The sequence below is a fragment of the Oncorhynchus tshawytscha genome, linkage group LG09 (genome assembly GCF_018296145.1).
Source record: "Oncorhynchus tshawytscha isolate Ot180627B linkage group LG09, Otsh_v2.0, whole genome shotgun sequence".
Taxonomy (NCBI): domain Eukaryota; kingdom Metazoa; phylum Chordata; class Actinopteri; order Salmoniformes; family Salmonidae; genus Oncorhynchus; species Oncorhynchus tshawytscha.
This window is the reverse complement of record NC_056437.1, coordinates 39,850,615-39,922,703: the sequence shown is the minus strand read 5'-3', so window position 1 is coordinate 39,922,703 and position 72,089 is coordinate 39,850,615. Positions and strand designations below refer to the sequence as shown.

At 43.4% G+C, this 72,089-nt stretch overlaps 2 protein-coding genes and 1 long non-coding RNA gene across 4 annotated transcripts in view; all 3 read right to left on the bottom strand.

Moving 5' to 3' along the window:
- Window positions 1-21,945: 21,945 nt before the first annotated feature.
- Window positions 21,946-42,961, bottom strand: mks1 (MKS transition zone complex subunit 1). 2 transcript variants are annotated; one of them, XM_042326887.1, is made up of 18 exons: window positions 42,733-42,961; window positions 28,084-28,205; window positions 27,896-27,951; window positions 27,647-27,802; window positions 27,378-27,475; window positions 27,083-27,211; window positions 26,850-26,954; window positions 26,612-26,720; window positions 26,322-26,378; window positions 26,083-26,125; window positions 25,916-25,978; window positions 25,647-25,717; window positions 25,488-25,557; window positions 23,697-23,804; window positions 23,457-23,590; window positions 23,273-23,355; window positions 22,953-23,050; window positions 21,946-22,821 (listed from the first exon to the last, which is right to left on the bottom strand). In XM_042326887.1, the coding sequence occupies exons 1-18, from the start codon at window positions 42,807-42,809 to the stop codon at window positions 22,718-22,720; spliced, it is 1,683 nt and encodes a 560-aa protein (XP_042182821.1). In that variant the 5' UTR covers window positions 42,810-42,961; the 3' UTR covers window positions 21,946-22,717. The 2 variants fall into 2 exon arrangements, with proteins under 2 accessions (XP_042182821.1, XP_042182820.1); XM_042326886.1 differs by lacking the exon at window positions 42,733-42,961 and adding an exon at window positions 28,418-29,572.
- Window positions 42,962-43,948: 987 nt separating this feature from the next.
- LOC121847271 lies at window positions 43,949-55,550 on the bottom strand. The gene is made up of 11 exons (XM_042327853.1): window positions 55,510-55,550; window positions 55,221-55,345; window positions 46,592-46,653; window positions 46,439-46,513; window positions 46,268-46,306; window positions 46,088-46,162; window positions 45,675-45,779; window positions 45,453-45,584; window positions 44,982-45,269; window positions 44,699-44,825; window positions 43,949-43,977 (listed from the first exon to the last, which is right to left on the bottom strand). The coding sequence occupies exons 1-11, from the start codon at window positions 55,548-55,550 to the stop codon at window positions 43,949-43,951; spliced, it is 1,098 nt and encodes a 365-aa protein (XP_042183787.1).
- A 14,317-nt stretch (window positions 55,551-69,867) lies between these two features.
- The window catches only part of LOC121847164, a 50,293-nt gene continuing 48,071 nt past the window's right edge, over window positions 69,868-72,089 (bottom strand). The window contains exons 10-11 of the long non-coding RNA XR_006084091.1: window positions 70,757-70,880; window positions 69,868-70,607 (exon numbers count right to left, since the gene is read on the bottom strand). This is a non-coding gene — a long non-coding RNA (uncharacterized LOC121847164). The remainder of the gene's footprint in view (window positions 70,608-70,756; window positions 70,881-72,089) is intronic.

Here is a 72,089-nt window from a genome sequence, read left to right as displayed (position 1 = left end):
CTCTGTAAACTGGTCATCTCTGTATACCTGTCTTAAGACCCACTGGTTGATGCTTATTTATAAAAATCTCTTAGGGCTCACTCCCCCTTATCTGAGATACCTACTGCAGCCCTCATCCTGGACAACAAACACAATTGCATTTTATCAATGGCAATTTGAATGTACAAAGATACCGTGATGAGATCCTGAGGCCCATTGTCCTGCCATTCATCCGCCAACATCGCCTCATGTTTCAGCATGATAATGCACAGCCTCAAGTCGCAAGGATCTGTAAATAATTCCTGGAAGCTGAAAATGTCCCAGTTTTCCCATGGCCTGCATATTCACCAGACATATCACCAATTGAGCATGTTTGGGATGCTCTGGATCGACGTGTACGACAGCATGTTCCAGTTCCTGCCAATATCCAGCAACTTCGCATAGACATTGAAGAGGAGTGGGATAACATTCCACAGGCCACAATAAACAGCCTGATCAACTCCATGCGAAGGTGTGTCACGCTGCATGAGGCAAATGGTGGTCACACCAGATACTGACTGGTTTTCTGATCCACGCCAAACCTTTTTTTAAGGTATCTGTGACCAACAGATGCATATCTATATTCTCAGTCATGTGAAATCCATAGATTAGGGTCTAATGAATGTATTTCAATTGACTGATTTTCTTATATGAACTGTCACTCAGTAAAATCTTTGAAATTGTTGCATGTTGCCTTCATATTTTTGTTCAGTGTACATTTAGCCTTTGTTTTATTTTTACCTGCTGTTTGAAGTGTTTTGTCTCCAGCAGAAGGTGGATCAGATTGACATTGATTGTATCACATACACCTACACACTCACACTACAGGTGGAGTCATTGGACCTGTACATGTACATTTGAAGTCGGAAGTTTACATACACCTTAGCCAAATACATTTAAACTCAGTTTTTCACAATTCCTGACATTCAATCCTAGTACAAAGTCCCTGTCTTAGGTCAGTTAGGATCACCACTTTATTTTAAGAATGTGAAATGTCAGAATAATAATAGAGAATGATTTATTTCAGCTTTTATTTATTTCATCACATTCCCAGGATTGAGGTCAGGGCTTTGAGATGGCCACTCCAATACCTTGACTTTGCTGTCCTTAAGCCATTTTGCCACAACTTTGGAAGTATGCTTGGGGTCATTGTCCATTTGGAAGATCCGTTTGCGACCAAGCTTTAACTTCCTGACTGATGTCTTGAGATGTTGCTTCAATATATCCACATAATTTTCATGCCTCAGGATGCCATCTATTTTGTGAAGTGCACCAGTCACTCCTGCAGCAAAGCACCCCCACAACATGATGCTGCCACCCCCGTGCTTCAATGTTGGGATGGTGTTGCAAGCCTCCCCCTTTTCCTCCAAACATAACGATGGTCATTATAGCCAAACAGTTCTATTTTTGTTTTATCAGACCAGAGGACATTTCTCCAAAAAGTACAATCTTTGTCCCCGTGTGCAGTTGCAAACCGTAGTCTGGCTTTTTTATGGTGGTTTTGGAGCAGTGGCTTCTACCTTGCTGAGCGGCCTTTCAGGTTGTGTCGATATAGGACTCGTTTTACTGTGGATATAGATACTTTTGTGTCTGTTTCCTCCAGCATCTTCACAAGGTCCTTTGCTGCTCTTCTGGGATTGATTTGCACTTTTCGCACCAAAGTACGTTCATCTCTAGGAGACAGAACGCGTCTCCTTCCTGAGCGGTATGTCGGCTGCGTGGTCCCATTGTGTTTATACTTGCGTATTATTGTTTGTACAGATGAACGTGGTACCTTCAGGCATTTGTAAATTGCTCCCAAGGATGAGCCAGACTTGTGGAGTTCTACAATTATTTTTCTGAGGCCTTGGCAGATTTCTTTTGATTTTCCCATGATGTCAAGCAAAGAGGCACTGAGTTGGAAGGTAGGCCTTGAAATACATCCACAGGTACATCTCCAATTGACTCAAATTATGTAAATTAGCCTATCAGAAGCTTCTAAAGCCATGACATAATTTTCTGGAATTTTCCAAGCTGTTTAAAAGGCACAGTCAACTTAGTGTATGTAAATTTCTGACCCACTGGAATTGTGATACAGTGAATTATAAGTGAAACAATCTGTCTGTAAACAATTGTTGGAAAATCATTCTCTCTACTATTATTCTGACATTTCACATTCTTAAAATAAAGTGGTGATCCTAACTGACCTAAGACAGGGAATTTTTTACTTGGATTAAATGTCAGGAATTGTGAGAAACTTAGTTTAAATGTATTTGGCTAAGGTGTTTGTAAACTACCGACTTCAACTGTATTGGTAGATGGATTAAAAACATTGAACATCCCTTTGAGCACGGTAAAGTTAGTAATTACAATTGGAGGTATATCAAAACACCCAGTCACTACAAAGATACAGGCATCCTTTCTAACTCAGTTGCTGGAAAGGAAGGAAACCGCTCAGGGATTTCACCATGACGCCAATGGTGACTTTAAAACAGTTACAGAGTTTAATGGCTGTAATAGGAGAAAACAGAGGATGATCAGCAACATTGAAGTTACTCCAATATACTCATCTAATTAACTGAGTTAAAATAAGGAAGACTGTACAGAATCAAAATATTCCAAAACATGCATCCAGTTTGCAACAAGGCACTAAAGTAATACTGCAAAAAAATGTGGCTAAGCATTTTACTTTTTGCCCTGAATACACAGTGTTATGTTTGGGGCAAATCTGTATATATCCTCGTTAATGTACATTTCTTGTGTTAATTTTAGATTATAATTTGTATTTATTTGTTAAATGTAGTTTATTTTGTAAATATTTTCTTCACTCTATTTCTTGAACTGCCTTGTTGGTAAAGGGCTTGTAAGTAAGCATTTCACAGTAAGGCCTACACCTGTTGTGTTCGCCGCATGTGTCAAATAAAATTGGATTTGATATCAATGTCTGCTTTTATGTATGGAGTTCTCTTCCTGTAGTGTATCATTATCACTTTCTATGTTTAGCCTTTGAAATAGGCGACCCTGTGAGCAAACACTGTTGTCCTTCAACAGCCCTAGATAACACCCTCGTATCCATTTTTCTGTTTGTCCTCCCTGAAGTCGGACCAAATAAAACAAACAGAATTTATTCAGGCTAACCAAGGAGCACACATACAGTATTTAAGGAATCAACCAACTGAAACTTATTTGGAATAAAGACTGAATTCTCACTGAGTTTGTATTGGGTCGGCCCCAAACAGTCTTTTTTGACTCACTTGCATTGCTGAGTTGGCCTAAGTATTAATAGACAGTTATTGTATTCGTGCCCCTCTTTGCATTCTCCCCTCTTGGTGTGCAAAATGACATTCTCATTGTAAGATATGTTTTAGATTTAGGGAGAGTTGGATTTCACCAACGAGTTGTGCAATGTATAGTACAGGTAGTATACTGTACTATAGTACAGTGCTATGTACAATGGACACTGTGTAGGCATAGACCTAATGAGTAGACTGATCACTGACATGAAGTGATCAGTTGAGAGTCTGTTAGACAAGAAAGCCTGCTGCCACTGGCCCTCCAAGTCTAGGAATGATGGCTGTAGATCCATTAGATACCATACAAGTTAGGTCTGTACCTGTTGAGTGACGTAGGAGGATGTCATATATAATTGCCATAGAGTTCAGATATATCCAAGGTTGTGTCCAGTGGGCTTGCTCCTCTTAGAAAGGTAATTTGTGCTTGTGGCAGCTGCCACTGGGATGTTGTTTGTGCAAATTAAGACCAATTTCAGATCATGTAGGGGCCGAGACAAACATTGGGCTGCGCTGATAAGTTGACAGTGGTTGAGAGGCATGTATAATTTAGGCAACCCTCAAAACCCAGAGACATCGGCTGCCCTTAACAAAGGGCCATTGCTCTTGCCTGGCCTGAGATGGGTAGCACAGAGTGGGCTTTGTACTGAGAGGGAGAAAGAGGGAGAGTGAGAAAGAGGTCCACCCGGGGAGTGAAAACCTTGAAGCTGCCAGGTCTGGCCCTTGCCCCCACTTCACTCTTTAATTACTGGGCACGTCAATGCAGGGGTGACATGTTATAAAGGCCAGACAACAGGCCACTGATTATTACACGTACGAATCTGGCTCTGGTACACACAACACACCACACCCAGAAATGCATACACAACCTTTGTAAAAAAAATTGGGTTACAATTTACAGGAGCTGTTGTCCATTTGGAGCTGAAGTATCAGAATACAGAAGAAGTTATCAGAAACCTATCAGCAGTTGATAACCTAACCGTGAGCCTCAGATGGGTCTTTCCCATCCACTTTTGACAGGAGCCAAATAAGGTCCTGTGTCAATATATTATTAGACCCTAACAACAGCATGGAAATCTCCAACCTCATTAGAGACCATATTATTGTGTGTGTTATGTCTGGGCCTGTGTACACAAAAACACAGAACCTCGTAAACACGACTTCCCATGGGGGGGTTGTGTCAGTGTTACTCTTATTAGTGAGTCCAGACCCACCGGTGTTGTAGTAAAAAAAAAAAAATCCTGCTAGGCCACATGTAGCCCATTGTCCATATGTAGCCCATTAGCCCTGCTCACGCAAAAGTGGGACCGGTTCCGCTGGCACCCAGCGTGGCATCCCCTCGAGCGCCAGGCCAGATGATGAGTCTGAGGTATGATTGTTTAAAGTGCTAACAATGTCCCACGTGGTTTTAACTGCCCACCGCTTGGCCAGACAACTGGTTGGCTGGCATCGGTTCCAGGAAGAAGCACGTAAGGGAAATTATGGTGTCTGAACGTTAGAGCGGAAGCCATTTTGCGAGAGTTCGCCACGGTGAGATTTTCCACAGTTAGAGAGTAATGGGGCAGGTGATTAAATTGTGGATGATGTTGAGGTGTAGTCATTATCTATATTTTGTAATGTAACAGTTTCAGGGTGCTGGCTGAAAAATAGGTCCTTGAGTGTGAAAGTGGTCATAGTCAGTGTAATGTTGAGTGAGGGTAAATTCCAGCGAGATGCCAGTTAACCTTTCTATAACTAGCGAGCTAATTGGTTTGTGGGAAAAATATCCCATTTCCCTTACAAAAGTAAGCGAAACTATCAAGTACCATTTCTAAAACAGTTAATAATGTGCATTTAGGCTGGAATTGGTACTTGGTAAAACTGCCACGTCTTTTTGGGATATTACAACAACTTAGACGTTACTACAATCAACTGACACAGTTTTTTCCCCTTTGACATCATTGCACACGTGATATAACACCAGCATATGTATTACGATTATTAGTATTTTTTTCATGCTGCCAGACGCTCCTTTCGTCCGATTTCATCAACAAAACAAAAACAAAGGCGCTGGGGCGAGCAGTGGTACTGTCTATTTAAGTTCCCTGTACTTTATAGGGACCACAGTCAAAACTAAAGTAGTAGTATTTTCTCAGTCAATCATTTGTTGTACAAAGTTTAGAACACATTTTATGGCTGTTTAATTAGATCCAGACCTGTGTTTCTTGCTTCCTGCCCTTGTGATACTGTGGGAAAGGAGGGAGGTTACAGGGGGAATACATTGAATAGAGCCCTTAATAGAGCGTTCTATTAAACATTTCCAAATGCATAAAAATTGGAACAGAATCAAGATGTCTGACGAACAGGCTTTTGCACATTCCAGTCAAGTATTTTACTTTAGTGCATAATCCGAAGTTAAACGTGCGTTTGTGTATTGTAACATACACCTCCGCTTTCTCTACAAACACTGTGTCAATATAAAACCAATAATGCTCAGGCAGAGAAAACACTGGATGAAAATGAAAAGACGGAATGAAATTGACGCCGCCTGGCTGAGACTGGGAGTGAGAAAGAGGTTTTTGTTTCCCCGCAGCGGAAGGTAGAGTCGTGGGCAGAAAACGAGAGCCCCGTGGCCTTAATATAAGGGGCCACACCAGAGATGCTGATGGTGTGAAAAACTCTCCTTTGTTTTTGTTTGCGTTTCTTTTCCTTCTAGCACTCGCTTCTCTCCATCTGGAGCACCTTGGGTGATAGAATGTGGCTATTGTTTTCCTTGCCCAACCCCTTGGCTCACCGCGGTCCACTCGTCACTATTACAACGCAGCTTGTGGAGACAGCAGCTCCGACACTGGCCAAACCCACATGACATCTGTGGTCTGTCATTCTGCTTCTCCAAGACATTGAGAAACGTTCTATGGACAAGCTCAGCATCTTAACTTTGTGTGGATCTGAAACCCCTAAAATCAGTCTTTATGGTGCTGTGTTATCGACCTGGATTTGCTCAACCAGACCGTGTGACAGCCTACTGTAAATGAAAGACTTAGCAATCAAAACAAAACTAAGTGACTTTTCTTTATTCAAATGTCGTTTTCAGTTCACATGAATCAGTATGTTTACAGACAGGTGTGCTATAATCAGCATCTGACTTTGGATAACTTCATGCCATCTCACTTTTATACTTATTTGTTTAAAAAGTCTCTGGATTCGCACATTAAAGTATTAATATACTGTGTGCAAAGGAAACCAGTCCTCACAGGCACCAAAATGGCCCATCAGGAAGCATGAAGTTTAACTGGAAGAATTCAGTGCTGCTCTCATTCTCCCAGACCCAATATCAGTTCCCATAAATAGACGACCACCTCACCATGTCTGCACATCACGTACATCCATACCTGTCTGACATACAGCCTGTACAGCAGAAACAAACCGCAACCAGACCATATCAGACACGAGAGCCAATCACATTGTCTGGAACCCAAACAATCCCAAACCTGGGGTGTGCGCCAACATTTGTGGCTTCTCCTGCTCGCTCTGGCTGGCCTGTGAAGGCCGTTCGCTCAGCCCAGGAGCTAATCTTACAATGCCTCTCTCCCATCTGCGCTGCATTACCAGGCCTGACGCTCTGCCCGCCACTCAAAGGAGCCTATATGGATCTGTTTGACTGCGAGCTGCTCCCTCTCAGACTGTTTCCCATTAAGATTTCCATCGCCATCGAGGTTCTCTGTTGCATAGTTACGGACTCACACCTCCCCGAAAAACCTGCCTTCCATTTACCTCCACTGACATAGCATGTTTTCTTTTCTATAAACTGCAACAGTGATTTGATTGAAGGCGGTGGGGTGTTATGATGTGACTTCGGCAAGGGAACTTTTCCCCCTTCGTTTCCTGCTATCGAATCGTACTGAAAGCCCAACAGTCACCTCAATGTTATGCGAGAGACGTTGTTGGTTGGGATTAGTAGTTTGTCAGAGAAATCAGTCAGGAATAGTCTCATTCTCTCTTTTGGCCTGAGGCACATTTGGTGTCCTGCCCTCTGAGGCTTGTTTTGCCTCAAATGAGAGGGTACGGTGTGATGCGGCTTTTCCAATCCCATTACAACGGCAAACCCACTTCTAGTCTAGTTAATCATACATACTGTAAACGTGCACGTGTGTAAGTTGACACAAGCTTTAGTATGAGTGTGCTCTAATCATTGAGTAAGTATGTCTGACTAATACAGTGAATGTGTTCATGTGCCTACAAGGGTATGTGTTTATGTGTGCATACTGTACAATATGTTTTACAGTAAATTAATACATTTACTGTTCTTTTGTATTTGCACAAATAGCAGAAGGGAAAAGTATGTAACCAGTCTAGTCCAAGCCTGGCTGGCAGCCGTGCGGGCCGGTGGAGGGACAAAGGGGGAGAGGCGATAGGACTCCCTCCCAGGTGTTGGCTCCAGGAAGAGACCAGCCAAGAGGATGTGGTTTCCCCTCCAGTCCAGCCTGGCTCAACAAGAATGCTGAGTTATTGGGAAAAGTGGGACAAGGAAAAGATACAGCACGTACCCGACCTGGGCAGCAATATTTAGTGTTTTACCAGCTTAATTAGGCATACATGGTCTCAGCATATTCTGCAAAGCTGCTTTCAGGCGCTTTATACTGTTCTGCAATCAGTTTATAACTAGTGTTTATCAGGACCTACCGGCTGTTAGTTATGGCTGACAATCCTGAATCATTTAAGCCAAAGCATTAGGAAAACTGAGGTGGTCAAGTGTCAGCAAGAATCTTTGATAATGATAAACACCAGGGTTTAATATGAGCTGAGCTTGAATCTAAACTTGCCTGACGACTCAAACTGAATTCTCAAGGCTGCTCAATGTTCGCTACATACTTCAGTCTGAGACTGCCGTTATTTGTGGCGACGTCAAGATGAGGGGTGTTGTACAAAATAAGCTATCGTACACAACGGATCCAATCTTTACTTTTCGTACTCTAAAATTAGTTCTTTGGCCAAACTGCTTGTAACTTTGCAGTCAATGTAGCGTTCCCTGCTCACAGGCCTGTTGTTTTACAATTGACCGGATGACCTCATTAAGTCAGGTATCAGTTTGTTGATGCCGTCGGTGACCATAGACCAGACTCAGTTAATACGAGATGTCCCTCTCCGCTGCTATTTGACCTTCAACCTGCATGCTTGCACTCTTTCCAGCCTATGATCCAACCGCAGTAGGCCCCCTAGACCCCTAAGCATCCCCGCTCGCATTTCTACACAAAACATCCATCTCAATGTCAATACACACACCACCTCTCCACCCTCACCCTTTGCCCCCCACCCTGTATCAGTTCCACACAACAACTTCAGCTTTACAATGTGGGAGAGAGTACAATGTTTCCACTTGAGCCCCCTCTGCTTTATTGCATTACCCATAATCCCGCTCGCACGCTACTGTGGCGAGGGCTACTAAGAGTTGAGTTTCCCCAGAGTTGGCACACAAGGCGGGCCCTCGCAGAGGTCCCCTCTGTCCTACAGTGAGGATGGGAGCAAATGGCACGTCTCTTGGCAGCGGAACACAGAGCCTTGGAGGGCAGCAGTCTCGCCTCTGGCATTCTGCTCATTTAGCACCACTTCGGCTGAGGGAAGAGGGGGACATTGGTCTAGGCTGGGAGGTGAACATCTCACATGGTTTCTGTGCTAATGAAGTTGGCTCAAGAAGAAAATATGTCTAGAACGGGAATTTTGCGAAAGACCTGCACCCAGAAACTATCACATCCCCTTCTCATTTGGAAGTGCCATGCAGTGTAAGTTTAGAACATATGCTAATGCTAATGTGAGTTCCTCACTGTTTATTACGTGTGAGCATGTGTTGGGCCCCAGCAGGCGCGGCCCTGGGGCCTTGGGGACCAGTCAAGAGGTTTGTGGTGGTAGCCCGACCCCCGGCCGCTTGCCTCAACACACACTCCCCGCCACCGACCCCAAGGAGATTACAAGCACACCCCGCGGGCAATAAAACGGGTTGGCGCCAGAGCCGGGGCCTGCAGTTTCACGTTATCGCATCTGTCAGCGGGAAACAGAGCTGGATTAAGGGGACGGGGCTGGGGGGGTTAAGGCGGCCATGTCTTTTTTGTTTCTCTGTCATGAACCCCCCGTCAGCTGTCACTGTTAAAGCAACTATTAATCCCCAAGTCGAGGCAGAGGAGGCCCTGAGGTCTTAATATCACCTCTTTATGAAGCCTTGATTGATATGTTAGGTTGATACTCTGAGGTGCTGTTGGCCCACAGTTGTGTGAGCCATATCAATTTTAGTGGCAACTTATAGCTTGGAGGAAACTGTTTTAATAACCCCTCTAAAACTTGGCCATCCCAAATTTGTTATGTGGTCCTCGAAGTTGATAACATGGAAATCAAGTTTTGGGTACTGCACTTTCGGCATGGTTTAAAATCATGTTAACCTGCTACATCATCACATATCATCAATATGACAACAGAACAGAATTCATGTTTGTTTAGAGAGCAGTCATTCAACTGCCTTTCTCAGTGGATGTTCTTTTGCCTCCTACAGTCACTGTCAGAGCTTTTTTGCTCTTCATCCGCCGCAATGGATAGTGTGTGTGTGAGAGAGAGAGCAGAGGCCTGCTTTGCGTGGGGTGTTCAGTGAACTCTGCACACACATAATGGGACCAGCCTCCTGTTTGACCTTGTGTGACCTTTTTGATGTGTGTTTTGACATTCGTCTCACAACTCCTCTTGAGAAGTACATGTCAAAAAACCTTTGAGATGCACTGCCTCTTTACTATCCCATTTATAACACTTATGCATGATGTTAGATAAGATAAGAGCAACTATCATTGTTGTAACCTTCAAGATTTTCAGCAAAACACACACACAAACAGACCTACAAATCTGTCCATGGTGGGGGGGCCCCAATACCAGTGTGCGTGCATGGAAGTAGTGCCAGTAGTAGACTGTGACGATTGCCAGTCCCATGGTGATAAAGCAATCTGGAATCAGGAGGCTGATGCTGTTCTCTCCAGAGTCAGGAAGCAACTAGCGCACGAAGTGGCGGTGGTGAGATAGGCCACAACACTGTCCCAGCCAGCTGAGGGGTGCTGAGTAAGAAGCCCCAGCAGCCCATGGCTCTACCTCAGCAACAGATTCTAGGCATCCCCGGGGAATAGCCGGGAATGCTCGGACCAGCTGTTTGGGACTAGAGCGTGGGGAGCTAATGGGGTTGGAATGGGTTCAGCACATCCCAGGGGACCCCAAAACCAGTTTAACATTTAATCAGCTGGCCATATCGTAGTAGGTAGACTGTTCCCTGCCAGTCGCTGTAGGACATTGCCTGGAGGGGGGTTGGGGGCCAGGGTGGGTGGGTGGCATTTCTGGCAGTGCCATCTCTCACAGAGCAGCCTTGTTCAGCAGACAGGCCCAGTTGTCACCAGGAAGGGAAAGCTCTGTCTGTCTCACTCTGCCTTCTTCCTCACCACATGGCCCCTCACTCAGACAGCTGCTCTACTATCTGCTATTACCGAGACCCCAAGAGGGCGTAGTTAGTCCGGATGTCTTAATGCCTTTAGGTGTCGACGCAGTCAGCCCAGCCGGTAATACACTCCCGTCTCCCATGGTCGACTTGTACATAAAACATCTTCCATTCGAGCTGTGTTGACGATAACGGGACACAAGTGTATTGTCGACTGGCCACATTAAATTCGGACGTAAGATGGCGAACAACGTCAAATTAATAATAGCGTCACCTTGTGGCCGTTTGGCCATTCCCCAGCCCACAGGACAGGAGAAACGGCTTTTGAAGTCAAGTAAATCAGAACAGGAGACAAATAGAGGGTATGTGATCCCCCCCCTCCACTTTTTTTTTTAACCAGCACTTGCACTTGACCCCCCCCTTCTAGCTCTGACTCTACTAATAGCTACGTTATTGAGGAAAATGTTACTTTCTATGCCTGTGATATGTGGTTGTCCCACCTAGATATCTTAAGATGAACGCACTAACTGTAAGTTGCTCTGGATAAGAGCATCTGCTAAATGACTGAAATGTTAAATGTGATGTGGGCTGCCATATTGCCAGTACTGTTTATATGTTATATTGTGAAGACGTGTCATATCAAGGTCACTTATGAACAGTTCATCTTGTATGACAAACTCTTATGTATGAAACTGTGAAACATTAAATCAAAGTTCGTATGGTTACCTATAGCAAATGTAACAACAGTTATGCACAAATAAAGACAATGGTCATTTTTTGTCCATTTGATTTGAATATCTTATTTTGCAGCAGGGGAGAAACAGATGTTTCAGTTTATAGACATCAGTTTCTACCTTTAGCGACATGCATCATTTTTGGCTTGCTGATTTGCTTTGATTTGATCTGCAGATTAGGTTTGTTATACGGGCTACATCTTTAGAATATCAAACTCCTTCCCACACAGTTTCCCACATACAGCACACACACACATCACACTCACACCATGTGATTGACTGACAACTCCTATCTCTATTTTCATGTGACAAGTTGACCTGGGAGATGTCTAGAGTGGGCTGTTGGCATGTGGACAACATAGGTGACCTAAGAGACAAATAGCAAAGATACACACTGGGGAGGAAGGGATGATGTTTCAGGCATGGCAACCAGTTAGCGCCCTCTCAGACAGAGCCATAGAGCGGGATGTGTCGGGGGTGGGGGGGGTCAGGCAATGGGATGAGGGCATTACCTGGCAGTGGGCCGCCACTAATCTAATCCCCCATGTTGGCAGACATACAGCCCCACTAGCACCATCACACACATTAGTAGGCTTGTAGGCCTCTGGGACTCAATAGTGTGTGTGTGTTGTCAAAAATAGCATTAAGTCCCTCTCAGGGTCACATGGAGTGAGCCAGTGTTTTACAAAGCATGGATCAAGGCTGGCCTTGGGGGCCCAGATAAAGGCAGGGGCCCTGAGGTGTCACTGAGAGAGAGGAGGTAGGCACCAGCCCTAACACTAATGTAACACACATGCACAGATACCTGACGGACACACACAGAATGTGAGAGGAGTGAGGCACCAGCACTGACACTAATGTAACACACACACACACACACTTACATGCCTGACGCCAAGCCCCCGAAACACTCTCAGCCCCCAAGAACTCTTGCCAGAAAAAGCTGTCGTTATCTCTCCCAACATAGCCCCACTATCACCCCCACATCAATAATAAAGCCATACATATTTACACTCTCGTCATTCCCAGTAAGAAAATATTGCAACAGAACGTTATACATACTGAACACATAACACATGCATAACCGCTCTGTCTTTGTCAGCCTGTGCCTGTCTATTCGTGTGAATGTTCCAGGGCCAGCTCCACTGTTATTTAGCTATAGCACCGGCTCTCTGGGGGTGATGAGGCCTGGTTGAAGTCATTCGATGACCGCAAGTTCCACTGATAAGCAGAGGGGGATGTTTGGGATGCCGACACTTCTAACGGCTGGGGGAGAGGGGGCACTAGAACTGTGGAAGTAGACATACAGACAGGAAGACTGGGGTTACTGATAGGGAGGGTGGCAAAACAGGGGACTAATGCACTACCTGATTGTATGTGATATAGATACTGTAGGTGCGTTTTGGCATGGAGAGGTACAATTGTAACTTTCATATGATAAGAATGTGGTCACCATGATCAATAAAAAAATACTGAAGTGTTCTTTATTGAACCCAAATAATTGCATGCCATTTTTGCTAATTTTGTTGAATTTCAATAAATCTCCGGATGTGACTATAAACAGCCTTCCTCACAGTGTCAGATTGAAAGTTTTGTGCTTTTGAAAGAGACTTCTTTGGATGTTTTTAAGTGGCTGTGTTAACAATACCTCTTCTACTGTAAAGCCATAATCAGAATGAACCAAAATATTTTCACTATGGTGAAAATGTGTTATCCATGAAGATAACCATAGAATACTTTCTGCAGTGGATAGGAGGAGGGGACCCCACATGGCAGCTGGCGAGAGAGGACTGTGTGTGCGCGTGTCTATGTGTGTGTGTGTGCGTGCATGGAAGTGGTGCCAGCTGGCTCTTTGCAGAGAGGGGACTAATTAAGTGGAGGTTGTGTTCTAGCTGACCTTGACCTCTGGGTCGTTAAACACTGGGCAGGTGTCCAGGACGTAGACGGGTGATTACACACACACCTCTGGTGTCTGTTTTCCCTCGGCTTACACTGCTGCTCATTGAGGCCCATTTACGTAGAAAGTCACATTTGACTGAGAAGTTTCACTTTCACCAAACATTAATTGCAAACACAGGGCTTATCTTTCTATGATTGTGAGTTGGTGACATACTTTTTGACTATTGCTTTGGCCATTTGATTATCTAAATAGTCCGAAAATATCCTTTGTAGTCATAATTACATTTTTGGGTTGATTTTTGAAATGAATTGTTTTTTCTAATAACCCATGCAACAATGATTTTCAATCAATGGATAATTCGCTTGGATATAGATTATTTTAAAAGGCAGTCTATGCCCATAAATCCATACACAACCTACGTTCTACAGTATAAATTCCTCCAAACCAAGAGTGACATCTACTGGTAGGCGAGCACTGATCAGCATATCCACAGAGAGGAGATTGATCATTGACCATCTTCATGCATGTATTACACCTGGCTGTAAAGAGCAGCACAGCTGAATTGTAGAGACATTAAAAGCTGATCATTAATGGCGTGTTGAAAAAGTTTGTCGAGTTAGAATAATGCTCTGGCAATTGTATTCTCATGGTTTTCCATGCTCTTGATCTGCAGTTCCACAAACGATTAATGAAATCTACTTCTATTCATTTTCCCTGGTTAGTGTTTTCCGTCATGACTCTTGTTCTGGAGGAAACTCTGCAGTGGTCATTTGATCTCATTTGAAACCTAACCTGCTACCCATAACCTTCAATTAAGACCAAAAATAACATTTTTGTTCTCATTCATTTTTACAATTTTGAAATGTTTGACTTTGCAGCTGGCCCGTCTAGCGGAAATCGCACAGTTCTGCCTCCAGAGCAAAATACATGACAAACGTCAACGTGCTTCATTTTCATGCCACTCAAATTAAGAACAAGAGAGGATTGACGTATGTGTTAGTCTTGTCACATTCTCGAAAGACAGCAGTAGCCACAGCTCGGTTGACTGGGCAGAGCTCCAGTGAGTTGCTGTAAAATAAAGTCTTCCCACAATCCCATCTGTCATTGCTGGGAAATGTATCCTCTGGGGACTCCCTGAACACACCACTTCGATACAAGTTGACGGTAGGTGCACCCAATTGGGGCTCCCGAGTGGCGCAGCAGTCTAAGGCACTGCATCTCAGTGCTAGAGGCGTCACTACAGACCCTGGTTCGATTCCAGGCTGTATCACAACCGGTCGTGATTGGGAGTCCCATAGGGTGGCGCACAATTGGCCCAGCGTCGTCCAGGTTAGGATTTGGCCGGGGTAGGCCGTCACTGTAAATAAGAATTTGTTCTTACCTGACTTGCCTAGTTAAATAAATGCTCAATTAAAAAAAATAAAAACACATCAGTGGCTCCTAAGGCACTGCATCTCAATGACAGAGGTGTCATTACAGACTATGGTTCAATTCCAGGCTGTATCCCAACCGGCTGTGATTGCGAGTCCCACAGGGTTTGGCCGGGCTAGGCCAACATTGTGAATACGAATTTGTTCTCAACTGATCTAAATAATGGTTAAATCAAATACAAATTCAGCGGTAGGTGAACTATTGCCATTTTGAACCATTTTATGTTTCTGAAGGTAAAAAGTCTGTCTTCCCGGCGGGCCCATAGAGCAAATCAAGTGCACCATAGGTTTACCGCTGGCCAATCGGATGGCTCCGATTACCTTGTCTGCAGTAACGTAGCAAACGTAAAAGAAAGCTACAGCAAAGTTGATACTGTGAGATCTCAAAACATTTAAAACCATAACTAGAGGGAGACTGTCAACAAACACAGCAAAGAAATGCTGGTAAGCCCCCATTATGATCAAATAGTCACAGTAGCCTACTTGGCCACTGTTAAAACTGTAACTTAAAGCGGGTACAGCCTCAGTGTTCACAGTAAACGTGCGCTGAAGTTGTACAGAATTCGTTCAATTTGCTCCTCTACTCCGAACCCTCGTTCTCATTCAAAACATTAAATTCTTGAATATGGAAATGACAATCTGAATATTGAGTAGGCATGATTTATTGCTTATGACCAAGTTTCCACCTCTCTTCCTGGTAGGTGTTACTTTTGTGCCTACCAGCTATATAGTGTTTTGCAGAACATATAAAAACATGATATTGATTTCTGTGTTCAGTCAGTCGCCTGACCCTCAGCCAGAGGAGCCAGGGCTGGGTCGTCTCTTCCCCGTGGGCCCCACGGGTCAGCCGGTAATCAGGAGACAAATTTCAGCAGAGACTCTAATGAAGATGCCTGGCACATCTGACAGGCTGACCCCAGAGATGGAGTGTGTTTGTGTGTGCATGCGTGATGAGAGGGGGTGGGGGTGGGGGTAGATCTGTCAACAAGAGGGTCTGCGTGAGAGTCCATGGACTGATAAAAGCGCCTCCACACCTGTTGAAAAAGAGGGAGACAGGCAGGCACTGTCTGGCTTCTTTTGCTTTTGGACTACATACCTCCAATAGGGTAAGTTTTTATTTAGCACTCTCCAAGCCACAACCATTAAATCCATGCCAAATATCATGACACAAGCACTACATTGTCTATGATGGGATGGTAAATAGTTTTTGTGCCACTTTTAGTACCCTCGGATATGAATTTGTCCCGGGAACTACGATCGGTTTACACCTGGCTCCCACTGTGGCTTTAGGAGAACAACAAAGCGACACCAATTTACAGAATGTAGCTGCTGTAGCAAAATGTTCTCAGTGTTACAACTGATGCAAGCATATGGCAAGTGCCATGCATTTCAGAGGCAGAGTGGGCACCAGTACACCATTCAATGCTGTTAAATGATATATGAAAGAAAAAAAACAACAGAACATGACATCATGATACTGTTCATCTTCTGATAGCATGCTTGTCTGAGAATGAAGTGTGACATTCATCTCAAGTCCTTGAGTACACTATATATATATATATATATATATATATATATACACAAAAGTATGTGGACACCCCTGCACATTTGTGGATTCGGCTATTTCAGCCATACCCATTGCTGACAGGTGTGTAAAATCAAGCACACCGCCATGCAATCTCCATAGACAAACATTGGCAGTAGAATGGCCTTACTTAAGAGCTCAATGACTTTCAACATGACACCGTCATAGGATGCCACGTTTCCAACAAGTCAGTTCCTCAAATTTCTGCCCTGCTAGACCTGCCCTGGTCAACTGTAAGTGTTGTTATTGTGATGTGGAAATGTCTAGGAGCAACAACGGCTCAGCCGTGAAGTGGTAGGGCACAAAAGCTCACAGAACAGGACCACTGAGTGAAGAAGTGTCCTTGGTTGCAACACTCACTGCTGAATTCCAAACTGCCTCTAGAAGCAACGTCAGGACAATAACTATTCTTTGGGATCTCTCAAGGCACTATATCGCAGTGCTTGAGGTGTCACTAGAGACCTGGGTTTGATCCCCGGCTATGTCGAAGCTAACAGCAAGACCCATGCACAATTGGCCCAGCATTGTCCGGGTTAGGGGAGGGTTTGGCCGGCCATGATGTCCTTGTCCCATTGCGCTCTAGCGACTCTTGGCGGCCCGGGCACATGCACGCTGACTTTGGTCGCCAGTTGTACGGTATTTCCTCTGACACTATTGGTGTGGCTGGCTTCCGGGTTAACCGTGCAGTGTGTCAAGAAGCAGTGCGGCTTGGCAGGGTCATTTTTCGGGGGGATGCATGGCTCTCGACCTTTGCCTGGCGGATGCCAGGAGAAGGCTACCTGCACGAATGCATAGTGCCAACTGTAAAGTTTGGTGGAAGAGGAATAATGTTTTGGGGGTGTTCTTAAAAGGGTTTGGACTAGGCCCCTTATTCCAGTGAAGGGAAATCTTAACGCTACAGCATGCAATGACATTCTAGACGTTTCTGTGCTTCCAACTTTGTGGCAACAGTTTGGGGAAGGCGCTTTCCTGTTTCAGCATGACAATGCCCCCGTGAATAAAGCGAGGTCCATACAGAATTTATTTGAAGTTAATAGTTCCAATGGTTTAGCAAAGCTGAGTTTTATTGCAAAAGATATTCTCCAAAACCCAGACTTTTCACATGACTGGTCAGGAAATAAAATAATACTGCTGGAGGTAGCAGTGAGCAGCAGTGTTGGAAAAAGTACCCAATTGTCATACTTGAGTAAAAGTAAAGATACCTTAATAGAAAATGACAGTGAAAGTCATCCAGTAAAATACTAGAGTGAAAGTCTAAAAGTATTTGGTTTTAAATATACTTAAGTATCAAAAGTAAAAGTATGAATCTTTTGAAAGTCCTTATATTAAGCAAACCAGACGGCACAATGTTATTTTTTTATTTACGGATAGCCAGGGGCACACACAAACACAATTTACAATTGAACATTTGTGTTTAGTGAGTCTGCCAGATCAGAGGCAGTAGGGATGACCAGGAATGTTCTTTAAAAAGTGTGAATTGTACCATTTTCTGTCCTGTTAAAAAAATGTAACAAGCACTTTGGAGTGTCAGGGAAAATGTATGGAGTAAAAATAATATTTTTGTTTAGGAATGTAGTGAAGTAAAAAATATAAATAGTAAAATACAGGATACCCAACAAAACGACTTAAGTAAAAATACTTTAAAGTACTTTACACCACTGGTGAGCAGTAAATCTATTGTTAGTCTGAACATACACTGAGTGAACAAAACATTAAGGACACCTGCACTTTCCATGACAGACTGTCCAGGTGAATCTAGGTGAAAGCCATGATCCCTTATTGAAGTCACTTGTTAAATCCACTTCAAATGAGTGTCGATGAAGGGGAGGAGACCAGTTAAAGAAGGATGTTTAATCCTTGAGACAATTGAGACATGGATTGTGTATGTGTGCCATTCAGAGGGTGAATTGGCAAGACAAAATATTTAACTTAACAGGGTATGGTAGTAGGTGCCAGGTGCACCGGTTTGTGTCAGGAACTACAACGCAGCTGGGTTAACGATCAACAGTTTTCTGTGTGTATCAAGAATGGTCCACCACCCAAAGGACATCCAGCCATCTAGACACACCTTTGGTAGCATCTGAGTCAACATCGGCCCAGACGGATTGAGGTAGTTCTTTGGGAAAAGGGGGGATTTAGATTATTCTAAATAATCACCCCACCCCTCAATGTTTTTGAGAACCAATCCAAGCTTTACATGACTAAGAGGCCAATACTGTTACATGAACTGGACTATTGTGAGGGAGCGTTGGTGCAGTAGTAGGACTTGTGTGAAAGGGGTCAGATTGGTGTCAGTAAGTAGCCTAGCAGTACACCTGGATAGCGGACAAAGTGGATTGGTCTACATCAGTCTGCCTGTCAGCTCTCTAGAGTCCCCACCGACCCCCACACACCCTCTTGTTACATTAGCGCCGTAGAAAACAAACACACATATACACATCGCTTAGCTGAGAACATAGGTGCAGGAAAGTAATACTCCCCTCACCCCCGTTGGTAGTCACTTTATCATCTCTGCTCATTGGTTACATCAGTCACACAAGACACCCCAGAGGCCTCAACAGAATATTGTTATGGAGAAGTCTAGCAGGGAAAGAGAGAGGTTCAACTTCATAACTATAGTAGTTGCCATTCAATATTTACACTGAACAAAACCAAAAACCATAAGCACAGACTATTATCAAAGCCATTATCAAAGCCAGATATACTCACAAATAAACCTTGATGAAGCCCAAGTTCATCATACAACAGATACAGAAGATCGAACAACCAGAGTGACATAGGCTATTAACAAACCATTTTCACCAAATGTAAATACCAATGTAGCCAAGAAACACGAGCAATAGCCTCTGATGGCGGGATATTTCATATCATCCGACAAAATGACACACTGCTCAGCTCAGCCATAGAACGATGTAGCATCCACAGTTACAACTGATAGGTGGCACTGATTTTGACCTCTGGGTCGTTAAACACTGGGCAGGTGTCCAGGGCATAACCGGGGTGATTACTCACTCACACACACACACATTATTATGTGAAATATTATTGCACACGTATAATAAATAAGGTTCTTACGAAATTTGCCTGATAATGCAGTTCAAAACGTAAAAGGTGGCCCACCAAAAATTAATTATATCTTGATAAATCAAATGCATTCAAAGGGATGTTGTCTATCCTTCTCATGATTCAACAAAAGCTTAACCTGCAAATTGTAAAGAAAAATGCATTTAGGCCTACCTTGTAAATTAAGTCCATTCGTCTGCTGAACCTCTGTGTGAGTGTTGTAGAAGACAGGGCAGGACCCCCATGTCCATTATTTTATTCTGCATGCACACAGCAGGGCAGCCACGCACATACAATGGTTATAGTGTACTGTAGTTAGTTGCAACTATCTTGTTGAAGCCAAGGTTCAGGCCCGCACTGAGTGGCAGGAGAAGCTCCATTCTCCATAGGCCACAAAGCAAAAGTAAAATTACCAAGATGTGTAAAAGTCAGGGTAAGTATTAATTGTTAATGATGGTTTCAGACAAGTGGACAGTCCAGTACTCACTGTTCGCATGCCCTACAGCTAGCAGTGAGGGAGATGCTGGTTGCCTTGCCTGTCATGAATAAAGTCACGTCTTGTATGCTGCCTCAGTCTCGTCATAAATGTAATTACATTTGAGGAGCCACTCTTCGAACCCTCCAAATGGCGCGTCCGTTTCATTATTCCAACGTGGAAAATTTTAGCGGTGCAGTATAGTAGTGTCTATTTGTCAGGTTATTTTTTACTAGCTAGCTTTGTTCAGTTGAAGGGATGCGAGTGACAAATGATGTAGACTCGTCCAAATGTGCCCAGACATTTAGGCAATACGCATACGCATAATATGAAATTCGCTCAATGCATCAAAAGCTAAGCAAAGCAGCGACACCTATGCTGACCCTGTTCATTAACAGTGACTGGATTCAGAAAAGGCCATGCGTCAATGAGTTTAGATTTTTTTAATGGATTTGAATCGATGGAAAGAAATGCATGAATACCCTGCCGCCTTTCCTGAGGTTTTGATGCAGTTTTAAGCAAATTCTGAGCATAAAAAAACCCAGATTGAGAAAAAAAAACAAAAAAGCTCCCCCACACAATCACATCTCTTCCTCCATGCTTCACGGTGGGAACTACACATGCGGAGAGCATGTGTTCACCTACTCTGCGTCTCACAATGACACAGCGGTTAGAACCAAAAATCTCAAATTTGGACTCATCAGACCAAGGACAGATTTCTACCGGTCGAATGTCCATTGTTCATGTTTCTTGGCCCAAGCAAGTCTTCTTATTGGTGTCCTTTAGTATCGGTTTATTTGTAGCAATTCAACCATGAAGGTCTGAATCATGCAATCTCCTCTGAACAGTTGATGTTGAGATGCGTCTATTACTTAAACTCAGTGAAGTATTTATTTGGGCTGCAATTTCTGAGGCTGGTAACTCTAATGAACTTGTCCTCCGCAGCAGACGTAACTCTGGGTCTTCCTTTCCTGTGGCGATCCACATGAAAGCCAGTTTCCTCACAGTGATTGATGGTTTTTGCGACTGCACTTGTGAAGAAACTTTAAAAGTTCTTAACATTTTCTGGATTGACTGACCTTCATGTCTTAAAGTAATGATGGTCAGTCATTTGTCTTGGTCTTTTACCAAATAGGGCTATCTTCTGTATACCACTCCTACCTTGTCACAACAACTGATTGGCTTAAACGCATTAAGGAAAGAAATTCCACAAATTCACACCTGTTAATTGAAATGCATTCCAGGTGACTACCTCATGAAGCTGGTTGGGAGAAGACCAAGAGTGTGCAAAGCTGTCATCAAGGCAAAGGGTGGCTACTTTGAAGAATCTCACATCAATATATATTTTGATTTGTTTAACACTGTTTTGGTTACTACATGATTCCATATGTGTTATTTCATAGTTTTGATGTCTTCACTATTCTACAATGTAGAAAATAGTAGAAAATAAAGAAAAACCCTTAAATAAGTAGGTGTGTCCAAACTTTTGACTGGTAATATATACATATATATACACTTCACTGCCTGCATTATATTGCTAGCAAGTATCCATCAGGACAACCAACTATAGATGTTTGTAATGTATAAAGTTTACTTAGGAGAGGGAGACAGACCATGTTCACACCATGGCCAGTGCCAGGCCACTCTGTGGCGGTGCCAGCAGGGCTGGTGACTGAGACAGGTGCAGCAGATGTCCAGACGGGCAGAGGGGAGCGCCAGCACTGACAGTTTCCTGGCACCCTCACTCCTCTCGGACACTTTGCTACACATGGGATTGAGACACACTCAGCAGTGAGCTGCACACACCATAGGGTGAAAAGAGGAGAGAGGAGAAGAGTGACGAGTCTCATCTTATGCCAGTACAGACTTGATACAACCTAGACTTTACTAGGTAGACCTGTGCTCATCTCATTTCTCCCAAAGGTAAACATGTATTTGACTAAATGATAGCAGAGTAATGTTTCATATAAAACATGGGAAAAGGTATAGAAAGCCTCAAAGACATTTTACTTTTTAAAGATGTGAATCTAAAATAGGTATATCTCAGTTTTATTATAAAATCAATTGACAAACTATGATAACAAAACATGGAAAATACTTTATCATCTGACACCGCGCTATAAAGTCGCTCTTAAAATACTGTATCAGAAGCACATATAAAATTAGTATACAAAACATTAAGAACATCTACTCTTTCCATTACATAGACTGACCAGGTGAACGCCAGGATCCCTTATTGATGTTACTTTTAAATCCACTTCAAATCTGTGTAGATGAAGGGGAGGGGACAGGTTAAAGAAGAAGTTTTAAGCCTGGAGAGAATTGAGACATGGATCGTATTTGTGTGCCGTTCAGATTGTGAATGGGCAAGACAAAAACATTTAAGTGTATGGTAGTGTCAGGCGCACTGGTTTGTGTCAAGAACTGCAACACTGCTGGGTTTTTCACGCTTAACAGTTTCCCGTATGTATCAAGAATGGTCCACCACCCAAATGAAATCCAGCCATCTTGACACAACTGTGGGAAGCATTGGAGTCAACATGGGCCAGCATCCCTGTGAAATGCTTTCAACACCTTATAGAGTCCATGCCCTGACGAATTTAGGCTGTCTCAGTAAAAAAGGGGGGTGGTCCAAGGTGTTCCTAATGTTTGATATATTCAGTCTATACAGGTGTACATGCATAGTAATAATTACAAAATTACAGAACATAAACAGACGGCTGTTGAACAGGGAGATGGAATTTCCTCAGCATTTTCTTACAGGTGAATGCTGTGCTGCATACTGTATGTAAACCATGTACGTGTCTATGCAGTGGACTCAGAGTTTTGTTGGGCTGTAGTGTTTATGAGGTCTCTGGGAAGACTCTCTCTGGCCTCCTGCATCCGTCTCCTGGCCCTCTGGAATGCCTCTGCCAATTAGAGCACAAATCGATTGTTTACCAGACTACTTATTTTCTTTCACTCAGCATATTGTGTACCAGCATCTTGACATTTTGTTATTCTTTCTCAATGATTTGTATTTGGACATGACATTCCTTACCCAGGACATTATAGACAGAACCTTGCTGACTGAAGCCTCCCAGCTGGTCCAGAACACTCTGCCTCCTCTTCTTCAGGGTGCTGGCATCAACAAATGCCCTTCACAAAAGACAAGCAGAGTGATGTCAAACAAACAGAGAAAATATGGCCCAAATGGAAAGAATCCAGATCTCTAGAAGTCTGAACCTTTTTCATTCTGCTGCTTTACCCCATACTAAAAGAACATAATACTGTAGACCCCTCATAAATAATCTGTAAATATTCAATGTGGTATTTTCATCTGTGCAACCTACAGAAAGTCTTGACTTAAACCAGACTCACCTGGCGTGCTGGATACAATGGAGGTTGAAGGTGACGCTGCCTGTGGTCTGTGTGCGGAAGCCAAAGCGACTCAGCCGCTCTCCCTACACAGACAGTGTTAGCTAGACTTGTATTTAAATACTTCTCTTCCGAGTCGGTGTTTTTTCAGGACTTTATTCAGAGAATTGCAGTATTTTCTTTGTACCTTGAAGGTTCCTGGGACTCTGACGTAACTGTAGTCCTCCAGCTCAGGGGATCCACCAATGAAGAAGCGTCTCAGTTCTGACACTGTTCCCGTCTGGAGCGGTCTCCACGTATGACATGTTATTGTATGCTTCCCTATGGGATACAGACACACACAGCCAGAGTAGATCATCATTTACGCTGCTTTCAGAAAACAATTCTAACTGTCATTGAACAGCACCATGCTCTATATACATCTTACCAGGGGTGGAAGGAATGACCAGGTAGCCATAGCCTTCATTTCTGTAGCGCTGCCAGAAGTCCAGGGAGAGGACTTTGAAGTACAGAACTGGCCATTGGGGGAGGGATTCTATGACAAAATAATTAGCAGGAAAATGAAAGAAATGCCATATGAAGAAATGTTGTGATAAAATGCATGGAGCCCTGAAAACGCCTGGTACAAATACAATAATTATGTTTAGGAATACAATATAAACTAAATATTTATTTTGATACAAATACAATATAATAGTGCATTTGTAAAGTATTCAGACCCCTTCACCTTTTCCACATTTTGTTACGTTACAGCCGTATTCTAAAATGGATTAAATAGTTTCCCCCCCTCATCAATCGACACATAATACCCCATAATGAAAAAGTAAAAACAGGGCTTTAGAAATGTTTCTAAATAAATAAAATAAAAAATAAATATCACATTTACATAACTATTCAGACCCTTTACTCAGTACTTTGTTTAAACACCTTTGGCAGCAATTACAGCCAAGTCTTTTTGGGTATGAGCTTGGCACACCTGTATTTGGAGAGTTTCTCCCATTCTTCTCTGCAGATCCTCTCAGGCTCTGTCAGGTTGGATGGGGAGCGTTGCTGCACAGCTAATTTCAAGTCTCTCCAGAGATGTTCGATCAGGTTCAAGTCCGGGCTTTGGCTGGGCCACTCAAGGACATTCAGAGACTTGTCCCAAAGCCACTCCTGCGTTGTCTTGGCTGTGTGCTTAGGGTTGTTGTCCTGTTGGAAAGTTAACCTTTGCCCAGTCTGAGGTCCTGAGCACTCTGGAGCAGGTTTGCATCAAGGATCTCTCTGTACTTTGCTCCGTTCATCTTTCCCTCAAGCCTGATTAGTCTCCCAGTCCCTGCCGCTGAAAAACAGCCCCACAGCATGATGCTGCCACCACCACGCTTGGCCAGGTGATGAGCGGTGCCTGGTGTCCTCCAGATGTGACGCTTGACATTCAGGCCAAAGAGTTGAATCTTGGTTTCATCAGACCAGAGGATCTTGTTTCTCATGGTCTGAGAGTCCTTTAGGTGCAAACTCCAAGCGGGCTGTCATGTGCCTTTTATTGAAGAGTGGCTTCCGTCTGGCCTCTCTACCATAAAGGCCCGATTGGGGGAGTGCTGCAGAGATGGTTGTCTTTCTGGAAGTTTCTCCCATCTCTACAGAGGAACTCTGGAGCTCTGTCAGAGTGACCATAGGGTTCTTGGTCACCTCTCTGACCAAGGCTCTTCGTCCCCGATTGCTCAGTTTGGCCGGGCGGCCGGCTCTAGGAAGAGTTTTGGGGTTACAAACTTCTTCCATTTAACAATGATGGATGCCACTGTGTTTTTGGGGACCTTCAATGCTGCAGAAATGTTTTGGTACCCTCCCCAGATCTGTGCCTCGACACAATCCTGTGTCTGAGCTCTACGGACAATTCCTTCGACCTTATGGCTTGGTTTTTGCTCTGACATGCACTGTCAATTGTGGGACCTTATATAGACAGATGTGTGTCTTTCCAAATCATGTCCAATCAATTGAATTTACCACAGGTGGACTCCAATCAACTTGTAGAAGCATCTCAAGGACGATCAATGGAAACAGGATGCAACTGAGCTCAATTTCGAGTCTCATAGCAAAGGATATGAATAGGATCGGTTTTCACTTTGTCATTATGGGGTATTGTGTGTAGATCGATTAAGGGAAAAAATATTTAATCCATTTTAGCTTAAGGCTGAAACGTAACAAAATGTGGAAAGAGGGAATTACAATGCAAATTCACCCTCTGTCTCATCCTCTCTCCTGAAGAATGACTCAAAGCTGAATGGGTAGCTGAAGAAAGCCACGTCGTCCTGCAAGCATAATAAAAGCATGTTCAGATATTTGCCTATGTCTCTAATAAGAACATAGATTAATGTGAAGACCTGAAGCATGTCCCCACCTTTCCTATGGTCTTTGTGCGACATGTCTGAGTCACGCCAGAGAGAGAGTGGAATGGCAGAGTGGACCAATCTAGGCAGCACAGGGAAGGTAGGGTTAGTTGAAAACAACTTGTTAAAAACAACCAGCTATATTCTCTAAAGAGACAGGAATTTAGTTGTATATGGAGCCTACAAAGTTAAATGATGTAAAAGACATACAGTATATTGACAATATGTGTAAGAAGTGGGATATTTTTCTCTATAAAGTTGACCGTTTATTTTGACTCACTGTGGGGCAGCTCCAGGAAAAAGTGGACGTATAAGTTGTCATATTCAAAGCCTTTGGCTGAGTCTGGAGAGCAGAGAAATGGTCACTATAGGAGACCTAAGGAAGTGCCTATTTTAAAATACAGTATATTGAAAAGTCATATTATAACTGTCTCTCCCATTACTGACCTATTTCTCCATTCACCAACAGACGCAGAATTCCAGGGGGTGGCTGAAGGACACAAACACAGACTTAATCCATCCCATCATTTCATACATTGACTTGGCGTTTCACCAAAACACCTGAAATGTATGGGTTTCTGAGCATTAGTGCGTAATTGAATGACCAAATACTGAGCTAATACCGCAGGTGACCTTTGCTGATTAAACAACTTGTGTTAAGGATCTGTCACAGACTACATACATACCATTTCAAAGTCCTGGCCAACCAAGCTGTTGAGGTAGTCTTTATGACGTACATAAAGCTGAAAGGAGAAAAAGAGAGGAGGTCATCGTCATAGAAAAGACTCTAACCTGCCTGAAAGGCTATAATAATATTTCATCAGTGTACTGTATGTACATGCATAAGGACAAATCTGATATTAGGCCACTTTGGGATACAAAAACATCTTCCAAGTTTTGATTTTGGGATTAACTATAATACAAGTATTATTACAGTGCACCAACAGTGAATAACACTACACACTCAGTCACTCACATCTTTATACATGCGCTGTTCCCGTTCCTTCTCCTCTGGTCTGATGCCTTCTGACACGTTCTCCAGGGTTAGACGCCACACCTCCCTCTTCTCCCCCTCCGTCTCAACTCTGGGCACAAACACACAGCATCATAACACTGTCAATGGCTTGTACTGTATGTATTCTGCTACCAAGTCAGTGACCCTTACTTGAGCTAGGGGTAAAACATTTTGACTTCAGCAGGTGCGGGTCACTTGCCTGTAGGGCTCCTTGGCTTTGTTGAAGTCTGGTTTGATGGTAACCACTCCATTTCCATCTGCTCTTATCGTGCACAACAAGCATTCCTTCTCCTTTTGGCCAAGTCTGAGAAATACAATAATAAAATGCCACTTTTAAATGCCTGAATTGGAATCTACTTCAAAGTTATTACATACAAAGCAGTGTAATAAGTGTATAGGCTACATAGTGGTTTTTCCCCTGGTGCTACTCACTTCCCCGGTGGTCCCAGGTCCCCCATGATGTGCATGGTCTGTACAGGTGTGTTGACCACGTGGCTGGTCTTCACAAAGTCCTCCGAGGGCTCCCAGGTAATCAGCCTGGACTTGGGGATGGTGCTGTCACTGCAGACCAACAGAATACCACAAACACATTTTGCATACAAGGGTATGGTGTAATGTGAACATACCGGTACACTGTTTGTCTTCAAAGCAGCACATCATGCTTCAATGTTGGTTCAATTTCATTCACTTTAATAATAATTAACTTTGGTGACTATAAGGGACCTACACTGGGCGTCTGTCCTGTCGTCTGTGTCTGACATTGGCCATCCTTTCTGCCAGGAAAGTAGGGTTGGACTTCACCTGCGTCACCATACTCTGAGAATGCTGTAGTGAGTATATCAAAAACAGCTTTAAAACAATTACGTTTCTTTGGGACAGAAATTAGGTAAATGCTACTACAATACTGGACAACCCACTCCTCTTGAGGAATTACATCTGTCCAGGATGGATTGTTTTGAAAAACATTAATGAAATGGAGAATCAGTAGAAACTCACCCCTTCCCAATTGGTGAAGCGGTCAAAATCGGTGTAGGTAAAAATCCTGCGGTTCCGTCTGCCCCTGGTCCGCTCCTGAGCCATGATCTCTGTGTGGTATTGTCTCTCCAGTGGAGTCTGGCATACTGACTCACTCTGGAACAAATCCACTTCATACTGCACACACACACACACACCTTACCATGCAACATCAAACTATCCTAAACAGTAAAGTTTTATTTGTTATAAGGACACTGGTAGAGGACCTACCTGACTGAACAGCTTCTCCTGCCAGCCTACCACTAACTCCTCATCATCATCTCCGGCTAAAAACAAAACCAAGATGTTGTGGTCCATATCTAGCCACCACGAAAATAACATCTACTTAACTAAGAAGCATCTAACATCATCTTTATTTTTCACATCATCATCTTTCTGTTTCAAAACAGTGTTAATACCTGATTGAGACTGTGAGTTGAGGGTGTCCAGCTCAATGCCTCCCCTCTCCTGTTGAGTCAAAACCTGCTGCTGAAGGTGTTGGGAGAGGGCTGCTGTGGAGGTGACTCTCTGAATACGGATCCTGTAAACACCATTGTAAATATAAACAAAGTAAACAGGATTCTAGCTAGCTAAATGCCATGTTTTCATGGCAAACTCAGGGATCAGGTCAAGCAATATACTGGGTGTTTATCATCATCAACTGCTTTGAGAGCTAACGTTAGCTAACGACAGTGTCTTGCTTGTATGGCAATGCAAGGACTAAAAGCCACACAAACGCCAACTGCAACTTACTTCATTTTAAGGTTTTTGACAGCATCCCGGGAACGATAGACAGCTTCTCCCGTGTCGGTGCTCCAGCCGTCTGCCATGTTGTTACGTTGGGAACTTATGTATTGATGCTTGCTAGCTAGGTTAGCTAGCTATGCTGCAGTTGGTGGCTTAATAAATATTATTCTTAGCTAAATAGGAAGCTAACGTTAGCTTAACTAGCAACATACACACGCGCGCTATGTATCTAGAAGATAGATGGTTTGCAGCAGGCAATTGACTTGCTAGCCAATTTTGTAGCTAGTACTTTTCACAAGCGTCTGCTCGTTGCATGGTAACAACTGTCTGCCAGCCTGGTTGGGTTTCTGGCGAAAATACAACTATTTATTGGTTCACTACCGCCACCTACCGTGGGATACAGTCCAGAGCAGCAGAATAAATCCCCCCCGCTGATAACAGGTAAGATAATATCAGTATAATAATATTCCCTTGATGTAAAAAGTTTAAGAACCCCTGATGTAATTCATTAAGACAAAAATCTGTCTGACACAAATAATTGGAATTTAAAAAGCTTTATTGGAAATGCACGTTTCAAACAGCACCATTCAAGTACAGATGAGTGTAGCTAAATCAGATACATGCTAATTTAGTTTAAATGTGATGTATTCCTCCAGTCCCAGTTCATTTCTACTCTTTTGACATGCTTCAGACCAGATGCATGCTCCACTTCAGTGTATAATGGTCCTGAATTTGCATATCAATGTGTTTGAAGCTTTTACGTTCTGCATCTCTCTGCTGTCTTTCATCTGAAGCCATTTCCTCCAAGGTCTAAACAGGTGTAGATTTCCATCTCTGTGTGGGAGACCAGATATTGCAAGGAGACCAGTAAAGGGCATCTTCTCTTCCCTTTGTCCAAATGAGACCTAAGACCCCAATACCAGTGACACTGCCCTAAGGTTGGTGCTGTCCTTTGGATGAGACTGTGGAGACAGAGGTCTTATCTCTCTGTGGTTACTAAAGATGTCATGGTACTTATGGCATGAGTAGAGGTCTTGACCCTGCTTCTCCTGGCTATATTTCCAAGCCTAAGAATGTGAAATTTATGCTGCAGTAGTTAATGTGTCGGGGGACTAGGGTCAGTTTGTTATATCTGGAGTACCTCTCCTGTCCTATTCGGTGTCCTGTGTGAATCTAAGTGTGCGTTCTCTAATTCTCTCTTTCTCTCTCTCGGAGGACCTGAGCCCTAGGACCATGCCCCAGGACTACCTGACATGATGACTCCTTGCTGTCCCCAGTCCACCTGGCCGTGCTGCTGCTCCAGTTTCAACTAGGACCTTAGCCCTAGGACCATGCCCCAGGACTACCTGATATGACTCCTTGCTGTCCCCAGTCCACCTGACCGTGCTGCTGCTCCAGTTTCAACTGTTCTGCCTTATTATTATACGACCATGCTGGTCATTTATGAACATTTGAACATCTTGGCCATGTTCTGTTATAATCTCCACCCGGCACAGCCAGAAGAGGACTGGCCACCCCACATAGCCTGGTTCCTCTCTAGGTTTCTTCCTAGGTTTTGGCCTTTCTAGGGAGTTTTTCCTAGCCACCGTGCTTCTACACCTGCATTGCTTGCTGTTTGGGGTTTTAGGCTGGGTTTCTGTACAGCACTTTGAGATATCAGCTGATGTATGAAGGGCTATATAAATAAATTTGATTTGATTTGAAATCGCTTCTAAGCACTATGTAAATCCAACTCATTATCATAAGCCACCTGGGTAGACAGTATGGGGACCAATATCCTTTTTAAGAATGCTGTATGTCTCAAAATATAACAACGAGACCAATATAAGTATTTGCTAATCATAGTTCCTGTCTCTGAAATTACATTTGTGTGTGTTGTAGGAGTAACCAATACTCAAAATATGTGTGTGTGTGTGTGTATGGTAGCAGTAGTAGTAGGCCATTTATTTTTTTGAACATCTCAATTCGTGCAGCAGCCACTGAAGAAACATTTCAATCAAAAACAACAGAATAAATTGTATTATAAACTGGGTGGTTCGAGCCCCGAATGCTATTAAATCACCATTCAGGGCTCGAATCACCCGGGTAATAACAGACCGTATACTCCGGTATGACAAAACATTTATTTTTACTGCTCTAATTACGTTGGTAACCAGTTAATAATAGTAATAAGGCACCTCAGGGGTTTGTGGTATATGGTCAATATATCACGGCTAAGGGCTGTATCCAGGCACTCCGTGCTGCATTGTGCATAAGAACTCTGCCAGACAAACGCTCCCCTAACCAGGACGACGCTGTGACAATTGTGCACCAACCCATGGGTCTCCGGGTCGCAGCCGGCTGCGACAGAGCCTAGACTCGAACCAGGATCTATAGCGGCACAGCTAGCAACTGAGATGCAGTGCCTAAGACGACTGCGCCACTCCGGTCTACATAAGACATTCTAAATCAGCAGGTTTTGCATTGGTGGAGTTTTGGCTTGCTTGGTGACATCACCAGGTGGTCTAAGTTAATAGACCAATAACAAAGAGTTTGAAATCTCTCTGCCAATAACAGCTCATTTTGAGCCTACATTTCCCTCCCATTAGTGGATTGATCCATGTTTAACCATGTTTTGTGGCTATAGAGTGTTTGTTTACATTTACTTTGTTTACCCACATTGAAGTAAAACTCAGCTTATATGCTGAGTTCTGATGGGGTACAACTGTTGAACTAAGCTCATGAGGCATTTATAAGATATATTCTTCAAGAATCAATGGGTATATATCAATGGGTAGACTCATCTCTTCAGTGGGTCATATGATTGAGTGTAGTCTGGCCCAGGAGTGGGAAGGTGAACGGAAAGGCTCTGGAGCAACGAACCGCCCTTGCTGTCTCTGCCTGGCCGGTTCCCCTCTTTCCACTGGGATTCTCTGCCTCTAACCCTATTACAGGGGCTGAGTCACTGGCTTACTGGGGCTCTCTCATGCCGTCCCTGGAAGGGGTGCGTCACCTGAGTGGGTTGATTCACTGATGTGGTCATCCTGTCTGGGTTGGCGCCACCCCTTGGGTTGTGCCATGGCGGAGATCTTTGTGGGCTATACTCGGCCCTGTCTCAGGATGGTAAGTTGGTGGTTGAAGATATCCCTCTAGTGGTGTGGGGGCTGTGCTTTGGCAAAGTGGGTGGGGTTATATCCTTCCTGTTTGGCCCTGTCCGGGGTGTCCTCGGATGGGTCCACAGTGTCTCCTGACCCCTCCTGTCTCAGCCTCCAGTATTTATGCTGCAGTAGTTTATGTGTCGGGGGGCTAGGGTCAGTTTGTTATATCTGGAGTACTTCTCCTGTCCTATTCGGTGTCCTGTGTGAATCTAAGTGTGCGTTCTCTAATTCTCTCCTTCTCTCTCTCGGAGGACCTGAGCCCTAGGACCATGCCCCAGGATTACCTGACATGATGACTCCTTGCTGTCCCCAGTCCACCTGGCCGTGCTGCTGCTCCAGTTTCAACTGTTCTGCCTTCTTATTATTCTAACATGCTGATCATTTATGAACATTTGAACATCTTGGCCATGTTCTGTTATAATCTCCACCCGGCACAGCCAGAAGAGGACCGGCCACCCCACATATGCTCTCTCTAATTCTCTCTTTTTTTCTCTCTCTCGGAGGACCTGAGCCCTAGGACCATGCCCCAGGACTACCTGACATGATGACTCCTTGCTGTCCCCAGTCCATCTGACCGTGCTGCTGCTCCAGTTTCAACTGTTCTGCCTTATTATTATACGACCATGCTGGTCATTTATGAACATTTGAACATCTTGGCCATGTTCTGTTATAATCTCCACCCGGCACAGCCAGAAGAGGACTGGCCACCCCACATAGCCTGGTTCCTCTCTAGGTTTCTTCCTTGGTTTTGGCCTTTCTAGGGAGTTTTTCCTAGCCACCGTGCTTCTACACCTGCATTGCTTGCTGTTTGGGGTTTTAGGCTAGGTTTCTGTACAGCACTTTGAGATATCAGCTGATGTACGAAGGGCTATATAAATAAATTTGATTTGATTTGATATATCATTCAATTACAGGTCCAAAAATGGATTTTGCAACTGCCGATTGCAACTTTAAAATGCAGGAAATGAGGGGGTGGTTGACGGTTGGCTTACATACCCTGGCAAGAGAGATTCCTGCTTTTATCCATGTTCTGACGAGAACAATTTTAAAATAGACATGTCATTAATACATGTATAGTATGACAGATTACCTATGACAGCAACAACTGTCTCTCCCAATCAAACCTTCCCTTCTAGCACCGCACTGTCTCTACCAGTCCTGCAGCAAATAAAACATGTTTTCACAAAAAAAAGAAATGTATTTGGACCATCCGCCATATTTGAATCAGTGAAATATTCCAAATGCCTTTCCCTAGATGCCATTTCAAAATACAATCACCTCTAAACAAAATGTCTCACATTGTGACTTGCGCAAATAACTCGGCATGCCACAGGAAAGCAACCGAGCTAGGACCACATTTGCATTACAATGTAGGTAGCTACCAGTAGCTAGTTTAACATTACTCCTATGGAGTTATTTAACATTATGCACAACACAACATTCTTCCATATGAGAACATCTAAGACATCATAGCAAAGATAAGCAATGCAATAATCCATTCCGAAATGTATTAATGTCTACTCCAGCAACCTTTAGCAGCTAGCTGGCTAATTAACCTATCAGTATAGCCAGGAAAAATGGCTCGCTAGCTAGCTGCTAGCAAGCTAACATAATGCTTCAACATAGCTAATACTTTTCCATTCATCGACGAAATGTAGCCCTCTACAGCTACATTATTGTTATTGTTGAATAATAACGAAGCTAGGTAAATTCATTTAAAATAACTTCAAAATACTTACAGCTGAAATACACTGCTGTTTTCTTTATGAGCATGGTGAACTGAGGAAGCCGCATCCACGTGTAGTGTTGTGGGGGAGGGGACAAGTTCCCCAAATAGACCCTGGCTTTGAATCAGGTTTGAATTCCCCCCTCGAATGGTCCTTGTTGGGTTTGGGGAGGGGAAGCTGATCCTAGATCTGGATCTAGGGGAAACGTCGCACCAGCACAAGCAAAAGAGAGATGGTGAGAAGGGGAGGAGAGAGAGCGTTGCTCTCAGGACTGACAGATCATGTACAAAATCTACCAGTAAGAAATTGGTTTCAGAATATAATATATTACCTTTAGCAGTTCTAATGTCTTCATTTGCCCCATTTCATTAGTCTTGTTGATTGATTGCTGACATCTAGTTTCACAGAAAAGATGGTGTTGATGAAGAGCATCCATCCATGTATAGACATAGTTCATACTGGTGGTCCTACCCATTACCCACTTCACTCCATTAACCCTAAACTTGCTGCTCACGTGGTGGTTTGTCTAAATGTATTTGACTTTAGGTTAGTTAAGGTTAAAGAAGGTAAAGATTGTGTTTTGCTGTGTTGGGAGCACTAAGTGGCAATGCTGCCTCACCCAGATCACACATTACCCTATATACGTATATATTGTAGCAAGCTTAACCCAACACTTACCACCTTCTGATCTCTTGGTGTAATGAATAAAGGTGTTGGCTTGCTAGTCGCTGGACCGGGGTTTGAGTCCCGGTTGGAGCTATCCCCAAGTTTGTTACATTGGTATCAGAAGTGGGATAGTGCCTGTGAAGCCATCAAAGATGTGTGTACACGTGAGAGACTTGCTATAAAGAAGTGTGGCGGCATGCTCTCCCCAAGGAAGGAGGTCTCAGCTGACTCACATTCTGGGGCAACTTTAATCCAACACCGAGTGAACACATCGAGAGGTTTGGACATATTGGAGTAGCACTTAAGGTGTTGGCTTGACAGTTGATGGACCCAGGTCCAAAACCTGTTTTGGGGCGACCGCCTGAATTTACAAAAATATATTTGTTTGCCTACGGCAGTCCTTCTCGAATAGTGGGGGGCTCGGACCAATGCCAGGGGGGGCGCGTGTGATCCCGGGGAACATGCTTTTTTTTGCCGCAGGGAGTAGGGTTTTTTTGCACCGAACAAGAGCACACAGTACAGAGCAGGAGATATGAAGTGCAGATAACAAACCCTTAAGAGACACCATGGAAAAATATTTAACAGGGATGAAAAGAAAGGCGGAGAGAGACGGAGATAATGAGACAAACGTAAGTCTCCCGAAAGCTAAGACGTAGCGCTTGGCTTCACTGTGACTACAGTGGGAGACGAGGAAAGACCGGTATGTTTACTCTGTATAAAAATGTTGGCAGCGGACAGCATGAAGCCAAATAAATGAAGGCGTCACTTAAAGACATTACACCCCAATCAAGCCGCTTGAGTTTTTTCAGCGAAAACGTGCCGAATATTGCCAACAATCGTCCCGCTTTGTGAATGCTACTTCAGTAAACCAGCGAGCACTGTTAGCATCATATAAGGTGGCATACCAAATTGCACAGTGCAAAAAAAAACACTCCATAGCAGAGGAGCTGATACTGCCTGCAGCATTAGACATGGTCTCTGTCATGATGAAAAATAAAAACTATCTCTCTGTCCAATGACACTGTCGCCAGATGTATAAATGACATTGCTAACGATCTTAAAGAACAGCTGGTAGATAAACTCAAAGACAAACGTTTTGCCTTACAGTTCGATGAAGCAACTGACAGCAACAAAGACTGGTTGTTTATCGCTTATGTACGTTTTGACATGACAAACTCCCTGTGAGAGGATCTACTTTTTTGTAAATATGTCAGAGACAGAGCCACAGCTGAAGAGCTATTCAAAATGCTGGACTGCTTCCTGACTGAGAATGGGCTAAAGTGGGAGAATTGGTGTTTGCAGTGATGGTGCACAGACCATGGCAGGGATGAGAAAAGGACTTCGGGCACTCATCAAGAAGGCCTCACCTAATGCTGAGTGGACACACTGTGTTATACACAGAGAAGCACTGGCATCAAGGCACCTTTCCTCTGAATTAAGTGAGGTTATGACTGACATTGTAGGTGTAGTCAATTTTATAAAGACCAGACCACTAAAAACAAGAGTCTTCTCTGCTATCTGTGAGGAGATGGGAGCTGAACATCAAGCTGTGCTGTTTCACAGTGAAGCAAGGTGGCTGTCACGAGGAAAAGTCTTGTCCCGAGTTTTTGAGCTCAGAGAGCAGATGAGAATGTTTTCGGAGCAGGAGCACAAGTATGACCTTGCAGAAAAATTTAGTGATGAGAACTTCCTGGCAAAACTGGCCTACCTGAGTGACATATTTGGAAAACTAAATGAACTAAATCTACAGCTTCAAGGGAAAGATACACACCTCCCTCAGGTCACAGACAAGATCAGCTCTTTCACTCGAAAGCTTGCAATGTGGGGCAGGCGACTTGATGAAGGAAATACTGATTCATTCGAGAACCTGCATGAATTTGTTGACACTACTGACTATGATGCCACCTCAGTGATTCCATATATTAAGGAGCATATTTCATCACTGATGGGATTCTTTAAAAAGTACTTCCCTGAAAACAGTTCCCAATATGACTGGGTGAGAGATCCTTTCAATGGACCAGCTCCAACTGGTTTCAGCTCTGCAGAGGAGGACCAGTTCATTGATATGACGTCTGACTCCACATTGAGACTGAGGTTCACATCACAGACACTGAGTGAATTCTGGCTGAGTGTAGAGAGGCAGTATCCACTCTTAGGGCAGAGGGCAATGGGCATTCTTCTTCCTTTTGCAACATCTTATCTTTGTGAGACTGGCTTCTCTGCTGTTGCTGCACTGAATACCAAGTAAAGGTCCCAGCTAAACATTGAGCAGGAGCTGAGAGTTATAGTATCATGCTTCAAACCCCGCTTCGAAAAGCTGTGCTCTGCAAAACGTGCTCATTGTAGCCATTAATCCTGACTTCCTCATTTTGATTTTAAAAAATCAGCGCAAATTGTTTTATTCATTTTTGTTTTATAGGCCAAAGTGTTTCATATATTGTGCTCCTGAGTTAATGTTGCTGATCAATTTTTAATAAATAATAATTTTATTATTTATTGATTATATTTAATTTTATTTTTCAGTATCAAATGGTCAAAAAATGTTTACAGTTTAAATAAGGATTTATTTATTTATTTTCTCCCCAGGCAAATTGATGCACTTTAAGTCTTTTCTGTTACAGACTAGAAAACAATGTTAATAAAATTATTATTTGTTGTAAGTTGATCTATATTTCTTTCTTTTTTCTTTTTTTGTTTTCTTTAATGTTAATAAGGATACAATGTTATGCAGAGGTGTACTTATAACAATTTTATAGACAAATGATACTATTTACATTCGCGGCGGAGAGTTGGGGGGCGCAAAATGTTTACTTCTTCCTAGTGGGGGCATAACAGAAAATAATTGAGAAGCACTGGCCTACGGGCAGGGAGACCCGGGTTTGAGACAAAAAGGGGCATTACACCATTGCTGTTTGCAAAAAAACAGTACATTGGTGGAAGCAGTGGAATTGTGCTTTGGGAGAGGTGTGCACATTTCATGGGCAGGATCTGTACCTGGGCCTCCCATGGGAAAAACCAGTGTCTTGACCATTAGACCAAGAGGTCAGTGTCTTGAGCTGAGGGTGACACTGATTTTAAAGTTGCACGCAGGACTACCTCATTACCAGATCATGAGACAGACTCATGTTTGCTACGCACATGGGATAGTGTAAAGGGAACTTTGCCTAGGAAGCCCATGCTAGAAGTGTTAGAAGGTGGAAGATAGAGAATTAGTCCAGTATCTGAAAGGTCACTGTTTTGAGTCCTGAGTCAGGCAGCAAAACGTGTGATTTGATCTGAACTGGCAGATCTGTGACCAACCCCTTCAGAAAAACAAATTCCTTTTGTTCCCCGTAACATGGACTAATAAAGTTGTACTGGCGCCAGAGAGGATGGCTGCCGTTTTATTGGCTCTTAACCAACCATGCTATTTTGTCTGATTTTTCGCTTTGATTGAAACTTATTTTGTACATAATGTTGCTGCTACCGTCTCTTATGACCGAAAAGAGCTTCTGGACATCAGAACAGCGATTACCCACCTTGAATTGGACAAAGAATTGTTGTTTAATGAGTCAGACGAGAGGGATTTACTCCAGACTGGTGCCCGATATCTAAGGAAGTCTCAAGGTTTTGCTCGCCTGAGCTAGAGTATCTCATGATAAGCTGCAGACCACACTATCTACCTAGAGAGTTTTCATCTGTATTTTAGGTAGCTGTCTACACATCACCACAGACCGATGCTGGCACTAAGATCGCACTCAATGAGCTGTATACCGCCATAAGCAAACAGGAAAACGCTCATCCAGAGGCGGCACTCCTAGTGGCCGGGGACATTAATGGAGGGAAACTTAAATCAGTTTGACCTCATTTCTACCAGCATGTTAAATGTCCATCCAGAGGGGGAAAAAACTTTAGAACAACTTTACTACACACACACAGTGATGCGTACAAAGCTCTCCCTCGCCCTCCATTTGGCAAATCTGATCATAATTTTAACCTCCTGATTCCTGCTTACAAGCAAAAAATAAAGCAGGAAGCATTGGTGACTCGGTCAATAAAAAAGTGCTCAGATGAAGCAGATGCTAAACTACAGGACTGTTTTGCTTGCACAGACTGGAATATGTTCCTGGGATTCTTCCGATGGCACCACATTAGTCACCGGCCTCATCAATAAGTGCATCGATGACGTCGTCCCCACAATGACTGTATGTACATACCCCAACCAGAAGCCATGAATTACAGGCAACATCTGCACTGAGCTAAAGGGTAGAGCTGCCTCTTTCAAGGAGCGGGACTCTAACCCAGAAGTGTTGTGTATTGATATTCTAGTGTTGTCCCATTAGGGCACCTGTAAACCCCCCTTGTTTACCTACGTTGAAATGCTTGGAATGTTCTCCCTGTGAAATGCATTAAACAATGCCCACGTTAATTTATACTCCCGTCTCATGTCATGTCCTTATATTAGTTGTATAAGTAACACAGTGTGCTATACAACAGGAAGCTTATAAGAAATCCCACTATGCCCTCCGACGAACCATCAAACAGGCAAAATGTCAATACAGGACTAAGATCGAATCGTACTACCCCAGCTCTGATGCTCGTCAGATGTGGCAGGGCTTGCAAACTATTACAGACTACAAAGGGAAGCACAGCCGAGAGCTGCCCAGTGACACGAGCCGACCAGACGAGCTAAATAACTAATATGCTCGCTTCGAGGCAAGTAACAATGAAACATGCATGAGAGCATCAGCTGTTCCGGACGACTGTGTGATCACGCTTTCCGCAGCCGATGTAAGACCTTTAAACAGGTCAACATTCACAAGGATTACCAGGCCGTATACTCCGAGCATGCGCTGACCAACTGGCAAGTGTCTTCACTGACATTTTCAAACTCTCCCTGTCTGAGTCTGTACTACCAACATGTTTCAAGCAGACCACCATAGTCCCTGTGCCCAAGAACACTAAGGTAACCTGCCTAAATGACTACCAACCCGTAACACTCACGTCTGTAGCCATGAAGTGCTTTGAAAGGCTGGTCATGGCTCACATCAACACCATTATCCCAGAAACCCTAGATCCAATCCGATTAGCATACCGGCCCAACAGATCCACAGATGATGTAATCTCCATTGCACTCCACACTGCCATTCACACATGGACAAAAGGGTGAGAATGCTATTCATTGACTACATCTCAGCGTTTAACACCATAGTGCCCTCAAAGCTCATCACTAAGCTAAGGACCCTGGGACTAAACCCCTCCCTCTACAACTGGATCCTGGACTTCCTGACGGGCCGTCCCCAGGTGGTAAGGTAGGTAACAACACATCCGCCATGCTGATCCTCAACACGGGGGCACCTCTAGGGTGCATGCTCAGTCCCGTCCTGTACTCCCTGTTCAGTCATGACTGCACGGCCAGGCACGACTCCAACACCATCATTAAGTTTGCCGGTGACAACAGTGGTAGGCCTGATCACCGACAACGACGAGAAAGACCATAAGGAGGTCAGAGACATGACAATGTGGTGCAAGGACAACAACCTCTTCCTCAATGTGATCAAGACAAAGGAGATGATTGTGGACTACAGAAAAAGGAGGACTAACCACGCCCCTATTCTCATCGACGGGGCTGTAGTGGAGCAGGTTGAGAGCTTCAAGTTCCTTGGTGTCCACATCACCAAACTATCTTGGTCCAAACACACCAAGAGTCGTGAAGAGGGCACAACAAAGCCTATTCCCCCACAAGAGACTGAAAAGATTTGTCATGGGTCCTCAGATCCTCAAAAAATTCTACAGCTGCACCATCGAGAGCATCCTGACTGGTTGAATCACTGCCTGGTATGGCAACTGGTCGGACTTTGACCGCAAGGCACTACAGAGGGTAGTGCGTACGGCCCAGTACATCACTGGAGCCAAGCTTCCTGCCATCCAGGACCTCTATACCAGGCGGTGTCAGAAGAAGGCCCTAAAAACTATCAAAGACTCCAGCCACCCTAGTCATAAAATGTTCTCTCTGCTACCACATGGCAAGCGGTACCGGAACGCCAAGTCTAGGTCCAAAAGACTTCTTAACAGCTTCTACCCCCAAGCCATAAGACTCCTGAACAGCTAATAAATGGCTACCCAGACTTTTTGCACCCCCCTACTGTTTTAAGCTGCTGCTACTCTCTGCATAGTCACTTTACCTCTACCTACATGTACATATTACCTCTATTACCTCGACTAACTGGTGCCCCCGCACATTGACTCTGTACCGGTACACCCTGTATATAGCCTCGCAATTGTTATTTTACTGCTGCTCTCTAATTATTTGTTACTTTTATTTAAATGATCTATTTTTTACTTAACACTTATTTTTCTTAAACTGCATTGTTGGTTAAGGGCTTGTAAATAAGCATTTCACTGTAAGGTTGTATTCAGCGCATGTAACAAATAAAATTGGATTTGAGATAACCTTTGCTGACGAAACAACTTGTGTTAAAGATCTGTCACAAACTACATGCATACCATTTCAGTGCTGGCCAACCAAGCTGTTGAGGTAGTCTTTGTGACGTACATAACGCTGAAAGGAGGAAAAGAGAGGAGAGGTCATCGTCATAGAAAATAATCTAACCTGCCTGAAAGGCTATAATAATATTTCATCAGTGTACTGTATGTACATACATAAGGACAAATCTGACGTGAGAACACTTTGGGATACAAAAACATCTTCCAAGTTTTGATTTTGGGATGAACTATAATACAAGAATTATTACAGTGCACCAACAGTGAATAACACTACACACTCAGTCACTCACGTCTATATATGCACTGTTGCTGTTCCGTCTCCTCTGGTCTGACGCCACACCTCCCTCTTCTCCCCCTCCGTCTCAACCTTGGGTGCAAACACACAGCATCATAACACAGTAAATGACTGGGAATGTATGAATTTTGCTACCAAGTAAGTGACCCTTACTTGAGCTAGGGATAAAACATTTTGACTTCAGCATGTGCGGGTCACTGGCCTGTAGGGCTCCTTGCCTTTGTTGAAGTCTGGTTTGATGGTAACCACTCCATTTCCATCTGCTCTTATCGTGCACAACAAGCATTCCTTCTCCTTTTGGCCAAGTCTGAGAAATACAATAATAAAATGCCACTTTTCAATGCCTGAATTGGAATCTACTTCAAAGTTATTACATACAAAGCAGTGTAATAAGTGTATAGGCTACATAGTGGTTTTTCCCCTTGTGCTACTCACTTGCCCGCTGGTCCCAGGTTCCCCATGATGTGCATGGTCTGTACAGGTGTGTTGACCATGTGGCTGGTCTTCACAAAGTCCTCCGAGGGGTCCCAGGTAATCAGCCTGGACTTGGGGATGGTGCGGTCACTGCAGACCAACAGAATACCACAAACACATTTTGCATACAAGGGTATGGTGTAATGTGAACATAGCGGTACACTGTTTGTCTTCAAAGCAGCACGACGCATCAATGCTGCTTCAATTACATTCACTTTAATAATAATTCACTTTGTTGAGTAACAGGGATCTACACTGGGTGTCTGTCCTGTCGTCTGTGTCTGACATTGGCCATCCTATGTGCCAGTAAGGTAGGATTGGACTTGACCTGCGTCACCATACTCTGGGAATGCTGTAGTGAGGACATCAAAAACAGCTTTAAAACACTAACGTTTCTTTTGGACAGAAAATAGGTAAATGCTTTGTTTTGAATAATGAAATTGTCACGTCTGCTCCAGCTCCCTCTCTCTGGCGCTCGAGGTCGCCAGGCTGCTCATCATTACGCACAACTGTCACCATTTTTACGCGCTTCATCGGACTCACCTGGACTCCATCACGTCATTGATTACCTCCCTTATATCTGTCACTTCCTCAGTTTCATTCCCATGTCTGCATTGATGTTGTTTTGTTTCTCTTGTCCAGACACTGTTCGTCTCTAGTTTCATGTCTATTTATTAATAAATCCTCCCCCTATACTTGCTTCCTGTCTCCCAGCGTAATTGGTTACAGAACCGTTACTGAAATGGAGATTCTGTTGAAAACCACCCCTTCCCAATTGGTGTAGCAGTCAGAATCGGTGTAGGTGAAAATCCTGCAGTTCCATCTGCCCCTGGTCCGCTCCTGAGCCATGATCTGTGTGGTATTGTCTCTCCAGCGGAGTCTGGCATACTGACTCACTCTGGAACAAAACCACTTCATATTGTGTGCACACACACACACACACACACACACACACACACACCTTACTATGCAACATCAAACTATCCTAAACAGTAAATTCTTATTTGTTATAAGGACACTGACTGAACAGCTTCTCCTGCCAGCCTACCACTAACTCCTCATCATTTCTGGCTGAAACAAAACCAAGATGTTGTGGTCCATATCTAGTCACCACGAAAATGACATCTACTCAACTAAGAAGCATCTGACATCTTTCTGTTTCAAAACATCTAACATCATCTTCCTGTTTCAAAACAGTGTTAACACCTGATTGAGCCTGTGAGTTGAGGGTGTCCAGCTCAATGCCTCCCCTCTCCTGTTGAGTCAAACCTGCTGCTGAAGGTGTTGGGAGAGGGCTGCTGTGGAGGTGGCTCTCTGAATACGGATCCTGTAAACACCATTGTAAATATAAACAAAGTAAACAGGATTCTAGCTAGCTAAATGCCATGTTTTCATGGCAAACTCAGGGATCAGGTCAAGCAATATACTGGGTGTTTATCATCATCTGCTTTGAGAGCTAACGTTAGCTAACGACAGTGTCTTGCTTGTATGGCAATGCAAGGACTAAAAGCCACACAACGGCCAACTGCAACTTACTTAATTGTAAGGTTTTTGACAGCATCCCGGGAACGATAGGCAGCCTCTCCGGTGTCGGTGCTCCAGCCGTCTGCCATGTTGTAACATTGGGAACTTTATTGATGGCTAGCTAACTAGCTAGGTTAGCAACATACACACACGCGCGCTATGTATACAGCAGCAGGCAATTTTGCCAATTTTGTAGCAAGTACTTTTCGCAAGCGTCTGCTCGTTGCATGGTAACAACTGTCTGCCAGCCTCGTTGGGTTTCTGGCGAGCAATACAACTATTTATTGGTTCACTACCGCCACCTACCGTGGGATACAGTCCAGAGCAGCAGAATAAATCCCCCCCACTGATAACAGGTAAGATAATATCAGTATAATAATATTCCCTTGATGTAAAAAAGTTTAAGAACCCCTGATGTAATTAATTAAGACAAATCTGTCTGGCACAAATAACTGCAATTTAGAAATCTTTATTGGAAATGCACGTTTCAAACAGCACAATTCAAGTACAGATGAGTGTAGCTAAATCAGATGCATGCTAATTTAGTTTAAATGTGATGTATTCCTCCAGTCCCAGTTAATTTCTACTCTTTTGACATGCTTCAGACCAGATGCATGCTTCACTTCAGTGTACAATGGTCCTGAATTTGCATATCAATGTGTTTGAAGCTTTTACGTTCTGCATCTCTCTGCTGTCTTTCATCTGAAGCCATATCCTCCAAGGTCTAAACAGGTGTAGATTTCCATCTCTGTGTGGGAGACCAGATATTGCAAGGAGACCAGTAAGGGGCCCTCAACTCTTCACTTTGGCCAAAGGAGACCTAAGACCCCAATACCAGTGACACTGCCCTAAGGTTGGTGCTGTCCTTTGGATGAGACTGTGGAGACAGAGGTCTTATCTCTCTGTGGTTACTAAAGATGTCATGGCACTTATGACATGAGTAGAGGTGTTGACCCTGCTTCTCCTGGCTATATTTCCAAGCCTAAGCATGTAAATCCAACTCATTATCATAGGCTGTATGGGGATCAATATCATTTTTATTTAAATAATGCTGCATGTCTCAAAATATAAGAATGAGACCAATATATGTATTTTGCTAATCATAGTTCCCGTCTCTGAAATTACGTTTGTGTGTGTTGTAGGAATAACCAATACTCAAAATCTGTGTGTGTGTGTGTGTGTGTGTGTGTGGTAGAAGTAATAGTTGGCCATTATTTCTTTGAACATCTCAGTTTGGACAGCAGCCACTGAAGAAACCTGTCAATCAAAACCACAGGAGAATAAATAGTGTTATAAACTGGGTGGTTCGATCCCTGAATGCTGATTGGCTGAAAGACGTGGTATATTTAAGCAATAAGGCACGAGGGGGTGTGGTATATGGCCAATATACCACAGCTAAGGGCTGTTCTTACGCACAACACGGAGTGCCTGCATACAGCCCTTAACCGTGGTGTATTGACCATATACCACAAACCCCCAAGGTTTATTATTGCTAATATGAACTGGTTAACAACGTAATTAGAGCAGTAAAATGAAATACTTTGTCATACCTGTGGTATACGGTCTGATATACCACGGCTGTCAGCCAATCAGCAATCAGGGCTCGAACCACCCAGTTTATAACAGACCGTATACCACAGGTATGACAAAACATTTAATTTTACTGCTCTAATTACGTTGGTAAACAGTTAATAATAGCAATAAGGCACCTCAGGGGTTTGTGGTATATGGCCAATATACCACGGCTAAGGGCTGTATCCAGGCACTCTGTGTTGCGTCGTACATAAGAACAGCCCTTAGCCGTGATATATTGGCCATATATCACACCTTCTCGTAACTTATTGCTTAAGTTTGCACTTACACATCAGATAGCTGTTCTTTCTCTGCTACCTCAGTCTATTTCTCTAATTCTCTAGTCTAGTATTCCCTGGTGATGTTCCACTTCTCCCTTCTCTATTTCCTCACCTCTTCCTCAGACTCTTCTTTTCCTTTTTCTTGTCCTCCTTACTTTCTCCAACATTTCCCATCTGTTGCGTCTTACTGGCCTTTTCTTGCTTCAATTCTTTTTTGGCCTTGCTCTTCTTTTTCTTATTGACCTTCCCTTCCTGAATATTTTGGACAAGGAGATAAATTAATGTAAGCTTATGGGTTTTCTCTTCTCTTGAGCTGCTATACCTAGAGCTATACTATACTAGAGAAGGACTTATGCTATACTATAGAAGGACTTACAGCCAATATTCCCTTCTTGTATTTCCTCTCACCTGTGGGGCCACTCCAGCCATTTCCTGGAGCAGCTTCCTGCCGGTCTCGCTCAGGTTGGTGATGGGAGCCAGGCGAGGGCTGTGGCGGTATGGGAAGTTCTCTGTTCGGGGTGGAGCGATAATGACAGGGTTGAGAGGAGTCCGAGGCCTTGGAACATTTACTGGGTAGGGAGAGCCTACAGCAGAGGGCAGGGCCCGTAGGGCTTCAGCCAGGGTCCGGTGTGCTGAGGTCACAAGAGGAGAGAGGCCATTCTTGACAGATACAGGACCTGAGACCTTCCCTGGGCTCTGTAGGACCAGAAAGTAAAGTAACATATCAGGAAAGTGCTATGTTCAACACAATCTGTAGAAATACTTTATAACTACTCTATACACATTGCAGATACATGACTACCCTCAATAAGTAATTGTCTGCACCATTTCCAATCCCCCATGTATATATATAAAAAATATTTAATATGCAGAACTTACCAGGAAGTCTGACTCATCGAAGGAGTGGAGAGACAGATCATCCTTGTCCATATCCCTCACATCAAGCTTTGTCACCTTTCCATTCTCAACTTTCAGCTTTGGGGTCCTCCTTTCATGATCCTCATCATCACACTGTGTATCAGAGTCAACTAGTCAGAGACCATCCTCCTCACAGTGATGTCACTCAACAAAGACATGGACGGTAGGGTACAACTCTTTTACCTCAGATTCACAGTCAGTGAAGGAGTAGATTGAAAAGTCATCAGAACTGGAGGATGAGATCACGTCATCATATTTTCTCTCTATCAGCCGAGTCACCCTTCCAGACTGAGGAGACAGAGAAAGGCATGTACTCATGGCAGCCATAGAATACACTGGCATTGACCCTCAAGGAAATGTAGAATATGTAGGTACTCCAACATGGTTGTAGAAGTAGTGAGTAATACATGGGTGACTGAAAATGCAATAAATGCAACACCCATAACATTAGGGGTGGGGCAAAAGACCTTCCATAGTACAGGATTCTTTAGCATCTCGAATGGATAATTGTCAATTCAACCAAGCCAACCAAAATGGCCATATGAATCAACAGATTGATCTAACTGTTGTGTCTCTATGGGAACAGCAGAGATGACCTGGCTGAGAGGCTCTGGATTGATGCTCCATCCATCCCCAGATGTCTGGTCCTGCCCATAGCTCACAATGATTGGCTGTTAACAGTAAAGAATGAATTCAACAATGCTTTGCTCATTTTGGCCTTGAATTGTGTATCAATAAATAATATAAGGACTGTTATGTGGTTGAATTTGACTTACAGGCCTTTTGTGGATCTGAGGGGTCTGCACTGAATTAGACTGTCAAGACAGCATTCAATGAGGTTAGATAGGGATATCTGCATTTGCTTTAATTCTGAGAACTGCAGTTTGTACATGCAGAATGCATAACTAATGTGTATGTGTTTTTGTTTCAGGTCAGATATGACTTACAGGCTTTGGCCTTCTGTGCACCTTGCCGGTTGGCCACAACACGGAATCAGGGGTGTTCACCCTCACTGGTTTCAACTGTCAACACAACACTCAATTTAAAATGTGATATTATAACAAAAACAGGACAAAAACAAACAAATATTTGATATTTACCACATAAGGGCGGCGTCTTAAAGCTCTTTTGATTCTTTCATCATTACGATCCATCTTTCTTTCTGAGGGAAACATTTCCATCAATTAATTGACACAAAACACATCCTGACTCACACACAGACACACACCCAAAGATGGCATCCCAAATGGCACCCTATTCCCTATATATATATATGTTGGGAAGGAGGTGCCCCAAAAGGCCAAAGACTACCTGCAACAACCTGAGTGAAGAAAACTATTGAACAGATTACATCAAATCTGAACATCGTTTATGTAGTGAATTAATGCATGGTTACGTCATTTTGGGTCACAGCTTTATGACTGCGCTTAACACGTCACAAGAAAAACGCTTGTTTGGAGCCGGACTGGTTGTAAGCTCAATAACGAACGTGATGTGCTTATTATATCTTACTGACTGAGTAATGGTTGGTTGGACGTTTTACATAGATAGGCCAACATGATATCAATAGGAAGAAACTATTCCTTGCCAAATATTTTGTTGTATTATTGTTTTACTTTGAGTAACATTAAGGGACCACAATAGAAACCGTTTACTTTATTGTGTTGTCCCTGGCCTGACACGTTTTATTTAATTAAACGGGTTTTATTATTTTATTAAATTGTCCAATCAAATATATGTAACTTTCTATCTAACTCACATGAGCTGTTGAGGACTCCTTGGTCATCACATTTCAGGCACAAGCCAGCAGGTGGAAGGAAGTGTCTTTAAATGCAGCACTGCCTTTAACGCACTTCATGATCTGCGCAACAGTATCTTTGTGGTTGTGAAAGTGATTAATCCAAATGCGGAAGTTCAGTACATTTGTTTTGGTTTAGCAAGCTAACTTCTCAAGTCTTGGCTAAAGTGTTGTGCAATATTGGAGGAAAAGTGTCGTTACTGACATTTTGTATTGTGCTTGATTATCCTCTAGTAGTTTGACAAGTATGCACTGAGCATCAACATGATCACTCGAATAGTTTAGAAAGATGTGGTTCAGAGGTTCAAGAGTTTTACTCCTGAGTTCAGGCTAACAAGTGGCATTGTTGCTGTCATTATAGTATTGTAATGAAACAGACAGGGAGCAGGTCTCGAACCCTCGGACCTTCTAGCCCGAGGTCCGGCGCGCTATCGCCTGTGCCGCAAAAGCATGCTCGTGCGGCCGAGTCAATTTCCGCGTTTATAAACCCAGGATCGTTACAGTATCATCAGTTTTGTTTACAGTCACTACATATTTCGGTTTATCAGAAGATGTCTAAAGTCTTGGAACTACAGTTTTTGCCAATGGGCATGGTACCTTAGCAAGGAGGGGTTGAGTGACTCAAGAATCATGCTCAGTAGCTAGCTAGCCACTTTGAATGGGTCTGTTGTAACGTTATCTAGCTTGCTACAACGTGTAGCTAACGTTAATGACGTAACAGATTGTGCCATTAGGCTACAGCAGCAAGCTAGAGCACAACACATCAATGCCGCTGATGTCTGTCAACCCGATAATATCCGTTTAATCCTCTCCTCTTCCTTTGCGGTACACAAGCTCATCACATACTCCTTCCACCACCAGACAGAGACCCAGATACTCCTCAGCATTGGGGTTCTGGTGCTCCTCTGTGGTGGGATTGAGAAGACTGTGGGCACTGTTTGGTTACTCCTCATGTTTCAGCTGCTCTCTATCAACACAGGGGTGTTGTACACAACCGTGGGGCTGGTACTGTTTGGTGCATCTGCCCAGAATCAAGTGGAGGGGTTAGTTCCTGTATCCCCCTCCCTTATGGGTATGGCCACAGTATACTCACTTATGGTTAAGGGCTTTCTTTTCGGGGGTCAGTGTACCCATGTTAGCCCTGGCCTGGCTGTTTCTGGTCATAGTAACACTTTTGGTCCCACACTCTCTTCCTCTGCAACCCCATCATAGCAGGGGGATCTCTATCCTTATTCCAACCTTATTGTGGTTGAAAATAACTGTGATACACTGCAGTATGTCACAGCTTTAAGTGGGCTTAATAGTGTAGTTAAGTGGTAATATGTTTATGTGCGGCGCTGTGGTCTAAGGCACTGCATCTCAGTCTACAGTCCCTGGTTCGAATCTAGGCTGTATCACATCTGGCCGTTATTGGGAATCCCATAGGGCGGTGCACAATTGGCCCAGCTCTGTCCGGGTTTGGCCAGGGTAGGCCATCATTGTAAATAAGAATTTGTTCTTAACTGACTTGCCTAGTTAAATAAAGGTTCAATTAAAATAAATAATATGCTTGAAATGTGTGTTGAGTCCTCATGCTGAACATAACGGGATGTTTTGTTAGGAAAATCTACCATCACTGTGTCACACATTCTCCTTATCTTGCTCTGGTGAAACATACGGAAGGGGCTGGCACCCACTTCTAGACATGTCTGATGCTAAAGCATCAGTCCTGGATAAGAAGATGCCTTTCAGGCTGCTCAGGGACAACTCTGGTTTTAGAAGTGTTTTTTCTCCCCATCCGGTCAGATAAATAGTCCAAACAGCCAACCCAACCGCGTCCTCATGGCCCTAAAGCACACTTTTGCCTCGTTTTGTATCACCTTTCAATGATACATCTGGGGGGGACAAAAATGCAATTTCAGAATGGGGGGGTGTCTCCCTGTCCCCAGTGAAAGTTGTGCCCCTGAACATTGATGTCCTGTATGACCCTACATAAATAGAGAAGGAAGACGGTCCACCCACCCTGAGTACTGAGAAAGCACTAGACGCATCATTTATCCTACAAGACGAGAGGTCATTAAATTAACATGATTGCTGGATGCAAGCCAGAGTACATGATGTACTACAGTATAATGAGCAGTTTCAATAGATGATCCTCAGCTGTAATTGAATACTGTACAATAGGCACCTAGTGGTCCCCCATGATTAGTTAGGGAATCACTGTTTAGTTAGATAAGCTCTGTGTAATCTCCCCATGATTAGTTAGAGAATCACTGTTAAGTTAGATAAGCTCTGTGTAATCTCTCCACATTCTCATTGGTTGCAGAATCATACCCAGTCCAAGCCTACGCTCCAGTTTCCTCCAACCTACAGGCTACCGAGACCACAACAAAGACATTTGAAGGCTGGGCCCACTCCTACTATACACAGGGGAGCCCTGTTGAGTTCTCAGGTTATTATGTTCACAACCATGGATATGCCCTCAAGCATAGCTTTGGGTAACGTCACGAACATGAACACAGCTGCAGCCACAGTCAAGGCCATGGACATAGTCACGGACACAGTCATTGGCAGGCATCTGCCTCTCAATCCAGCAGTCACTGGGCTCCAGTGGCTCAACATCTACATTCTCAACATTCTCTCCAGTCGGTCTGTCAGTGCCCCCCCAGAGTTTCACAGCAAACATGCCCGAGTCTGTGATGGTTCATCCAGGGGCACCGTTGTCTTCATTGACAGATTGATAACATAGAAAACTCATTGAATGACAGCTCTCTCATTTGTTATACGTTGAAATGTAATATACTTGGACATGGGGTTTGAGGTAGTGCTTAAAAGGTACATGGTTTCTTCACTGATGCTTTTGGTTTGAAGAGTCAATCAAACTCTGAAAGTTCAGGGTCAAATCACTGCAAGAAGGTTTTGATTGTCAGTTGAATGTAAGACCACTCCTTTTGGTTTGTACTTTGTGTTGTTCTATACATACGGTAGACAAATCTCTTGGCACTCTTGATCTATACAACCTTTATAAATCAGGCAATTTATATTACACTTATGTATTTTTCTTTCCTTAACTACTTACAGCAATGAAATGAAATAGCATCCACTCACCAGTAAATTAGATCCATTACATGCAGTTTGTTGGGCAATGCATCATTCAACATTATTGTAAATTCTGGAGCGGGGAGCAGTGGTTGAGGTTATCAAGAGTGTGGGCTACAAGGGCAGATTATGATGTCATCTTTAGAAACTACATACATACCATTTCAGTCGTGGCCAACCAAGCTGTTGAGGTAGTCTTTATGACGTACATAACGCTGAAAGGAGGAAAAGAGAGGAGAGGTCATCATCATATAAAAGACTAACCTGCCTGAAAGACTATAATAATATTTCATCAGTGTACTGTATGGACATGCATAAGGACAAATCTGACATTAGGCCACTTTGGGTTACAAAAACATCTTCCCAGTTTTGATTTTGCATGAACTATAATACAAGTATTGTTACAGTGCACCAACAGTGAATAACACTACACACTCAGTCACTCACGCCCATCTGCCGTTAGCTGTCTTATCGGCTGCTATCTGAATAGACAATCGGACAATTTATTTATTTATTTTTATTATTATTATTATTATTTTTCTTCTTGGGCCTCTATAACTATATCTATTGTTTTTTTGTGTGATTTGGATTAATCCCCTCTACCACACGGAACCCCACTAATCTACTGACGGAACGCAAGAGGTGGCTAATAACAGACCTCCATCCTATGCTAGCTTGCTACCGATGGCCTGGCTAGCTGTCTAAATCGCCGTGACCCCCCCAACCAACCTCTCTACTCACTCGACTAAGCATGCCTCTCCTTAATGTCAATATGCCTTGTCCATTGCTGTTCTGGTTAGTGTTTATTGGCTTATTTCACTGTAGAGCCTCTAGTCCTGCTCACTATACCTTATCCAACCTATTAGTTCCACCACCCACACATGCAATGACGTCTCCTGGTTTCAATAATGTTTCTAGAGACAATATCTCTCTCTTCATCACTCAATACCTAGGTTTACCTCCACTGTATTCACATCCTACCATACCTTTGTCTGTACATTATCCCTTGATGCTATTTTATCGCCCCCAGAAACCTCCTTTTACCGTCTGTTCCAGACGTTCTAGCCGACCAATTCTTATTGCTTTTAGCCGCAGCCTTATTCTACTCCTCCTCTGTTCCTCTGGCGATGTAGAGGTGAATCCAGGCCCTACAGTGCCTAGCTCCACTCCTATTCCCCAGGCGCTCTCTTTTGACGACTTCTGTAACCGTAATAGCCTTGGTTTCATGCATGTTAACATTAGAAGCCTCCTCCCTAAGTTTGTTCTATTCACTGCTTTAGCACACTCTGCCAACCCGGATGTTCTAGCTGTGTCTGAATCCTGGCTTAGGAAGACCACCAAAAATTCTGAAATTTTAATTCCAAACTACAACATTTTCAGACAAGATAGAACTGTCAAAGGGGGCGGTGTTGCAATCTACTGCAAAGATAGCCTGCAGAGTTCTGTCCTACTATCCAGGTCTGTACCCAAACAATTTGAACTTCTACTTTTAAAAATCCACCTCTCTAAAAACAAGTCTCTCACCGTTGCCGCCTGCTATAGACTACCCTCTGCCCCCAGCTGTGCTCTGGACACCATATGTGAACTGATTGCCCCCCATCTATCTTCAGAGCTAGTGCTGCTAGGTGACCTAAACTGGAACATGCTGAACACCCCAGCCATCCTACAATCTAAACTTGATGCCCTCAATCTCACACAAATTATCAATGAACCTACCAGGTACCTCCCCAAAGCCTTAAACACGGGCACCCTCATAGATATCATCCTAACCAACTTGCCCTCTAAATACACCTCTGCTGTCTTCAATCAAGATCTCAGCGATCACTGCCTCATTGCCTGCATCCGTAATGGGTCAGCGGTCAAACGACCTCCACTGATCACTGTCAAACGCTCCCTGAAACACTTCAGCGAGCAGGCCTTTCTAATCGACCTGGCCAGGGTATCCTGGAAGGATATTGATCTCATCCCGTCAGTAGAGGATGCCTGGATATTTTTTTTAAATGCCTTCCTAACCATCTTAAATAAACATGCCCCATTCAAGAAATTTAGAACCAGGAACAGATATAGCCCTTGGTTCTCCCCAGACCTGACTGCCCTTAACCAACACAAAAACATCATACGGCGTTCTGCATTAGCATCAAACAGCCCCCGTGATATGCAGCTGTTCAGGGAAGCTAGAAACCATTATACACAGGCAGTTAGAAAAGCCAAGGCTAGCTTTTTCAAGCAGAAATTTGCTTCCTGTAACACTAACTCAAAAAAGTTCTGGGACACTGTAAAGTCCATGGAGAATAAGAACACCTCCTCCCAGCTGCCCACTGCACTGAAGATAGGAAACACTGTCACCACTGATAAATCCACCATAATTGAGAATTTCATTAAGCATTTTTCTACGGCTGGCCATGCTTTCCACCTGGCTACTCCTACCCAGGTCAACAGCACTGCACCCCCCACAGCAACTCGCCCAAGCCTTCCCCATTTCTCCTTCTCCCAAATCCATTCAGCTGATGTTCTGAAAGAGCTGCAAAATCTGGACCCCTACAAATCAGCCGGGCTAGACAATCTGGACCCTTTCTTTCTGAAATTATCTGCCGAAATTGTTGCCACCCCTATGACTAGCCTGTTCAACCTCTCTTTCGTGTCGTCTGAGATTCCCAAAGATTGGAAAGCAGCTGCGGTCATCCCCCTCTTCAAAGGGGGGGACACTCTTGACCCAAACTGCTACAGACCTATATCTATCCTACCATGCCTTTCTAAGGTCTTCGAAAGCCAAGTCAACAAACAGATTACCGAACATTTCGAATCTCACCATACCTTCTCTGCTATGCAATCTGGTTTCAGAGCTGGTCATGGGTGCACCTCAGCCACGCTCAAGGTCCTAAACGATATCTTAACTGCCATCGATAAGAAACATTACTGTGCAGCCGTATTCATTGATCTGGCCAAGGCTTTCGACTCTGTCAATCACCACATCCTCAGACTCGACAGCCTTGGTTTCTCAAATGATTGCCTCGCCTGGTTCACCAACTACTTCTCTGATAGAGTTCAGTGTGCCAAATCGGAGGGTCTGCTGTCCGGACCTCTGGCAGTCTCTATGCGGGTGCCACAGGGTTCAATTCTTGGACCGACTCTCTTCTCTGTATACATCAATGAGGTCGCTCTTGCTGCTGGTGAGTCTCTGATCCACCTCTACGCAGACGACACCATTCTGTATACTTCTGGCCCTTCTTTGGACACTGTGTTAACAACCCTCCAGGCAAGCTTCAATGCCATACAACTCTCCTTCCGTGGCCTCCAATTGCTCTTAAATACAAGTAAAACTAAATGCATGCTCTTCATCCGATCCCTACCTGCACCTGCCCACCTGTCCAAAATCACTACTCTGGACGGCTCTGACTTAGAATACGTGGACAACTACAAATACTTAGGTGTCTGGTTAGACTCTAAACTCTCCTTCCAGACCCATATCAAACATCTCCAATCCAAAGTTAAATCTAGAATTGGCTTCCTATTTCACAACAAAGCATCCTTCACTCATGCTGCCAAACATACCCTTGTAAAACTGACCATCCTACCAATCCTCAACTTTGGCGATGTCATTTACAAAATAGCCTCCAATACCCTACTCAACAAATTGGATGCAGTCTATCACAGTGCAATCCGTTTTGTCACCAAAGCCCCATATACTACCCACCATTGTGACCTGTACGCTCTCGTTGGCTGGCCCTCGCTTCATACTCGCCGCCAAACCCACTGGCTCCATGTCATCTACAAGACCCTGCTAGGTAAAGTCCCCCTTATCTCAGCTAGCTGGTCACCATAGCATCTCCCACCTGTAGCACACGCTCCAGCAGGTATATCTCTCTAGTCACCCCCAAAACCAATTATTTCTTTGGCCGCCTCTCCTTCCAGTTCTCTGCTGCCAATGACTGGAACGAACTACAAAAATCTCTGAAACTGGAAACACTTATCTCCCTCACTAGCTTTAAGCACCAACTGTCAGAGCAGCTCACAGATTACTGCACCTGTACATAGCCCACCTATAATTTAGCCCAAACAACTACCTCTTTCCCTACTGTATTTCATTTATTTATTTTGCTCCTTTGCACCCCATTATTTTTATTTCTACTTTGCACTTTCTTCCATTGCAAATCTACCATTCCAGTGTTTTACTTGCAATATTGTATTTACTTTGCCACCACAGCCTTTTTTTTGCCTTTACCTCCCTTATCTCACCTCATTTGCTCACATCGTATATAGACTTGTTTATACTGTATTATTGACTGTATGTTTGTTTTACTCCATGTGTAACTCTGTCGTTGTATGTGTCGAACTGCTTTGCTTTATCTTGGCCAGGTCGCAATTGTAAATGAGAACTTGTTCTCAACTTGCCTACCTGGTTAAATAAAGGTGAAAAAATATATGCACTGTTGCTGTTCTGTCTCCTCTGGTCTGACGCCACACCTCCCTCTTCTCCCCTCCGTCTCAACCTTGGGTGCAAACAAACAGCATCATAACACAGTAAATGGCTGGGAATGTATGAATTCTGCTACCAAGTGACCCTTACTTGAGATAGGGGTAAAATATTTTGACTTCAGCGGGTGCGGGTCACTGGCCTGTAGTGCTCCTTGCCTTTGTTGAAGTCTGGTTTGATGGTAACCACTCCATTTCCATCTGCTCTTATCGTGCACAACAAGCATTCCTTCTCCTTTTGGCCAAGTCTGAGAAATACAATAATAAAATGCCACTTTTCAATGCCTGAATTGGAATCTACTTCAAAGTTATTACATACAAAGCAGTGTAATAAGTGTATAGGCTACATAGTGGTTTTTCCCCTTGTGCTACTCACTTGCCTGCTGGTCCCAGGTCCCCCATGATGTGCATGGTCTGTACAGGTGTGTTGACCATGTGGCTGGTCTTCACAAAGTCCTCCAAGGGCTCACAGGTAATCAGCCTGGACTTGGGGATGGTGCTGTCACTGCAGACCAACAGAATACCATAAAAACATTTTGCATACAAGGGTATGGTGTAATGTGAACATAGCGGTACACTGTTTGTCTTCAAAGCAGCACGACGCATCAATGCTGCTTCAATTACATTCACTTTAATAATAATTCACTTTGGTGAGTAACAGGGACCTACACTGGGTGTCTGTCCTGTCGTCTGTGTCTGACATTGGCCATCCTATGTGCTAGTAAGGTAGGATTGGACGTGACCTGCGTCACCATACTCTGGGAATGCTGTAGTGAGTACATCAAAAACAGCTTTAAAACACTAACGTTTCTTTTGGACAGAAAATAGGTAAATGCTTTGTTTTGAATAATGAAATTGTCACGTCTGCTCCAGCTCCCCCTATAAAATCCTCCCCCTATACTTGCTTCCCGTCTCCCAGAGTCTTTGGTTACAGAACCGTTACAGACATGGAGATTCTGTTGAAAACCACCCCTTCTCAATTGGTGTAGCAGTCAGAATCGGTGTAGGTGAAAATCCTGCAGTTCCATCTGCCCCTGGTCCGCTCCTGAGCCATGATCTCTGTGTGGTATTGTCTCTCCAGCGGAGTCTGGCATATTGACTCTCTCTGGAACAAAACCACTTCATATTGTGCACACACACACACACCTTACTATGCAACAAACTATCCTAAACAGTAAATTCTTATTTGACAAAAATCTGTCTGACACAAATAACTGCAATTTAAAAAGCTTTATTGGAAATGCACTTTTCAAACAGCACCATTCAAGTACAGATGAGTGTAGCTAAATCAGATACATGATAATTTAGTTTAAATGTGATGTATTCCTCCAGTCCCAGTTCATTTCTACTCTTTTGACATGCTTCAGACCAGATGCATGCTCCACTTCAGAGTACAATGGTCCTGAATTTGCATATCAATGTGTTTGAAGCTTTTACGTTCTGCATCTCTCTACTGTCTTTCATCTGAAGCCATATCCTCCAGGGTCTAAACAGGTGTAGGTTTCCATCTCTGTGTGGGAGACCAGATATTGCAAGGAGACCAGTAAGGGGCCCTCAACTCTTCACTTTGTCCAAATGAGACCTAAGACCCCAATACCAGTGACACTGCCCTAAGGTTGGTGCTGTCCTTTGGATGAGACTGTGGAGACAGAGGTCTTATCTCTCTGTGTTAACTAAAGATGTCATGGCACTTATGACATGAGTAGAGGTGTTGACCCTGCTTCTCCTGGCTATATTTCCAAGCCTAAGAATGTGAAAGCGCTTCTAAGCACTATGTAAATCCAACTCATTATCACAAGCCACCTGGCTAGGCAGTATGGGGACCAATATTTTTTTTTTTTAAAGAATGATGCTTGTCTCAAAATATAAGAACGAGACCAATATAAGTATTTGCTAATCATAGTTCCTGTCTCTGAAATTACATTAGTGTGTGTTGTAGGAGTAACCAATACTCAAAATCTGTGTGTGTGTTTACAACAGACCGTATACCATGGGTATGACAAAACATTATTTTTACTGCTCTAATTACGTTGGTAACCAGTTAATAATAGTATTAAGGCACCTCAGATAGCTGCACTTTCTCTACTACCTCATTCTATTTCTATAATTTTCTAGTCTCGTATTCCCTGGTTATGTTCCACTTCTCCCTCTATTTCCTCAGACTCTTCTTGTCCTCCTCCTCACTTCCTCCAACATTTTCCATCTGTTGCATCTTACCGGCCTTCTTTTGCTTCACTACTTTTTTGGCCTTGCACTTCTTTTTCTTATTGACCTTCCCTTCCTGAATATTTTGGACAAGGAGATAAATTAATGTAAGCTTATGGGTTTTCTCTTCTCTTGAGCTACTATACCTAGAGCTATACTATACTAGAGAAGGACTTCCGGGAAATATACCCTTCTTGTATTTCCTCTCACCTGTGGGGGCGGTTACACTCAGGTTGGTTGTGGGGGCCAGCCAAGGGCTGCGGCGGTATGGGAAGTTCTCTGTAGAGGACGGAGTGATAATGACTGGGCTGAGAGGAGTCAGAGGCCTCGGGACATTATCTGGGGAGGGAGGGGCCACAGCAGAGGGCAGGGCCCGTAGGGCTTCAGCCAGGGTCCGGGGTGCTGAGGTCACAAGAGGAGAGAGGCCAGTCTTGCCAGACACAGGACCAGAGACCTTCCCTGGGCTCTGTAGGACCAGAAACAAGTCAAATATCAAGAAAGTGCTATGTTAAAAACAAACACATTAAACACATTGCAGATACATGACTACACTCAATAATTAGGAGTAACTTACAAAGCTCTGGACATTGTTATTTTTTTCAGACTTGAGGAGCCTGTTCTCGACTATAATGGTCTGCATTTCTGCCATGCTGTCTATAATTTCAGCCATCTCTCCAGTGCATTTCTTTAATGCCGCTTTCAACCTCCAAGTCATTCAGCCAACTGTCCAGGTCTACTGCCTTAAGATCACCTTCACTGCAGTTCTCTTCATCACTTGGATCAGTGCCCTCACCTTCTCACCCATCCTCTTGACCTCCCTAGACATGTCTTTGTCCCTCAGTCTCTCCTTCCTCCTCCCCATCCACTTTGCAATCCATCCTCTACAGCATCCCTCATTCTTCTTCTGCCTCTTGATTGATGTCCTGACCATCATTGTGCATCTTCAGACCTTCCTCCAGGTTGAATTCTAATGAGGTCAGGTTCTCTTTGATCCTCCTCAGACTCTCCTCGTTGGTGTTGGTCCACTGTGTCTTCTTGTCCAGCTGCTGTCCGCAGGGCCGGACAGTGGGGACCACCTCAATCTGGCGTGACACCTTATTCAGTGAACTCACAGAGGCAGGGAGGAGGAGGTTGGCCTTGGCCACAATAATCTCTACAGACATAGGGTCAAACCATTGAGATGTGACACACACACACAAATTTAAAAGATGCCTACCAGTCGATGGTCCTTCACTGGTCCTTGTGGTTCCTTTGGAGGCTCTGGACTGTCCTCAGTAGAGGCGTCATTGCCATCATCAAGCTGTGTGTCATTCAGCAAGAGTTATTCAAAAACGTGTGTGAGGGGGAGAGATCTGCTTTAATATTGCAGATACATTTTGAGATCTATCAATATAATTGTCTGTATCATTTCCAATCCCCCATGCAATATGCAGAACTAACCAGGAAGTCTGACTCGTCGTAGGAGTGGAGAGACAGATCGTCATCTTCTACCATATCACTCACTTCAAGCTTTGTCACCTTTTATATCCTCCTCATCCTTAACTTTCAGCGGTGGTGTCCTCCTTACATGATCCTCATCATCACACTGTGTATCAGTCAACTTGTCAGAGACCATCCTCCTCACAGTGATGTCACACAACAAAGACATGGACGGTAGGGTACAACTCTTTTACCTCAGAATCACAGTCAGTGAAGGAGTAGATGGAAAAGAATAGGAGGACGAGTTCACCTCATCATATTTCCTCTATCAGCCGAGTCACCCTTCCAGACTGAGGAGACAGAAAGGCATGTACTCATGGCAGCCATAGAATACACTGGCATTTACTCTCAAGGACCTTCCATAGTATATGATTCTTTAGCATCTTGAATGGATGATTGTCAATTCAACCAAGCCAACCAAAATGGCCATATGAATCAACAGATTGATCTATCTGTTGTGTCTCTATGGGAATAGCAGAGATGACCTGCCCACAGCTCACAATGATTGGCTGTAAACAGTAAAGAACAAATTAAACACTGCTTTTCTCATTGCAGAATGCATAACTAATGTTTGTGTTATTGTTTTTAGATCAGATACAGTGGGGCAAAAAAGTATTTAGTCAACCACCAATTGTGCAAGTTCTCCCACTTAAAAAGATGAGGCCTGTAATTTTCATCATATATACACTTCACCTCTGACAGACAAAATGAGAAAAAAATCCAAAAAATCACATTGTAGGATTTTTAATGAATTTATTTGCAAATTATGGTGGAAAATAAGTATTTGGTCAATAACAAAAGTTTATCTCAATACTTTGTTATATACCCTTTGTTGGTAATGACAGAGGTCAAACGTTTTCTGTAAGTCTTCCCAAGGTTTTCACACACTGTTGCTGGTATTTTGGCCCATTCCTCCATGCAGATCTCCTCTAGAGCAGTGATGTTTTGGGGCTAGTGCTGGGCAACACAGACTTTCAACTCCCTCCAAAGATTTTATATGGGGTTGAGATCTGGAGACTGGCTAGGCCACTCCAGGACCTTGAAATTCGTTCGTTTCCCGGTCGGTGTGTTTGGGATCATTGTCATGCTGAAAGACCCAGCCACGTTTCATATTCAATGCCCTTGCTGATGGAAGGAGGTTTTCACTCAAAATCTCACGATACATGGCCCCATTCATTCTTTCCTTTACACGGATCAGTCGTCCTGGTCCCTTTGCAGAAAAACAGCCCCAAAGCATGATGTTTCAACCCCCATGCTTCACAGTAGGTATGATGTTCTTGGATGCAACTCAGCATTATTTGGTCCCAGCTCTCTGCAGGTCATTCACTAGGTCCCCCCGTGTGTTTCTGGGATTTTTGCTCACCGTTCTTGTGATCATTTTGACCCCACGGGGTGAAATCTTGCGTGGAGCCCCAGATCGAGGGAGATTATCAGTGGTCTTGTATGTCTTCCATTTCCTAATAATTGCTCCCACAGTTGATTTCTTCAAACCAAGCTGCTTACCTATTGCAGATTCAGTCTTCCCAGCCTGGTGCAGGTCTACAATGTTGTTTCTGGTGTCCTTTGACAGCTCTTTGGTCTTGGCCATAGTGGAGTTTGGAATGTGACTGTTTGAGGTTGTGGACAGGTGTCTTTTATACTGATAACAAGTTCAAACAGGTGCCATTAAAACAGGTAACAAGTGGAGGACAGAGGAGCCTCTTATAGAAGAAGTTACAGGTCTGTGAGAGCCAGAAATCTTGCTTGTTTGTAGGTGACCAAATACTTATTTTCCACCATAATTTGCAAATTAATTAATTAAAAATCCTACAATGTGATTTTCTGTATTTTTTTCTCATATTGTCTGTCATAGTTGAAGTGTACCTATGATGAAAATTACAGGTCTCTCTCATCTTTTTAAGTGGGAGAACTTGCACAATTGGTGGCTGACTAAATACTTTTTTGCCCCACTGTATGTGTGTTCTGACAATCACTACCTCTGGTGTGTAGTATACAAAACATTAGGAACACCTCCCCAATATTAATAACAGCCTCAATTCGTCAGGTATGGACTCTACAAGGTGTTGAAAGCATTCCACAGAGATGCTGGCCCATGTTGTCTCCAATGCTTCCCACAGTAGTCAAGTTGTCTGGATGTCCTTTGGGTGGTGGACCATTCTTGATACACACGGGAAACTGTTGAGCGCTAAAAATCCAGTAGCGTTGCAGTTCTTGACACAATGAACCCGATGCACCTGACACCTACTACTATGCCACTCAGTAAGTATTTTATCGAGGTGTCTTTCTTTGCTGTTGGTTGGTGGTCCGATACAAAATATTTACTTCAACTTGAGGTTCTGCTGAACATTAACTGTATGAAATGGATGATATAAGGGTGATGTTCAGCAGTTTCTTTTAATAGAGAAACCCCTAAACTATTGTAGTGATATGGCAGGGTTCATGTTTTCATTTGTGTGCCTTTGAACTTTTTCTCTTGCATTACTGATATTGAATAACGTGTTCCATCATGACCTGTTACATGACTATTACCACTTGATCCAGTTGTTTATGCAAAATAGCTATTTGTATATAAACAGTATAACTTGAAGACATGCAATTGTAAATAAATAATAATTATTGATTTGCTATACTTAGACTAGGGAGTAATTTATGGCTTCTCTTTACTGTGCACAACGACCAATTAATTTTAAAAATGTTTTGGTGCTTTTAATTTTTTTTTGTGACATCCAAATGGTAGTTACAGTTTGTCCCATCGCTGTAACTCCTCTACGGACTTGGGAAAGGCAAAGGTCGAGAGCCATGCGTCCTCCGAAACACAACCCTGCCAAGCCACACTGCTTCTTCACACAGAAGCCAGCCGCACCAATGTGTTGGGAGGAAACTGGCGACTGCAGAGTGCATCAGTTATTTGGAGTAAGGATACAGATCCTACCCTGTGATGATGACGTTGCAGAGTAAGACAGTGTGTGGGACCAAAAATGTTATGAGCAGAAACAGCCAGGGCAGGGCTAACATGGGTACGCTGACCCCAAAAAGGATGCTCTTAACCATAAGTGAGTACACTGTGGCCATACCCATAAGGGAGAGAGATACAGGGACTAACCCCTCCACTTGATTCTAGGCAGATGCACCAAACACTACCAGCCCCAGAATTGTGTACAACACCCCTGTGCTGATAGAGAGCAGCTGAAACATGAGGAACCAAACAGTGCCCACTCTTCTTAATCCCACCAGAGGAGCACCAGAAGCCCAATGCTGAGGCGTATCTGGGTCACTGTCTTGTGGTGGAAGGAGTATGTAATGAGCTTGTGTCACTCAGCTCCTCCTTGCTAACTTACCATGCCCATCGCCAAAAACTGTAGTTCCAAGACTGAAGGCATCCTTTGATAACCTGAGACATGTATTGACAATAAACAAAACAAATTACATGATAATAACAGGATCAATGCCACTCGTTAGCCTCAACTCAGGAGTAAAACTCTTGAACCTCTGAACCACAGTTGTGGAAAATTCTATTCCAAGATTAAGGCAGGGTTTACTTACTGACTTTATTGTCCCCATGGGGAAATTTTGTTGCAGTGTCATGTACACGTTTAAAGTGGAGTTTTAATACAAAACAAAATTACAATACAACTTTCATAACAGTTACATACCAATAAAACATTTAAAAAATGACTAGCCTGCTGGCCTTACTGATTCGATAGGAACATCAGCCCGAGCTATTTAGGAGGGATATCACACCTGGCACAAATGATTGTCTAGTTCTGTTTTTCTTGCTGAGGGGTGCCCTATACCTGTGCCCATTGGGGAGTGGTTCAAAGTCCGGGTACAAGGGGTGGCTTGGGTCTAAAATGATTGTGAGACTTGCGGAGGACCCTGAACTAAAAGATCTCATCCAGGCTTGTCTGTTTGACTCCAAGTACTTTCCACATTTTTATTAATCACGTTCACAACCAAAGCTATTTGATGCTTAGATCATGAAGGCAGTGCTGCATTTAAAGACATTGCCACCTGCTGGCTTGTGCCTGAAATGTGATGATCAGAGTTCTCAACAGCCCATTTGAGTTAGATAGAAAGTGAGATAGATATATTTGACAGTTTAGTAAAAAAAATAAAACTGTTTAATAAAATAAAACGTGTCAGGGACAACACAATAAAATCAACGAATTCCATTGTGGTCCCTTAGTGCTTGTTACTCAAAGTGCAAAATTATTTTTGGGGGGGCAAGGAATGGTTTCTTTCTATTGATATCCTGTTAGCCTATCTATGTAAAAAAAAAAACATCCAACCAACCATCGATACAACCATTACTCAGTCAGTAGGAAATATGTACATCACTTTCGTTATTCAGCTAGCTACAACCAGTGAGAAGACAATACCACTAGTTAGGCTCCACACAAGCCTTTCTCTTGCAATGTATTATGCGCAGTCATTAAGCTGTGACGTATTATGACGTAACCAAGCATTAATTCCCTACATACACTGTGTTCAGATTAGATTTCATCTGTATAATCTCTTTCCTCACTCAGGTTGTTGCAGGTAACCTTTGGCGCACAGCCTTCCCAACCTGTATACAGGGTACCACATACACTCAGAGCTCTGGAAAGAATTAACAAATGTTTCTGTAATCAGAATCTCTACATGTATGGCAGAAATTCCATTCCAGTGTCTGTTGATTTCCCACACAGGCACACCTCATTCTACTGAATGGGGTACTGATTAGGTGATCACCTGAACCAAATCTTATTTAACGAGGAAAAGTATAAAAACCAATGCTGTGGTCATCACTATCCTCTTGCAATAGGACCAGCTGGATGTTTAAATCAGTGCTAGTAGTACCTCAAAAGTAATTGGGAATCAAAAAATAACCATTAACCATGCCAGAAGACTTGAAAGGGAACATTTTGAGTGAGGAAAAGGGCTTTACTGGCAGAGGGATACAGGATGCTTCCATCCTTAAAATTTCAAAGACAGCAGTTCATTGGGGTGGCAGGTAGCCTAGTGGTTAGAGTGTTGGACTAGTAACCAAAAGGTTTCAAGATCGAATCCCAGAGTTGACAAGGTAAAAATCTGTCATTCTGCCCCTGAACAAGGCAGTTAACCTACAAAAAGAATGGCAAATGCAGCTGAGGTGAAGTGCACAGTGAGGATGGTTTGAAACGGGCTCCTAGGGGCAGGGCTGAAGTTGTGTAAAGCTAGAAAAAAGCCCTTCATCAATGAGAAGCAAAGAAGTGCCAGGCTGAGGTTTTCAAAAGACCATAGTAGAGGACTGGAGTAAGGTCATCTTCTCTGATGAGTCCAATTTTCAGCTTTGCCCAACACCTGGTCGTCTAATGGTTAGACGGAGACCTGGAAAGGCCTACAAGCCAGTGTTAAATTTGGTGGAGGATGGAATCGGGCAGATTTATCTTTGTGAAGGACGCATGAATCAAGCCACGTACAAGGTTGTCCTGGAAGAAAACTTGCTTCCTTCTGCTCTGACAATGTTCACCAACTCTGAGGATTGTTTTTTCCAGTAGGACAATGCTCCATGCCACAGTCAAGTCAATCAAGGTGTGGATGGAGGACCACCAGATCAAGACCCTGTCATGTCCAGCCCAGTCTCCAGACTTGAACCCCATTAAACTTCTGGAATGTGATCAAGAGCAAGATGGATGGTCACAAGCCATCAAACAAAGCCGAGCTGCTTGAATCACCCAACAACAACGTAAAAGACTGGTGGCCAAGACGCATGAAAGCTGTGATTGAAAATCAGGGTTATTCCACCAAATAATGATTTCAGAACTCTTCCTAAGTTAAAATATTAGTATTATTCGAGGTCTGACAACACCGCATCTGTTTTTGTTATTTTGATCAGTTGTAATTTTCTGCAAATAAATGCTCTAAATGACAATATTTTAATTTGGAATTTGGGAGAAATGTCAGTAGTTTATAGAATAAAACAAAAATGTTCATTTTACCCAAACGCATACCTATAAATAGTCAACCCAGAGAAACGGATCATTTTGCAGTGGTCTCTTAAGTTAATGTTATCCAAATCTGTGTATATACACACTCACACATATACAGTGCCTTGCAAAAGTATTCGGCCCCCTTGAACTTTGCGACCTTTTGCCACATTTCAGGCTTCAAACATAAAGATATAAAACTGTATTTTTTTGTGAAGAATCAACAACAGGTGGGACACAATCATGAAGTGGAACGACATTTATTGGATATTTCAAACTTTTTTAACAAATCAAAAACTGAAAAATTGGGCGTGCAAAATTATTCAGCCCCTTTACTTTCAGTGCAGCAAACTCTCTCCAGAAGTTCAGTGAGGATTTCTGAATGATCCAATGTTGACCTAAATGACTAATGATGATAAATACAATCCACCTGTGTGTAATCAAGTCTCCGTATAAATGCACCTGCACTGTGATAGTCTCAGAGGTCCGTTAAAAGCGCAGAGAGCATCATGAAGAACAAGGAACACACCAGGCAGGTCCGAGATACTGTTGTGAAGAAGTTTAAAGCCGGATTTGGATACAAAAAGATTTACCAAGCTTTAAACATCCCAAGGAGCACTGTGCAAGCGATAATATTGAAATGGAAGGAGTATCAGACCACTGCAAATCTACCAAGACCTGGCCGTCCCTCTAAACTTTCAGCTCATACAAGGAGAAGACTGATCAGAGATGCAGCCAAGAGGCCCATGATCACTCTGGATGAACTGCAGAGATCTACAGCTGAGGTGGGAGACTCTGTCCATAGGACAACAATCAGTCGTATATTGCACAAATCTGGCCTTTATGGAAGAGTGGCAAGAAGAAAGCAATTTCTTAAAGATATCCAAAAAGTGTCGTTTAAAGTTTGCCACAAGCCACCTGGGAGACACACCAAACATGTGGAAGAAGGTGCTCTGGTCAGATGAAACCAAAATTGAACTTTTTGGCAACAATGCAAAACGTTATGTTTGGCGTAAAAGCAACACAGCTCATCACCCTGACCACACCATCCCCACTGTCAAACATGGTGGTGGCAGCATCATGGTTTGGGCCTGCTTTTCTTCAGCAGGGACAGGGAAGATGGTTAAAATTGATGGGAAGATGGATGGAGCCAAATACAGGACCATTCTGGAAGAAAACCTGATGGAGTCTGCAAAAGACCTGAGACTGGGACGGGGATTTGTCTTCCAACAAGACAATGATCAAAAACATAAAGCAAAATCTACAATGGAATGGTTTAAAAATAAACATATCCAGGTGTTAGAATGGCCAAGTCAAAGTCCAGACCTGAATCCAATCGAGAATCTGTGGAAAGAACTGAAAACTGCTGTTCACAAATGCTCTCCATCCAACCTCACTGAGCTCGAGCTGTTTTGCAAGGAGGAATGGGAAAAAATGTGCAAAACTGATAGAGACATACCCCAAGCGACTTACAGCTGTAATCAGAGCAAAAGGTGGCGCTACAAAGTATTAACTTAAGGGGGCTGAATAATTTTGCACGCCCAATTTTTCAGTTTTTGATTTGTTAAAAAAGTTTGAAATATCCAATAAATGTCGTTCCACTTCATGATTGTGTCCCACTTGTTGTTGATTCTTCATGGAAATGTTTCCCCCAGAAAGCAATGGATCGTAATAATGAGAGAATCAAAAGAGCTTTAAGACGCAGCCCTTATGTGGTAAATATACAATACATGTCTGTTTTGTCCTGTTTTTGTTATATTATCACCTTTTAAATTGAGTGATGTGTTGACGGATTAATCCAATGAGGGTAAACACCCGATTCTGTGATGTGGCCAACCGACAAGGTGTACAGAAGAACAAAACCTGTAAGTCATTTCAAACTGAAATCAGTAACACATGCACATTAGTTATACATTCTGCAATGAGCAAAGCAGTGTTTAATTAATTCTTTACTGTTTATAGCCAATCATTGTGAGCTGTGGGCAGGACCAGACATCCAGGGACGGATGGAACATCAATCCAAAGCCTCTCAGCCAGGTCATCTCTGCTGTTCCATTACACACAACAGATAGATCAATCTGTTGATTCATATGGCCATTTTGGTTGGCTTGGTTGAATTGACAATCATCCATTCGAGATGCTAAAGAATCCTATTCTATGGAAGGTCTTTAGCCCCACCCCTAATGTTATGGGAGTTGCATTTATTGCATTTTCAGTTACCCATGTATTACTCACTACTTGTACAACCATGTTGGATTGCCTACATATTCTACATTTCCTTGAGGGTCAATGCCAGTGTATTCTATGGCTGCCATGAGTACATGCCTTTCTCTGTCTCCTCAGTCTGGAAGGGTGAATCGGCTGATAGAGAGAAAATATGATGACGTGATCTCATCCTCCAGTTCTGATGACTTTTCCATCTACTCCTTCACTCACTGTGAATCGGAGGTAAAAGAGTTGTACCCTACTGTACATGTCTGTTGAGTGACATCACTGTGAGGAGGATGGTCTCTGACATGTTGACTCTGATACACAGTGTGATGATGAGGATCATGAAAAGAGGACACCACCGCTGAAAGTTGAGGATGGAAAAGTGACAAAGTTTGAAGTGAGGGAAATGGACGAGGACGATGACCTGTCTGTCTCTCCCCCCCACTTACACACGCACATTTTTGAGTAACTCTTTCACTGAATGTGGAGAATGGACTATGACCAGCTAGCTCTCTGACACACAGCTTGATGATGGCAATGACGCCTCTACTGAGGACAGTCCAGAGCCTCCAAAGGAACCACAAGGACCACTGAAGGACCATCGACTGGTAGGCATCTCTTAAATTTGTGTGTGCGCGCGTGTCACATCTCAGTGTTTTGACCCTATATCTGTTGAGATTATTGTGGCCAAGCCCAACATCCTCCTCTCTGCCTCTGTGAGTGACCTGAAGAAGGTGTCACGCCAGATGGAGGTGGTCCCCACTGTCTGGCCCTGCAGGCAGCAGCTGGACAAGAAGACACAGTGGACAAACACTAACAAGGAGAGTCTGAGGAGGATCAAAGAGAACCTGACCTCAATAGAACTCAACCTGGAGGAAGGTCTGAAGACGCACAATGATGGTGAGGACATCAACCAAGAGGCAGAAGAAGAATGAGAGATGCTGTAGAGGATGGATTGCAAAGTGGATGGGGAGGAGGAAGGAGAGACTGAGGATGAAGACGTGGCTACGAAGATCAAGAGGATGGGCGAGCAGGTGAGGGCACTGATCCAAGTGATGAAGAGAAACTGCAGTGAAGGTGATCTTAAGGCAGTAGACCTGGACAGTTGGCTGAATGACTTGGAGGTTGAAAGTGGCATTCAAGAAATGCACAGGATAGATGGCCGAAAATATAGACAGCATGGCAGAAATACAGACCAGTATAGCCGAGAACAGGCTCAAGTCATAAAAAAAGAACAATGTCCAGAGCTTTGTAAGTTACTCCTACTTATTGAGTGTAGTCAAGGTCCTAAACGATATCTTAACCGCCATTGATAAGAAACAAGTCTTTAGACTCTGTCAATCACCACATCCTCATCGGCAGACTCGACAGCCTTGGTTTCTCAAATGATTGCCTCGCCTGGATCACCAACAACTTCTCTGATAAGAGTTCAATGTGTCAAATCGGAGGGTCTGCTGTCCGGACCTCTGGCAGTCTCTATGGAGGTGCCACAGGGTTCAATTCTTGGACCGACTCTCTTCTCTGTATACATAAATGATGTTGCCCTTGCTGCTGGTGAGTCTCTGATCCACCTCTACGCAGACGACACCATTCTGTATATTTCTGGCCCTTCTTTGGACACTGTGTTAACAACCCTCCAGGCAAGCTTCAATGCCATACAACTCTCCTTCCATGGCCTCCAATTGCTCTTAAATACAAGTAAAACTAAATGCATGCTCTTCAACCGATTGCTGCCTGCACCTGCCCGCCTGTCCAACATCACTACTCTGGACGGCTCTGACTTAGAATACGTGGACAACTACAAATACCTAGGTGTCTGGTTAGAATGTAAACTCTCCTTCCAGACCCACATCAAACATCTCCAATCCAAATTTAAATCTAGAATTGGCTTCCTATTTCGCAACAAAGCATCCTTCACTCATGCTCCCAAACATACTTGTAAAACTGACCATCCTACCAATCCTCGACTTCGGCGATGTCATTTACAAAATAGCCTCCAATACCCTACTCAACAAATTGGATGCAGTCTTATCACAGTGCCATCCGTTATGTCACCAAAGCCCCATATACTACCCACCATTGCGACCTGTACGCTCATCTCGTTGGCTGGCCCTCGCTTCATACTCGTCGCCAAACCCACTGGCCATCTACAAGACCCTGCTAGGTAAAGTCCCCCCCTTATCTCAGCTCGCTGGTCACCATAGCATCACCCACCTGTAGCACGTGCTCCAGCAGGAAAATCTCTCTGGTCAACACCCAAAACCAATTATTTCTTTGGCCGCCTCTCCTTCCAGTTCTCTGCTGCCAATGACTGGAACGAACTACAAAAATCTCTGAAACTGGAAACACATATCTCCCTCACTAGCTTTAAGCACCAACTGTCAGAGCAGCTCACAGATTACTGCACCTGTACATAGCCCACCTATAATTTAGCCCAAACAACTACCTCTTTCCCTACTGTATTTCATTTATTTATTTTGCTCCTTTGCACCCCATTATTTTTATTTCTACTTTGCACATTCTTCCACTGCAAATCTACCATTCCAGTGTTTTACTTGCTATATTGTATTTACTTTGCCACCATGGCCTTTTTTTTGCCTTTACCTCCCTTATCTCACCTCATTTGCTCACATCGTATATAGACTTGTTTATACTGTATTATTGACTGTATGTTTGTTTTACTCCATGTGTAACTCTGTGTCGCTTTATCTTGGCCAGGTCACAATTGTAAATGAGAACTTGTTCTCAACTTGCCTACCTGGTTAAATAAAGGTGAAATAAATAAATAAAATAAAGACCATATTCAAATGAATAAAAACAAAAATAGAAAATGGTTTCCCATCTCAAGAGATTAAATAAAAAAATGACTACAATAAGTGCCTATTAAGTAAAGGCTGACCATAACAGGGTTTCATATTATATATATATATTAATTTTTTTTTCCTTTTAACCCCTTTATCTCCCCAATTTTCATGGTATCCAATTGGTAGTTAGTCTTGTCTCATTGCTGCAACTCCCTACGGACTCGGGAGAGGCGAAGGTAGAGAGCCATGCGTCCTCCGAAACACGACCCTGCCAAGCTGCACTGCTTCTGCACTGACACAATGCCCGCTTAACCCGGAGGTCAGCCACACCAATGTGTCGGAGGAAACACCGTACACCTGTGTGAACTTCATCTTCGTGGCATGCTAGCCTTCGTCTGGCGACCGTTTCAGCATGCATGCGCCCGGCCCGCCACAGGAGTTGCTAGAGCGCAATGGGACAAGGACATCCCTGCCAGACAAACCCTCCCCTAACCAGGACGACGCTGGGACAATTGTGCGCCAACCCATGGGTCTCCTGGACTCGAACCAGGATCTATAGCGGCACAGCTAGCAACTGCGATGCAGCGCCTAAGACCACTGCGCCACTCGGGAGGCAGGGTTTCATATTAAATCATGCATAAATCCCTTGTGACAAGGGGAATGGAAGCTTTTGAATTGGACGTTTCAGACAAAAAAATGAAATTGCTAAAAAATGTCTAGCCTTATCTATTGGTAACAGGGTTGACATATTATGCTCGACACACTAAGTTTTCCACCACAAAACAGAACTAGCTCACGAGCTCAACTAGCACCTGCATTTTGGAGCTATGTCTAAAAAGCTTTTTGTCTTTTACAACTCTCCCATTCACCTGTGTGAACTTCATCTTCGTGGCATGCTAGCCTTTTACCGGCTGCGGAGAGCCTTTTCTCTTTGCATTTTGTTGTGCACCAGGTTTTCATGTCTTTCCATGTGCTGTTTGTGAGAGCTGGCTCTGACCCATAACAGTCAATCCTCTTTGCCGGGAACCTTCTTTAGCACTTTACATTTTCCCAAATGCTTCCAAACTGATGCTTTCTTACAGCTGCTCTTAGTCTTGGGTTGAGAAGTCATTCTCCAAACCTAATCGTAAACAAAGAAACAATTAAAACACATGACGGTCCAACACAATAGGGGAGGGGGGCCTAGGGAAGGTAAGGGAGAGGAGATAAAAAGAATAGACTTCCTCCGTGTCAGGTAAGCAGTCTCGAAGTGTACCCTCACCAACTTACCGGACTGAGTGAGTTCTGAACATCCCTCGCTGTCCTCTGTTCCTGCATCCAAGTCTTCTTGGGCCTCTTTCTGGTGTCTGTCTTGACTCTTTAGTACGTTTTCTCAGTTCTTTCCCAGGCTTGCCTGAAAAACACAAAAGGATGGAACATACATAAGAGTAACAACAAATCCACATATTAGCAAGCAACGACATTACATTTTTGCTCAGCCTGGTAAGTTTGACGGTAGACTGCGGATGTTCCCTTGCTTACGAAAGCAGCCGGTGTCTACCGTCTCAGAATTACCAGGCTGAGTGAGTTCTGAACATCTGTCATTCGAGCTTTTGCTGTCAGGTTCATACTCACTGATGCAGCCGGTGTCACTCAGCTGGTGTTTTGTATCATATTTGTACAACAGCATGCTGATGATCTAGTTGCACAATCTACATAAGACATTCTAAATCAGCAGGTTTTGCATTGGTGGGGCTTTGGCTTGCTTGGTGACGTCACCAGGTGGTCTAAGTTAATAGACCAATTACAAAGAGTTTGAAATCTCTCTGCCAATAACAGCTCATTTTGAGGCTACATTTCCCTCCCATTAGTGGATTGATCCATGTTTAACCATGTTTTGAGGCTATAGAGTGTTTGTTTACATTTACTTTGTTTACCCACATTGAAGTAAAACTCAGCTTATATGCAGAGTTCTGATGGGGTACAACTGTTGAACTAAGCTCATGAGGCATTTATAAGTTATATTCTTCAAGAATCAATGGGTATATATCATTCAATTGCAGGTCAAAAAATTGATTTTGCAACTTTAAAATGCAGGAAATGAGGGGGTGGTTGACGGTTGGCTTACATACCCTGGCAAGAGAGATTCCTGCTTTTATCCATGTTCTGAGGAGAACAATTTTAAAATAGACATGTCATTAATACATGTATAGTATGACAGATTACCTATGACAGCAACAACTGTCTCTCCCAATCAAACCTTCCCTTCTAGCACCGCACTGTCTCTACCAGTCCTGCAGCAAATAAAACATGTTTTCACAACAAACAAACAAATGTATTTGGACCTTCCGGATATCCATATTTGAATAGTGAATAGTGATAGTGAATAGTGATATCCATATTTGAATAGCAAATGCCTATCCCTAGCTGCCATTTCAAAATACAATCACCTCTAAACAAAATGTCTCACATTGTGACTTGTGCAAATAACTCGGCATGCCACAGGAAAGCAACCGAGCTAGGACCACATTTGCATTACAATGTAGGTAGCTACCAGTAGCTAGTTTAACATTACTCCTATGGAGTTATTTAACATTATGCGCAACACAACATTCTTCCATAT

Coding starts and splice junctions, on each gene's coding strand:
- mks1 (XM_042326887.1), bottom strand. CDS start 42,809: ATGGCAGACGGCTGGAGCACCGACACCGGAGAGGCTGCCTATCGTTCC. Junction 27,476..27,646: donor GCTTCACCAATTGGGAAGGG/GTGAGTTTCTAC, acceptor TACTCACTACAG/CATTCTCAGAGTATGGTGAC. Junction 23,051..23,272: donor CATTGTATCCAGCACGCCAG/GTGAGTCTGGTT, acceptor TCTTTTGTGAAG/GGCATTTGTTGATGCCAGCA.
- LOC121847271 (XM_042327853.1), bottom strand. CDS start 55,550: ATGGCCAATGTCAGACACAGACGACAGGACAGACACCCAGT. Junction 46,514..46,591: donor TAAGACGCCGCCCTTATGTG/GTAAATATCAAA, acceptor TTGTGTTGACAG/TTGAAACCAGTGAGGGTGAA. Junction 45,270..45,452: donor TCGATGAGTCAGACTTCCTG/GTAAGTTCTGCA, acceptor CTGGTCCTACAG/AGCCCAGGGAAGGTCTCAGG.